Genomic DNA, 72,089 nt, shown 5'->3' with positions numbered 1-72,089 from the left:
ACGGGGGAAAATTGCCCCCCCTGAAAAAAAATTCAGGAGCCGCCACTGACTACATCTAGTACTTTGTATGGCCTCCATGATTTTTAATGGCAGCACCAAGTCTTCTAGGCATGGAATGAACAAGTTGGCGACATTTTGCAACATCAATTTTTTTCCATTCTTCAACAATGACCTCTTTTAGTGACGGGGTGCTGGATGGAGAGTGATGCTCAACTTGTCTCTTCAGAATTCCCCAAAGAAAATCATTTCTTTACACCACAAAGGTGAAGGCTACAAGAAGATCAGCAAAGCTTTACTTATCAGTCAGAATACTGTAGCAAAAGTGGTACAAAATTTTAAGAAAGATGGAACTGCAACCATCTCACAGAGATGTCCAGGTCGTCCACAGAAGTTAACACCTCGACAGGAGTGTCTTCTAATGAGAAGGGTTGAAGAAAATCGGCATGCAAGTTCACTGCAGTTATCTAAAGAATTAGAAAGCCAAACTGGGATGCCTATTTCCTGTGGCACAATACAGCGTACACTGCAGAGGAATGGCATGCATGGATGCCGTCCACGAAAGAAGCCTCTCCTAAAGCCCAGGCACAAAAAAGCCCGCCTAGAGTTTGCCAGGGCCCACGCTGACAAAGATGAAGACTACTGGGACACTATACTCTGGAGTGATGAGACCAAGATAAATGTTTTTGGAACTGATGGCTTCAAAACTGTATGGCGTCGCAAAGGTGAGGAATACAAAGAAAAATGCATGGTGCCTACAGTGAAACATGGTGGTGGCAGTCCTTATGTGGGGCTGCATGAGTGCTGCTGGTGTCGGGGAGCTGCATTTCATTGATGGCATCATGAATTCATAGATGTATTGCTCTATACTGAAAGAGAAGATGCTACCATCACTCTGTGCCCTTGGTCGTCGTGCACTTTTCCAACATGACAATGATCCTAAACACACATCTAAGGCCACTGTTGGATTTCTGAAGAAGAACAGGGTGAAAGTGATTCAGTGGCCAAGTATGTCTCCTGATCTGAACCCAATCAAACACCTATGGGGAATTCTGAAGAGACAAGTTGAGCATCACTCTCCATCCAGCATCCAGTCACTAAAAGAGGTCATTGTTGAAGAATGGAAAAAGATTGATGTTGCAAAATGTCGCCAACTTGTTCATTCCATGCCTAGAAGACTTGGTGCTGTCATTAAAAATCATGGAGGCCATACAAAGTACTAGATGTAGTAGTTTTTGTTGTGGGGTGTACTCATTTTTGCACCACCCTAATTTGAGTAAAACTGAAAAATGTGTAATCTAAAAGTTTTTATATTATTAACCTTACTTTCACGTTATAAATTAAACAGATGTTATATTAAACTTTGTCTTGTCAACATTTTGGAAATTGTGTTCATTGAGATATTGTTTAAAATGTTCCTTTTCAAAGGTGGTGTACTCAGATGATGAAAGAAGAGGTAAACGTCAGTGAACTTGCATTCTTGCTTGTGTAATTATTTCAGTGGTTCAAATAAAATAATATGACACTCACAGTAAGATGATGCTCTCTTTGAAGTAAAGTTTTATTCCTGCACATGTAGTGTAAGTGTACACATAAAGCCCAGACAAACACAAACCACATACAGACTTTTAGTTTTCAAAAAGAAAAAAAAAACATGAAGGGTTCAAAATGGTTTATAACACAAGCGTCGTTTTATTTTAGTTTTATATCACAAATTTATCCAGAACAATTGTTGTGGAGTCTAACATTCACTGTGATAAACCAAAAAAAAGTGTCCACATGTGCTGCAGCTGGGATGAAACTGCTGGTAGAAAACTGCAGCTCTCCAAACAGATGTTATTGCACCTGATGCACTTGACAGCTGTGTTGTAGGACTTGAGTAGACCGGTCTCAAGACCACTTTTTGAAGGTCTTGGTCTCATCTCGGAATCGAATGCATTTTTACTTGGTCTTTTCTCAGTCTCAGACATGGAGGACTCAGGATTTTATTTCAAGACCGGTCAAGACCACAACTGTGAGGATTTCACTAAATTGCCTGTACATTGTCTGATTCATTTGTTAACGTCATTACTGTGATTGAATGTAAAACTTCCTGCTTCAAATGCTAAATAACGTGATTCATTGCAACGGCCATCACCCCTCCCCATCCCCCTTCACACCCACTGGTCTGGTCCTGGTCTTAATTAGGTCTCACCCTGCTATGGTCTTGGTCTTGACTTGGTCTCAACCCCTCAAAGTTATGATGATATGGAAATCATTCTCGATCTCGATACACTTTGGTCTTGGTTGAGCTGGTCTTGACTCCAATACTACCTGACAGTCCCTATACCGTAGGTTCTAGTACATGCTTGGAAAGAGAGGAGTATTCGTTTGGGTGCAATCTGCATCCTGACTATTAGATGCCACTAAACCCTACATCTTATGGCAGTCTGTCGTGTCCGATGACGACTAGGAGGTGTTTAGCATTTGTTTGCTCGCTTAGCATTTGTTTGCTCACTTTGTTTGCTCCTAATAAAACTACGGCCACATCTTTCACATATAATGTTCGACACCAACTGTCCATGACGTGACTTGTGTTGTTATTATGATAACAACATACTGATATTCCTCCTCCCTTTTCTCCTCAACCGTTTCAACCGATTGTTTCACAATCTTTCTCCACTTGTATCTGTCTCTGGCTTTTTCTTCCCAGTTGTTCTTCCCAGTCTATTCTTTTAAGATGAAGCCAGTTAGAGAAGCAGCTTTCGGACAAAAGGTCATTGGTTCGATTCGGGAACTGGGAAATGTGAACTGGGAAGTGGGAAATGGGAACAGGGTGGCTGTAAATGGGAAATTGGAGGATGGATTAGAAGAATGGAAGGAAATAGAAAATTGGGTGATGGATAAAAATGGGAAATTGGGAATGGGGTGGATTGAATTGGGAAATGGGGGTCAATGGATTTGAAAAATTGGGGGATGGATTGGCAATTGGATGCAAATGAGAAATTGGGGATGGGAACTGGGAACTGAGAAGCCGGAACTCGGAAGTGGGAGGTCGGAAGTGGGAAGTCAGAAGTGGGAAGTGGGAACTCAGAACTGGGAACTGGGAACTCAGAACTGGGAAGTCAGAAGTGGGAAGTCAGATCTGGGAACTCGGAAGTGGGAACTCAGAAGTGGGAACTCGGAAGTCGGAACTCGGAAGTGGGAACTCGGAAGTGGGAAGTCGGAACTGGGAACTCAGAAGTGGGAAGTCGGAAATGGGAACTCGGAAGTGGGAACTCGGAAGTGGGAACTCGGAAGTGGGAAGTCGGAACTGGGAACTCGGAAGTGGGAACTCGGAACTGGGAACTTGGAAATGGGAAGTCGGAACTGGGAAGTCGGAAGTCAGAAGTGGGAACTCAGAACTGGGAAATCAGAGTACCTACTCATCTTAAAATTCCTACAGGAGTCCTCGACATCCTACACTACGAACAAGGTCCAAAAGCAGCAAGGGTTTTGGTGTTTCTTTCTGATAATTTACAGTCCACTAAACATTAAACTTCCTACAGGCTATATTTGTTGTAGGGCCTAAACCATCATCCTATTGGATGGATGGTAAGTAAGTTCCTGCAGGATATATAGACTGCATTTAATTGTCATGGACCAAACATACTGTGAGACTTTTATTTTGTAATTTAAAAAAACCCACCCCTGCACGCACCTTTATTCATGCATATGCTTAATTTCAAGGTCATTAAAAAGAAATACAATGCATGCTCAGTTTCAAATCCAAACACTTCATGACCTGATACTACCATTTTACCAGATACCCAGATTATGTCACATAACTGTTTATTAGTCTTCAGTATAGCCAATTCCTGATGACATTTGATAGATATTCTGCCTTATCAAACTAATAATTTTAGCTGAGTAATTATATAGGTTGCTCATAAAGTAATAGTTGTACAAGGCAAAACAACAAAATAACCACAATATTGGAAATAACTACCTTTTAAAAGGGGAAGATTACCTCCATACACAAAAGTAAATTAAAATAGTTGTTGAACTCCCCACTTTCTCATATCTAGTGGTCATTTTTCACAAAGCCTGATACAAAATGATATAATTAAATAATATTGGCTGGCTTTTTTTGTGGCCTATCAGATATATTCCATTCAGCTAGCATGATATCGAACAAGGGCGGCACGGTGGTGTAGTGGTTAGCGCTGTCGCCTCACAGCAAGAAGGTCCGGGTTCGAGCCCCGTGGCCAGTGAGGGCCTTTCTGTGCGGAGTTTGCATGTTCTCCCCATGTCCACGTGGGTTTCCTCCGGGTGCTCCGGTTTCCCCCACAGTCCAAAGACATGCAGGTTAGGTTAACTGGTGACTTTAAATTGACCGTAGGTGTGAATGGCTGTCTGTGTCTATGTGTCAGTCCTGTGATGACCTGGCGACTTGTCCAGGGTGTACCCCGTAGTCAGCTGGGATAGGCTCCAGCTTGCCTGCGACCCTGTAGAACGGCGGCGAGAGATAATGGGATGAGATGAGATGTTGAAGATGAGTTCAGTACCATGCTAGCTGAATGGAATATATCTGATAGACCATGAAAAAATCCATTATTATTATTATACATACACACTCTCTTCATATCAGTATTCTCGAAGGCCAATGCTAGCTTACCCCTGACATGGTGCTGTTAGCATGGCAGTTCAGTTACCTTCCAGCTGCTGTAGCGTTAGCAAAGGCCAACGTTAGTTTACCCACGCCTTGGTGCTGTTAGCGTGGCAGTCCAGTTACTTTCCAGCTGGTGTAGTGTTCGCGAAGGCCAGCGCTAGCAGAGTCAAGCTGAATATTATTATTATTATTATTATTATTATTATTATCTTCCCTGTGTAATTTACTTAATTACTTTTAAAATCAACATTGACAACTACACACAACAGAGTGACCTGGCAGCCAAAATTCTCTCAAAATCTTCTGTTTTTAACGAAGCAAACCTGGCAGCCATGTTTGTTTAGAAAATGTCACAGGCGCTCACTAACATGGAAGTTTTATGTAGCCGATGTATGATGTGTTTTCTTGACAACGTGCAATATTGTAACAATATTGCATGCTCATTCTCTGTTGGGTACAGTCGCATGAAGCAAACAGCCACTTGTTATGTACAGCTGTTTCTTATTGAGAGTTATGGATTTTATTTTATTTTCCTCACAGAGATGGCGAACTGCTGGATCGTTGTACTTGTGGTGTTTGTGTCGATAAACCTCTCTCTCTTTGTTCGAGGTATGATTTCACTGATGCTGTTTTATTGTATGTTCTGATCATAATGATAAGATCAAAACCAGTAGAAACAGTTTTGAGCCACACAGATTTACAGATTTGGACATGTATACGCGTTTTAGGTTTGTTTGTTTTTTTTAACCACATTATAATTTAGCATTTTTTTTCTTTCAGTGATCTCATTTTTGAAATGAAAAAATCCAACCAAGAAATATATTTGTGACATGATGTTTTTTACATTTAAAGCAAAAAGAGAAATTGCAGAATAGCTCTTCAATTGAATACAGACTGTACACTGTACAAATACCCATAAAGCTCATCCAAGGGTGAAAGGAGGATTAGATAGATAGATAGATAGATAGATAGATAGATAGATAGATAGATAGATAGATAGATAGATAGATAGATAGATAGATAGATAGATGAGTTAATGAGGGGTGGCATGGTGGTGTAGTGGTTAGCACTGTCGCCTCACAGCAAGAAGGTCCTGGGTTCAAGCCCAGCGGCCGGCGAGGGCCTTTCTGTGTGGAGTTTGCATGTTCTCCCTGTGTCTGTGTGGGTTTCCTCCGGGTGCTCCGGTTTCCCCCACAGTCCAAAGGCATGCAGGTTAGGTTAACTGGTGACTCTAAATTGACCATAGGTGTGAGCGTGAATGGTTGTCTGTGTCTATGTGTTAGCCCTGTGATAACCTGGTGACTTGTCCAGGGTGTACCCCGCCTCTCATCCATAGTCAGCTGGGATAGGCTCCAGCTTGCCTGCGACCCTGTAGGACAGGATAAGCGGCTACAGGTAATGGATGGATGTACGGATGAATTAATTAATTCATAAAACCCAAACACACAAGTATAGGGAGTAGAAAAATGTAATTAAATTAAACTGAGTGAAGCTAAATAATATAAGCCTGCCAAAGCCAAAAATTAAAAGAATATTTTTGGTTAAATTTTATGTAATTGTCAATTATCTTCGAAGAAAATTAAGCCAGACCTGAGTGAGTACCAAATTCTCTCTAAAGTTTCTAGCCAGTAACGGTGAGATGGAGGAGTATCTTCACCTGTCCTACAGAATGCTGTGACCCTGCAGTGTGAGTGTGGAATGAAACATCCCTAAAATGTAAACTAACCGAGTCAGTAAAGGGCAGAGCTGAAGGGTTTTGTTAAAAATGGTGGATAAACACCAAAACACTGGTATTATTAAAAGTTTAGTGATGTACAAAAGCCCCAAATCTTTATTGCTTTAATTGCACACTCTATACACACCATGTATTAATGATTTACAGCACTGTCAGGTTTCAAAACGTGACACTCAAAATGCACAGAGTGAGCTGTCGATCATTTCCCCATACATTCAGCTCCTTATTTACTTCCATTTGGGATCATTATGTTGTTTAAACTGTAATAAAAGATAAGAAACCACTGGGCTGTAAAAACAGATGTTCTGTGTTGTAGTAGGTACCGTATGTGTCCCAATTAATTCAGAGTTCAATTCATGTAAAATAAAACACAATGGCGTAAACCCACATTTATTTCTGCAGAAATGGAATATTCCACTCCCCAAAGCTGCAAAGAGCTCAAGGAAAGATTTAAAGTCAGTAAAGGTATGTGCTAAACCAGCTAACATTTCATGAAAAGAAAATTACGAACAGTTTCAGAGCCTCACTCTGCACTACCGTGTGGAATATTGTGTAATTTTTTGATCCATGTGACTGTAGATGGTCTTTATTACCTGACCACGCCTAACGGTGTCATGTATCAGACGTACTGTGACGTGATGACTGCAGGAGGAGGATGGACTCTGGTGGCCAGTGTTCATGAGAACATCATGTATGGGAAATGCACCACCGGTCAGTGCTGTAGCTTTATGTCATAATTTTTTAATAAAATTCATGTAATATTCATCTAACCTTCATCTAACACCCCTCTAGCATTTATCTAACCTTCATCTAATACTCCTCTAACATTTATCTAACCTTCATCTAATACTCCTCTAACATTTATCTAACGTTCATCTAACACTCCTCTAACATTGATCTAACCTTCATCTAACGCTTCTCTAACATTTATCTAACCTCCATCTAATGCTGCTTTAATGTTTATCTAACCTTCATCTAAAGCTCCTCTAATATTTATCTAACCTTCATCTAACGCTCCTCTAATGTTTATCTAACCTTCATCTAACGCTCCTCTAACATTGATCTAACCTTCATCTAACGCTCCTCTAACATTTATCTAACCTTCATCTCATGCTCCTCTAACATTGATCTAACCTCCATCTAATGCTGCTCTAATGTTTATCTAACCTTCATCTAACGCTCCTCTAACATTTATCTAATGTTCATCTAACTTTGATCAAATGTTCCTGTAATGTTTGATCAAAGTTAGATGACATGTTATTGCTTGGGCAGCGACCTCCCCGCGGTTGTTGCTAAAACCGGTGACGTTCTGTCCCAGGTTTTAGTAATTGCCTGAGCCGAGCAGTAATAGCGGAGTAATCAGTATGGAGAAAATGGAGAATAAGTGGACCGGCCATCAGATTTCTCTGCTGGATATGCTTGCCTCAGCAGCAATATCTCACCCTGACATGGAAGAAGCGAATGAACGGAGAACTGAACTAACAACTGAAAGTCAGATTGTTTCAAAACAATCAACCACAAGGTCGGCCTTCAAGAAGCGAGAACACAGATGGGTAAGCTGCGACTCTCATTTGGATACAAAACAGCAAAATCAATACATTGTTTACCTGCATTTAGATTAATACATGTATTGTGTGTTTAAGTTACCGGTATAAGATTATTTAATTTTCTTCAGAATGTGTGTGGCAGCTGGGGTGTGGTCAAGCAGCAGTCTGTGAAGGGAGGTCGGAGTTAGGGAAGATAAGTGGCAGAATCACTACACCTGATGGGAATTAACCTGTGTTTGTGTGTCTTCCCCAGTGACTGTGCCTTATAAAGGAGAGGGAGAGCAGAGGAAGGGAGCTCTCCCCCAACCTGGACGCTTGTGTGCGAGCGTGTGTGAGAGTGAATATAAAAGCTGAAAAGCTAAATAAACGAGTTTTTGAGAACTCAGTTCTGGCCTGCCATGCTTCTGTGTTCCACCCACCTAGAACTCGTGCTACAGTGGTGCTGAAACCCGGGACTCGGAGTACGGAAGAGAACAGCACCATGGAGTCCTCCCCCTTCAAGGACCTGGTCCATGCCCTCGCCATGGCCCAACAGAGCCAGCACCAGGCGCTGGTCGCCCTCTGGAAGGAGCAAGAACAACAGTTCGAAGCCCTGGTGCTGGCGCAGCAGGAAGATCGCCAGGCATTCCGGCACCTGCTCGCGTCGGCAGGGTCCGCCATCACCACCGGCGTGGACCCTCCCCACCTCACCCTAACGAAGATGGGTCCGCAGGATGAAAAACATGTTTTGTTGAAAAACAAAAGAGCTTACCATTGATTTTAGACGTAAGAAAACTGAGGTTAGTCCAATTTTAATTAAAGACCAGCCTGTCGAGATAGTTTCTTCTTATAGGTATTTGGGTGTACATGTGGACAGCAAACTGGACTGGAAGGTACACTGTAAAATATAATAAGTTGACTTTACTTAAAAAAAATATGCAAAGTCGTTGCCTCAAAAAAAGTCATTTATGTTGATTTAGATAAATTAGATTGGGTTAACTTATTTTTTGTGAGTTTGCAGTACTCAAATTAACTTAGATTAGTTTGATTACATTAACTTATTTATTTTGAGTTTGCAGTACTCACATAAACTTATATTAATTTGATTACATTAACTTATTTATTGTGAGTTTGCAGTACTCATCTTATATAATTTTGATTACATTAACTTGTACTGTAAACTTAAAATAAATAAGTTAATGTAATCAAAATTATATAAGATGAGTACTGCAAACTCACAATAAATAAGTTAATGTAATCAAATTAATATAAGTTTATGTGAGTACTGCAAACTCAAAATAAATAAGTTAATGTAATCAAACTAATCTAAGTTAATTTGAGTACTGCAAACTCACAAAAAATAAGTTAACCCAATCTAATTTATCTAAATCAACATAACTTTTTTTGAGGCAACGACTTTGCATATTTTTTTTAAGTAAAGTCAACTTATTATATTTTACAGTGTACACAGTAGCAACACGTTCAAAAAATCTCAGTCTAGAATGTTCTTCCTAAGGAAACTTAGGTCTTTTAGTATTAGTAGGCCCATCTTAAACACTTTTTATAATGGGATTCTGGGCAGTGTCCTCTTTTATGCGGTGGTGTGCTGGGGTAGCTGTTTGTCAGGGGACGACAGGAACAGGCTTAATAAGCTGATCAGAAAAGCAGGCTCAATTATTGGTCACAGCCCCAGTTCTCTAGAAGAAGTAATTGAACAGAGAACCATGAGAAAAATGAAAAGGATTGTGGCAGAAGAGGACCATCCTCTTCATAGTTTCTTTGTAAGAAGTGGTAGGAGTCAGCGACTCCTCTTCCCCAGCTGCTCAACTGAGAGATTCAGGAGATCTTTTGTACCTTCTGCAGTTAGGTTTTTTAATAAGCACCTTTGATATAGTGTTGTTTTTATTGACTCACTATTATTTATTTATTTATTTATTTACTTAGGTATATGTGTGTATGTGCATGTATGTGTATGCATGGTTCTTTTTATACTGTTCTGTGTTGCACATGTTGGTGGTCCATTGCCATTAACTGTTGATGCTTGTTTTCTTCCTTGCTTATACTTTTGTATGTTGCACATGTTGGTGGTCCATTGCCATGGTCTGCTTCTCTATGTTGCTCTTTGCTATATTTTTTGTCCGGTACCTGTTTTAATGTCTTGCTTATGTTGTGTTGTGTCTTGTATGTTGATGGTGGCACTGAGTTTCCCCTTTGGGGAGTATTAAAGTTAATCCAATCCAATCCAATCCAATCCAATCCAATCCAATCCAATCCAATTCCTCGCTCTTTTTGAGCAGGCAGCAGAGAGTTTGTTTAAATTACAAAAATGAGTACACCCAATGACTGTTAACATGAAGTTCATTCTGTGCAAACAGTTTGAGTAAATATCACTTTTAAAGATTTGTTTTATTGCATTACTTAAACAGTATGAGTATATGAAGAGTATATGAGACAGTCATTGGGTGTACTCATTTTTGTAATTTAAACAAGCTTAAACTATCCTGTTTTACCTCAGGCCACAGTGCTGCCCTGTTGTGATTGGCTCAAAACAAGTTGCGCCATTTTCTAATTTACACAGAGCAATTTAAGGTCTTTGCACTTTTGACAGCAAGCTAATTAGCATTTGTTACCGGCTACAGTCGGTACTCGGCACGTTAAAAGTAGGTCAACGTTGTAACGACATAACGTTACTGTACAAGCAATGCTTATTTAACTGTAACAAATTTAAGCCCTATATGTTGAAATTCCTCTCTTATTCATTTGTTAATTTATCACACAGTCTTACCTCAGTCAACTTCTTCCCTCCTTCTGTGAAAATTCAACGTCTCAGACGCGGACACAAGTGGGCGGGGGATGCATTTGATTAAGTCTCCTGATTGGCTGGTGATAGATTGGTGGGCGGGGGATGCGTTTGATTAAGTCTCCTGATTGGCTGGTGATAGATTGATGTCATTATAGTATGTTGGAGTGGTTCATGCCAGGCTCGAGTCCGATCCACCACTGATGAGTTGCCCAATAAGAATCCAGAATGTCATCAGAAGACGTATTTTTTTCTCAATAGACGCAGCTGATGTTAAAGCCTACTGGCAGTCACGAGGCAGACTACAAAACCGCAGGGCATCAAGGCCATTGTGGCCTTACGGCAGATATATTTTTTTCCAAGGGCACAAGGCCAAATTGAGAGGGCGGCCATGGCCCTCGCGAAATTCTTGCCTTCTTCAGATGTAATTCAAATTGTAATTCTGAATATTTTCGTAAGTAACTGTAATTGAATTACACATTTTTCTCCTGCAGACCACACCCACTCTGGGACTGCCTGACCCCAATAAACCATTTGTTCAAACTGTAGATGAAAAGAAGGGTTTTATGACCTCTGTTCTTTTGCAGAAACACGGGGATAGATTGAGACCTGTAGCTTACTTCTCCAGCAGGCTGGATCCAGTAGCGGCTGGACTTCCTGTTTGCTTGCGTGTAGTTGCTGCAGCTGAAAAAGCGGTAACTGCCTCCAGAAATATTGTGGGGTATTCTAACCTCACCCTTTTGGTCCCACATGCTGTCTCCCTGCTTCTGTTGGAGAAAAAGACGTCACATTTGTCAGCACAGAGATGGTTGAAGTATAACACTGTCATACTTGATATGCCTAACATCATTGTGAAACGTTGTACTGTTCTGAATCCTGCCTCTCTTCTCCCTACAGAGGACGATGGAGAGCCACATGACTGTGTTGCTCTCACTAACGATTTTTGTTCCCCCAGGGCAGACTTAGAGTGAGCCTTTGGAAAATCCAGACATGGTCCTCTATGTGGATGGTTCAGCCTCCAGAGACGGGAAAGAACAAAGTAGGTTTTGCCGTAGTCTCAGATCACGAGGTCCTCAAAGCATCGTGTCTGCCCTCAAACCTGTCAGCTCAGGCCGCAGAGCTCTGTGCCCTCATTGAGGCATGCAAATTGGCAGCAGGGCAATCTGTCAATGTTTTTACGGACAGTAGGTATGGATTTGGCGTTGTGCACGATTTTGGCATCATTTGGAAACACAGAAATTTTCTCACTAGCACAGGGTCTCCCATTGCACATCATAAACTGGTCTCTGAGTTGTTGGATGCTATTCTACTCCCTAGAGCCATTGCTGTGTGTAAGTGTGCTGCCCATACTAACAATACTGATCTTGTGTCTCAAGGGAATGCCAGGGCGGACGTGGCAGCTAAGTGTGCAGCCTCAGCTTCCAGTTCACCCTCTAACCTTGCTTTTCCTCAGGTTTCTACCCCCTGTTTACAGCTAGCAGACCTTCAGAGCACTGCCACCCAGGACGAGAGACGAGTCTGGAAACAGGCAGGCTGTATCTTTGCAAACTTGGTCTGGGTTTGTCCCTCGGGCCGTCCCTGTCTACCAAAATACATGTTCCCTTTCTATGCAAAATTGGCACATGGGCTCACCCATGTGTCAAAAGGGGGGGGATGGGAGCAGAAGTAACAGATGGTTCACAAAGAGGTTTTCAAATTATGCTGCGAAATTTTGCAAGCAATGCTTGATATGTGCACAACATAATGCAGGTCAAGGTATCAGACTAACTCAAGCAACACACCCAATACCAGACAAACCATTTGATCACCTCCAAATGGACTTTATTGAACTGACACCTAGTGAAGGGAAAAGGTATTGCCTGGTAATAGTTGACATGTTTTCAAAATGGGTTGAAGTATTCCCCACAGCTAAACAAGACTCAGAGGTGGTAGTCAAAGCACTCCTGAAAGATATAATTCCTAGGTGGGGTATACCTAGCAAAATCTCAAGTGAAAATGGAACACCCTTTGTTAATGCAGCCCTAAAGAAAATAGGAGCATTCCTAGGGATAGACCTGAAACAACATTGTGCCTACCATCCTGCCAGTGTGGGAGCAGTAGAGAGGGAAAATGGGTCACTTAAAAATAAACTAAGCAAAGCTTGTGCAGAAACAGGGCTAGGATGGACAAAGGTCTTCCCTGTAGTACTCACACAAATGAGGATGCAAACTAGGCCTAAACATGGGTTAAGCCCATTCGAAATTCCGTTTGGACAAGTACCCAACACGGGGATAGGGCCAGTTCAAGGAACACTGCCGGACACCACACTGTGTGATGATGCAATGTTGAATTACTGTGCAACGTTGTCCTCTGCTTTGAAATCTATCCACAAACAGGTAAAAGAAGCACTTCCCAAACCCGCTGAGGGACCTCTGCACGATCTACAACCAGGGGATTGGATTGTGGTGAAGGACTTCCGACGACCCAAGTGGAACAAGCCACGGTGGAATGGCCCATTCCAGGTCCTGCTCACGACCCCAATGGCAGTGAAGGTCACAGGCAGAGTGACGTGTATCCACGCTAGCCACTGCAGGAGGGTTCCTGAACTGGCTGAGCAGGAGGGAAAAGAAGGCCTAAGTGACCCAGATGCTGACTAAAACTCGAGGAGAAAGAAGTGTTAATTGAGTACATCTTAGAACAGAACCCCAACCATAAGGTGAGACAAGTGGTAACCCGAGACTCGGGAGGAGAGGTAAGTGATTATCAGTTAGAAGGTGCCCCACATGACCGCTTTCCCACCTTGATCCAAACCACGTGGCAAGCAAGTTCCACGGAACTGAGCGTGGCAGCACAGTTACGCTGTTGCACCCTCAATAGAGAAGAGTATTTTAGTCAGTAAAACTGGTTTCAGAAGTCCCGAGTTTCTCTAAGCTCCGGTGAGGTGGGACGAGGGCTGATAGGGCATGCCCGGCCTCTGAGCACCAATACATGTCAAGAAGGGCAAGGGTTAACTCGGAGACCTAGTTAACATAAAATGAAGGAGGTAAGTCATTATAAACTAGGTCCAGTCATGGGCCTGAGCATCTTGATCCTGCTGGGGCTCACGGGAGGATTCGTGTGGTGGTCGATACAGGGAACCCAGACTGACACAGAATTGAGACGAGGGAGACATCCAACTCATAATTTGTATTGGCAGTATGCTAATTTTACAGCTAAACAAGCTAACAAGTTAAATTGTCTAGTTTGCTCCACCCTGCCACACACCATTACACAACCATTTGTGTTCGAGATCGCCAACACAACGGATGAAGATACTGCGCAAGCATGGCGAGCCATGATGGAAGCTGTCTGTAATGATGTAGAAAAAGGCTGTAATGTCACGTATCAAGGTGGGGGAGACGACCCGAGGGTAGAAATTAGTGTAAATGAACCAGGAAAGGGGATAAATCATACCTTATGTGCAGGGCGAAAGGGTGATCCAAACTCTAACCTCGTAGGGAAGGTCAAGGAAACTAGGTGTTCAACCGTTTGCACAGTGCAGGGTTCAGTTCCAAATCCAAATGTGACCTGCACGGGACAAAGTGGCACTCTGTACAAGCAAGGCAGAAAAGTGACAATAGGAGGTGACTTAGGACCAGTAGGGAATCTAACTCAGTTAGCGGGTCCAACCTTCTATTACCCAGGCTGGCAGTGGAAGTGTGGTCACCATGTGTATAAATTTCTTCCGGTAGATTGGAAAGGCACGTGTGCCCTGATCCAATTAGTTGCCCACCTAATAATAGCAACCCCTGAGACAAGTGGCAGACGGCGCAGAAGTGTCGACAATGATTTTCCTCCTCCAGAACATCAGCTGCAACCCAAGGTGAAGAAATTCTTCCAGGCACTGTTTCCACAGTACGGGACAACACAACTCTGGAATGAACTTGAGGTGGTGCATTATAGACTGGCACACTTCGTGAATTCAACCATAGAGGCCATGGAGGGCATGAGAACTGAATTGACCGCACTCAGATTAATGACGACATAGAATCGCATGGCCCTCGACATCCTTTTGGCAAAGGAAGGTGGAGTGTGTGTCATGATAGGAGAACACTGGTGCAAGTATATTCCTGAAAACGACAGGAATCATGGTAACATCACTGAGGCACTAAACAAGATGCGCAAGGTTGCTGAACAATTACGAGCAGACGAACATGGAGGAGACAAAGACAGCTGGTGGTGTTGGTTTAGTGGATTGAAGACTCTAATTCTATCCACCATACTGGTCCTGGGCTTAGTGATTGTGATGCTATGTTTGCTCCCTGTTTTCTGTCAGTGTTGTATGTCTGTGTTCCAGAGGCAGATGACAAATATCGGTTACCAGATGGTGAAAATAGACTCAGACGACTTGCCTGACTGGCCTCCAAACCCACATGAAGACTATAACCCACCGTTCGATGACATCAGCACAGTTGACATGAAACTAGTCCTGACTTAAAACACTTTCATTATGATTGTTTCCTGTTCTATTATTCCTGATCTATGTATATGGCTTGCTAGCATTTACTTAGAGACGTCTATGTCTTATAAAAACAGCCTTAGCATTATCCTTGTACACTCAATGATGTGTTAAGTCGAATCTCTCTGGGAACTCTTACCACTGAAATTGTGTGCATTTCTTTCTTTTAGCAATTATTATCCTGTAGGATAAAAAGGGGGGAAATATGAAGGAAATTTAGTGGATGAACATTCCTATTCTCTGTGTTTCTGTGTGTTGAGCTTAAGTGGCCTAGTGTACTGAGAAAGATATTTTTCCAATGTTGTAATCGCCTTTCTGTGACCTTGGTGGTAATGAGCAGGGTGCTTGAGTTCGTCCTAACTACGCATCTCCTCATGATGTAACCACCTCTCCTGACCTCGGTGTTGATAAGCAGGGAGCTTGAGTTCTCCCTGCTTGCATCTGCCTGCACGTACCAAAGCATGCCAGGTGCACTCATTAGCAAAGCTTCATAGAAAATCTTGAGCCAATCACGTGAAGACACAAGCAGTGAGCGAATGCCTTTAGAGTATATAGATAACAGCCACTAAAACACAACTCAGAGCACGCGCGTACTCTCACATCACTAGAGGTGATGTTCTGCTTTAATTTTCTTTCTTTCCTATCTTATATTTCTTTTATATGATTTACCATAATAAATAACTGAAAAGACAACTGCTAAGCATTCTGAAGTGTTTATTAGAAATTTCTATTACACCCACAGAATGCATCCTTGTTCCACAGACAGTCCATTCCTTTGGGTGAAGTATGGTTTCAGTGTGTCCTCCTTGATATAACTCGGCCATCCAGAACGAGTCAGCTCCAGTACCTTGCATAGGACTGGGTCCTTTAGAGTGCTCTGTGCAATCTCTGTAGCCTGCACGGGAAGCTCATCTTCTAATGAGAAATAAAAGATACTGTTCTCCTCCACTGTATTATCCTTTCCCTCCCCCGGCAGTCTAGATAATGCATCTGCGTTTGCATTTTCCACTGACGTTCTGTACTCTATAGCCATAAGCCATCAGTCTCAGCGCCCATCGCTGCATACGCAAAGCGGCCAGTGTGGGGATTTCAGACTTTGGTCCTAAGATGGCAAGGAGAGGTTTGTGGTCAGTTATTAAACTGAACTTGCAGCCATACAGGTATTTATGAAATTTGGTCACGCCAAATATTATGGCCAAAGCCTCCTTCTCTATCTGACTATATTTACTTTCCGCCTTTGTCAGTGTGCGCGACGCAAAAGCGACTGGCTTCTCGTCCTCATTTTCCATTACGTGTGACATGACCGCACCTATCCCATAAGGGGATGCGTCACAAGCTAATCTCAGGGGTTTCTTGGTGTCATAGTGAACTACTACTGAGTTCTTCACTAGCTGTTCTTTTGCATTTTTGAATGCTGCTGCGCACTCTGGTGTCCATTTCCAGTCGACTTCTTTCTTTAGAAGATGGTGCAGCGGCTGCAGTATGGTCGACAGGTCTTTCATGAACCGGCCATAATAGTTTAACAGTCCTAAAAATTACCGTAGCTCTGTGACGTTTGTGGGCTGGGGTGCATTTCCTATGGCAGCAACCTTTGTCTCAGTGGGGTGAAATCCCTCTCTATTTATCAGATGCCCCAGGTAGTCTACTTTCTCCTGCATGAAAGTACATTTTGCCCTTTTTATTCTCACCCTGTAACTCTCCAGCCAGCTCAGTACCTCCTCTAGGTTCCTCAGGTGCTCCTTTCTTGTTCTGCCTGTGACCAGTATGTCATCTAGGAAGCAGGTCACATGCTCTAAACCTTGTAGGATCTGATCCATCACATTCTGGAACATTGAAGGCGCACTGGACACCCCATATGAAAGTTTATGATAGATATACAGTCCTTTATGCGTACTTATTGTCAAATACTTCTCTGAGTCCTTCTCTAACTCAAGCTGTTGGTAGGCATGTGACAAGTCTAATTTGCTAAAGAGAGTGCCCCCGGCCAGTGTGGCAAAGAGATCTTCGGTGTTCAATAGTGGATAGTTCTCCTCCTCCACACTCTGATTTACCATGACTTTGTAGTCTCCACAGATACGAATTGACTTGTCTGATTTGGGTACAACTACTATTGGGGCAGCCCACTGACTATGTTCTATCTTTGAGATAATACCCGCTTTTTCTAACCTGTCTAACTCTTTCTCAACTGCATCTTTTAGTGCATATGGCACTGGCCTTGCCTTCCTGAAGACTGGTTTGGTTTCTGGTTTTACTGTGATGCTGGCCTTAAACTCACGAATAGTGCCAGTCTCCTCAGAAAACGCTGCTTTGTGTCTCTGCAACACTGCCTCCACATCTGCGTTATTACTGCCCCCTGCTGGTATAACTGAGAATATGCTTGCCCAGCCAAGTTTGAAGTTTGTGAGCCAGTTACAGCCAAGTAGGGCTGGTCTGTCACCTTCCACTATGACAAGGGGTAAATCACCACTCTGGTTTCCATATTTCGCATTGACAGTTACTTGTCCCATCAAGGGAATGTTCTCACTGGAAAAGGTTGACAGCCACACTTAACTTTCCTTCAGAGGCAGATGAGAGAGATGTTTCTTATACACTATCTCAGAAACAAGTGCTACGGCAGCTCCTGTGTCAAGCTGCATAGCTACTGGGGTTCCTTCTAACTTGACATTTACTCTAATGTCCTTTTTCCCATTACCAACTCGGGTCGTATTCCATGAATACTGTACTCATGGAATACGACCCGAACAGTTCATCATCATTTCCATTTCCTGCTGTGTCATTTGGACTGCTGTTTTCAGCAACATACTGTGTGTGTCCATGACTATTTTTAGTTTTACACATCCTTTCTATGTGTCCTACCTTTTGAACACTTGTGGCATGTCTCTGTTCTATACCTGCATACTTGCGCTGCATGATTGCTACCGCCCCAACGGTAACAGGGCTGGTGCGTTTTTGTTCTCTGTGGTCTGGAACTGTCACTTGTGGCCTTACCTTTCCACTCTCTGGTGTCTGGTTTGTTTCTCCACGCACCCTTGCTTGCTCTCTCCTTGTCTATCTTATTCACCGTGACAGGTCCTTTCATTTTGCTGGTGAACTCCATCGTATTCTTCGATGCCATTTCCATCGATAAAGACAGTTTTTGCTTTTGCAAACATCAAATTTTGTTCCATAAGCAACTTTCTCTGAATAGCCTTCACCCTCAAACCACTAACAAATTTGTCCCTCAGTGTTTCGTCCAAATGCGGACCAAATTCACAATGTGTGGCCAGGTGCTTTAATGCCACCACATAATCCGACACGGACTCATTTTCTTGCTGGTTCCTTTTTTGAAATTTAAACCTTTCAGCGATAACTAGTGGCTTGGGCTTATAATGAGATGTTAGTTTCCTGCTCAGCACTTCATATGAGAGGCTACTTGGTTTATCTGGTATGCAGAGATTTTTTAACAGTCCATAGGCTTCTGCGCCTATTACAGACAGGAAAACATTGGCCTGTTTACCTTCCTCCACTTCACTGATGATCATCCATTGCTCAAACCTCTCAAGGTATGACTCGAAGTCTTCTTGACCTTCCTTGTACTCGCCAATGTTTCCGATGAAAAATGCCATGCTGCACCATGCTCCACAGTCCACGTTAGCTTGGCTCGTCTTGCTAGCCGCTAGCTATCTTGTAGCGTCCCGTTACTTCATGTTAGAACTTTAATATACTGTACTAGCTCAGCAACTGGAATTCCCTTCCACTTAAAAGGGATCCCACCCTCGTCGCCACTGTAATATATTTGGACTAATCTTACACTGTTAATATATCCATAACAGCTAAAGATGACTGAGGCCAACTTCCACACTTCTGCACCTCTTTAACTCTCAGACTGACACACACAGGCAACATCCAGGCATTACTGCATAACTAAATCACCACTAGATGGCTCTGTTTAACTACCAATAAAACAGAAGGGTCTAACTAAGCAGTTATAATATCAATATTACAGCCACCTTTCTCAATGTCATTTTGTGAAATCCTGTGTTCGTTCAACCTTTTTTTCTTAGTTCACGGGGAATCCTGAAGAAACTTTTACCAGTTTCACAGTTTGATCAATTCAAACAATCTAAAACAATGCAAGCATAAGGCATTTTTCATGCCAGCAATGCACCTCCTCCGTACAAACACTTTGTCAACTGAGCTTTGGTAGACCACCAGGTAAAGTTTTGAATAACTACTGAGGCAGATGCGACCTCACGTGAAACCCAGCAACTGCTAGCTCGCTAATGGGCCTTTTCCACTACCCTTTTTCAGCTCACTTCAGCTCACTTCAGCCCAACACGGCTCGCGTTTCGACGACCTCAGAGCAGCACGACTGAGCTCACTTCAGCCTTACTCAGCACCCAAAACTTGCACGGTTTTGGAGTGAGGCTGAAGTGAGCCCAACCGAGCCCACTGGGGCTAGGGGCGTGAGGAGACAATCCCCTGTGCACTGATTGGTGAGAAGGAGTGTCCTCACATGCCCACACACACCCCGCGAGCACGCTGGGATCTTTAAATAACCACCATCTGTAAACACCGTAAACCAGGAAGAAGTTCCCTCTCTTTCTGAAGCCTTATGCGCCTCGCCTCATCTATACATTCTTGCAAGTATCTGTTGGCGTTGTCAGTGACAACAAGCCACAGCACCAAGACCAGCAACACTAACGACTCCATGTCCTCCATGTTTATTGTTAACTATCCGGGTCGTGAGACTACTCCTTAAAAGGTCACTGATGTCACTGTTTGCGCCGCCTAACGACATCATGTGACGTCCACCCACTTTCGCTAACTCCACCCAATGTGTCCACCCACTTCCAGCCAGCATGGTTCAGCGCGGTTGTAGTCGAAATGCAACGCCAACAGCCCCACTCAGCTCAACTCAGCCCAACTCAGCATGGCACGGCTCAGCCCAACTCAGCCACGTTGGTAGTGGAAAAGCCCCATAAAGTTACCACAGAAGGCTATTGCTAGCTCACTAAAATTACCACCGAAGGCTATTGCTAGCTTGCTAAAGGAATCACACAGGGTTCGACATATACAGAAACTTTTATTTGTACAGTTATAATTCCTGCATAAAAGCATGAAAAAATGTCTTCAACACAAAGAAAAAAAATATATTTATTTTTCTCATGCTAGCTTGCTAAAATGAATACAGGAGTGTTATGATAGTTACCTCCAGAAATTTATTTGTAGAATGCTTTATCTTGCATGCACAAAAATAACTGTTTTGAGCTCAAAGAACAAAATGGACAGAAATCTCTCACTGGACAAAGTGGGCGAGTTTGGAGCTGGAAAGCACAGAGTAGCCTTAACAGTTTTCCAGTTTTTGTGGGATACAGTAACACCATGAAGAAAACTGTGACTCCATCTTTCAGACAAAAATGAGTTAAAGATTTGACTGCATTACTTGAACCAAAATGGCTTGTGTTTGTTGCATCATTCTGTTCATTCTTTATATAAATGATATGTGCAATGTATCTAAGATATTTAAGATGGTATTATTTGCAGATGACACGAATATGTTTTGTTTTGGAACAAGTTTACGTGAGTTAGAAAACATAATCTCTTTAGAACTGTGCAGGGTAAAAAGTTGGTTTGATCGAAATAAATTATTAAATCTGTCTAAAACAAAAATCATGCTATTTAATAATTATAAAATAAATAAGGTAATAAATGTACAGGTAGGTGGTGTTGACATCGAAATAGTTTCTAATAATAAATTTCTTGGGGTAATAATAGATGATAGAATTACTTGGAAATCACATATAAAATGCATACTAATTAAACTATCAAGAAGCATATCTATTTTGAGTAAAGCTAAGCACGTCCTGGACTATAATTCGCTCCGCATTCTTTACTGTTACCTGGTTTTACCGTACTTAAATTACTGCTCAGTGGTGTGGGGAAATACATATAAATGTTCACTTCATGCAATAACTATACTTCAAAAAAGAGTTATAAGAATAATTCATAGTGCTGGTTACGGAGATCATACTAATTCACTATTCTTAAATTCAAAATGTTTAAAATTCAGGGATATTATAGAATATAAAACTGCCTTAATACTGTATAAAGTAAGGAATTATAAAGTACCAAGGAATATCCAAATAATGTTCTTGGATAGAGAGGGGGGCTATAATTTTAGGGGGAAATTGAAATTTAAAACTTGCAGTGCTAGGACAATGTTAAAAATATTCAGTATCTCTATTTGTAGAGTAAAGCCATGGAACAGTTTGAATGTGGAGCTCATGAAATGTTCAACTATAAACCAGTTAAAAAAAAAAAGGTATAAGGAACAGATCTTTTTAAAGGTATAGGGAGGAGGAATTACAATAGCATTCTATTGATAATATAAGTGTATATACAGTATATGTATAACATAATAAATATCTGTATATATGATTGATTTGGTCTATATTATACCATGTTGGTATGTCTTGGTATGCTGGTATGTTTTCTTTTTTGTTTGTTGCTTTTGTTTTCTTTTATATATATTTTTATTATGGCAGAAAATGACATTTGATTAGCAGTGGTATAGAGGGTTAGGATTTGATAAATTATTTACTTCTTCCTAATCCTTTCTGAACATTATGTTACTGCCTTGTGGCTACGCTATCCCGTTTGTTCATGATGATGTTTTGATTATTGCATTTTTTTTACTGTTCGGAATAAAGCAGTCAATCAATCCTGTGAGTGTTTTGATTGATCTCGATATCCAGAAACCTTTGTCATTTGAGAATACATAACATACTAACACACAAAAACTGAAAACAAACAAACATTCCCAAAAAACATACCTGAAACATAAACTAGAAACAGGCATGTTAATAGTTCAAAGTTCAAAGACGTGTTTAGGTTAACATGGGGTAGCCATGGCCTGGAGGTTGGGCTGAAGTGCCCTTGAGCAAGGCACCGAACTCCCAACTGCTCCCTGGGCGCTGTAGCATAGCTGCCCACTGCTCTGGGTATGTGTGTGTATGTGTGTGTGTGTGTGTGTGTGTGTGTGGTCATTGCTCACTTGTGTGTGCATGTGTGTGTTCACTGGGTTAAATGCAGAGGAGGAATTTCACTGTGTGCTTAAAGCAGATACGCAGAACTTTCGTGGCCTCACTTTCGTTTATAAATACCTTGAGACCTCAAGAATGGCACAGGAATAGTTTTAAACATTAACAATAAATCTAAGATAGTATTTTTTACGATTAAAGTGATTCATATAGGTAGTGGTCTGAGTGAATGACCTTAACATTTGTAACATCACAGCAAGAAGTCTATCGGTCTCATTGCCATTTCCGCTATACTAACATGCATTCATGGCCCAAGAATGTTCAAACTTCAAAGATTTGGACGCGTTTTGCGAGAAGTTCACGGGCACATTGGGTGCCGATGAAGTGGTCTCTCCTCTGCTCTGCACATTTTACTGAGGACTCGTACGAGACCTCTGATCTGTTGAGGAGCATTGGCTATAAGCCTGTATTAAAAGAGGGTGCAGTACCAACAATTAAATAAAACTACAAGAAAAGGAAAGTATTTTATTTATTTATTTTTTTTAAAAAAAGGAAGGCAAGTTCAGTTGCGCCAGTTCTCCCAGAGTGTGAGCCGAGGGTTGTTGGTAAAACCTGGGATGGAACGGGATGTGACATATCGCTTGGGCAGTGACCTCCCCGCGGTTGTTGGTAAAACCGGTGACGTCCTGTCCTGGGTTTTAGTAATTGCCTGAGCCAAGCAGTAATGGCGGAGTACTCAGTATGGAGAAAATGGAGAATGAGTGGAGCAGCCGTCTGATTTCTCTGCTGGAAATTGCTGCCATCTCGCCCTTACGTAGAAGAAGCGAATGAATGGAGAACTGAATGAACAACTAAAAGTCAGATTGTTTCAAAACAATCAGCCACAAGATCAGCCTTCAAGAAGCGAGAACACAGATGGGTAAGCTCCGACTCTCATTTGGATATGAAACAACAAAATCAACATGTTGTTTACCTGCATTTAGATTAATACATGTAACTTATATTGTGTGTTTAAGTTACCGGTATAAGATTATTTAATTTGCTTCAGAATGTGATTGTCTCAGTTCATCTGATGATTTAATTAGCCTTTTACATTTTATCAGTGAAAATGAATGTACATGTATGTTGCATAAGTTATAACACCTATCCTGTTTTAATGAGAGTCAACCCACAATCAATGAAGTCAAATCAGTCTTAGTTGAGCAAGTTGGTAACGGTATTTCTTACTTTCACCATAAATTTTTATTTATATGACTTTGGTCGATAGCTGTCAAAGGTCTCGGCCTTAAAACCGATTACCGCTTTCTGTGTTTTCTCTGATGTTTCTATGTCTCCTCACATTCAGAACAGCTCAATGACTATGGGTAGGAGAGTCATAAACGACAACACATGTTCTCTTTGAGCAAGCTCTCTCACAGATCTCAGCTAAAATGTCAGACTCTGTAGACGACTTACTGGAAATTTTTAATTCAAATATGACCCAAATTATGGATGATATTGCTCCATTCAAAATCAAAAGAGTCAATGACAAGCAGAAAGCACCATGGAAGCAATACCCAGCTGTTAAACTGCTAAAGAGAGAATGTAGGAAGACTGAAAGAAAATGGCGCAAATCTAAACTTCACATCCATTATCAAATCCATAAAGAGATGCTTTGTAAATATAATTATGAAATTGGTAAAGCAAGACAGTCTTTCTTCTCCAACATCATCAACAGGAATATGAACAATGCCCGTGTGCTATTTTCAACAGTAGAGAAGCTAACTAATCCCCCACCACAATTAGCACCTGAACTTCTCTCAGTTAATAAATGCAATGAGTTTGCATCCTTCTTCAAAGGTAAAATTTATAAAATACGGCAGAATATTGCTCATAATATATCTCAGTTGCAAATAACTGAAAAGCTGCAATCACCAGTGACACAGACAGACAATTTCAACACAGTGTCAGAATTTTGTTTGATTGATGACAAGACTCTTGAAAAAACTGTACAAAATCTCAGTTCCTCAACATCTGAATTGGACATTCTGCCCACCAACTTTTTAAGTCTGTTCTTCACCTCATAATTACAGATGTGCTTCAGATCATAAATACATCCCTAGAGACTAGCATTTTTCCTGTGTCCCTGAAAAAAGCCGTTGTAAAGCCCCTACTTAAAAAGAATAATCTGGATGCTTCAGTATTGAACAACTACAGGCCAATATCAAATCTACCATTCATCGGGAAAATCCTTGAAAAAATTGTCTTCAATCAATTAACTGCCTTATTGATATCAAACAGCTGCTTTGATAACTTTCAATCAGGATTTCATGCCAATCACAGCACTGAAACAGCGCTGATTAAAGTTATAAATGACATACGTCTTAATACTGATGCAGGCAAAACATCGGTCCTGGTGTTACTGGACCTCAGTGCAGCTTTTGATACTGTTGATCACAACATACTACTATATCGACTTGAACACTGGGTTGGGTTGACTGGTAAAGTTATCAATTGGTTAAAATCATCCTTAAAAGATAGAAGCTTCTTTGTTACCATGGGAAATTGTACCTCAACATCAATGTCCTTGACCTGTGGTGTCCCCCAGGGGTCGATCCTTGGACCATTACTATTCAACCTTTATATGCTCCCACTTGGACAAATTATTAAGAACAACTCAATTTTGTATCACTGCTATGCAGATGACACCCAAATTTACTTTGCTCTATCACCTAATGATTATGCCCCCCTTGAATGTCTCTACCAGTGTATCAACCAAATCAACAACTGGATGTCACAAAATTTTCTTTAGCTGAACACAGATAAAACAGAAGTAATTCTATTTGGGAAAAAAGATGAAAGACTCAGGATTACCACTATTCTTGACACAAAGGGGATTAAAACAAAATATATGGTTAAAAATCTTGGTGTTTTCATTGACAGCTAGCTAAACTTTGACAGTCATATGAAAGCAATCACTAAATCGGCATTTTATCACCTAAAAAACATTTCCAAACTAAGAGGACTTGTGTCAAAAAATGATCTGGAAAAACTTATACATGCCTTCATCTCTAGTAGGGTTGACTACTGCAACGGCATTTTCACAGGCCTGCCAAAAAAGACCATCAAACAACTTCAGCTGGTTCAAAATGCAGCGGCTAGGGTTCTCACATGAACAAAAAGAACAGAGCACATTACTCCAATTCTAAGGTCCCTTCACTGGCTTCCAGTAAGCTACAGAATTGACTTTAAAGCATTGTTGCTGGTGTGCAAATCTCTAAATGGTACAGGGCCCAATTACCTCTCTGATATGTTGCAGCGGCCTAACCCAATCAGATCTACCAGATCGCAGCAGCAAAATTTACTGGTAAAACGTGTTGTTAAAACAAAGTGTGGTGAAGCAGCTTTTAGCTACTATGCAGTACAGCTATGGAACCAACTCCCAGAGGACATCAAAAATGCTCCTGCTGTTGGCAGCTTCAAATCTAGATTAAAGACCAAGCTGTTCTCAGATGCTTTCTGCTAACTGATAAATATCATCTTTACATGTTTTAAACTTTACTTAACTTTTATTCCATTTTATTCTGCTGTTTTTTACTGAACTTTTACTTCATTTTATTACTTTATTTCTACTATTGCTTAATTCTCATATTATTTTTATTTTTCTCTCTTCTTCCCCCTTTATTTTATGTAATTTTATTTTTTATTGTTTACTATTTTGCCTTTACCTCTGTAAAGCACATTGAACTGCCACTGTGTATGAAATGCGCTAACTTGCCTTGCCTTACCACTGTGACGTCACACACTCAGGGCTGGCTGGCTCAGTAGGGCAGCTCGAATGCCAAATTTGCAGTCAATTTTAACTCTCAAAAATATGTATAGTTTTTATTCCCATTTATGCAGCATACAAGGATGGAGATATTATCCACTTGGAAATTTATTTAAAAATAAAGGTTCTGCATATCTGCTTTAAGTCTGTGCTTGAGTATACAGTGGGGCAAAAAAGTATTTAGTCAGCCACCAATTGTGCAAGTTCTCCCACTTAAAAAGATGAGAGAGGCCTGTAATTTTCATCATAGGTACACTTCAACTATGAGAGACAGAATGGGGGGAAAGAATCCAGGAAATCACATTGTAGGATTTTTAATGAATTAATTGGTAAATTCCTCGGTAAAATAAGTATTTGGTCACCTACAAACAAGCAAGATTTCTGGCTCTCACAGACCTGTAACTTCTTCTTTAAGAGGCTCCTCTGTCCTTCACTCGTTACCTGTATTAATGGCACCTGTTTGAACTCGTTATCAGTATAAAAGATACCTGTCCACAACCTCAAACAGTCACACTCCAAACTCCACTATGGCCAAGACCAAAGAGCTGTCAAAGGACACCAGAAACAAAATTGTAGACCTGCACCAGGCTGGGAAGACTGAACCTGCAATAGGTAAGCAGCTTGGTGTGAAGAAATCAACTGTGGGAGCAATTATTAGAAAATGGAAGACATACAAGACCACTGATAATCTCCCTCGATCTGGGGCTCCACGCAAGATCTCACCCCGTGGGGTCAAAATGATCACAAGAACGGTGAGCAAAAATCCCAGAACCACACGAGGGGACCTAGTGAATGACCTGCAGAGAGCTGGGACCAAAGTAACAAAGGCTACCATCAGTAACACACTACGCCGCCAGGGACTCAAATCCTGCAGTGCCAGACGCGTCCCCCTGCTTAAGCCAGTACATGTCCAGGCCTGTCTGAAGTTTGCTAGAGAGCATTTGGATGATCCAGAAGAGGATTGGGAGAATGTCATATGGTCAGATGAAACCAAAATAGAACTTTTTGGTTAAAAACTCAACTTGTCGTGTTTGGAGGAGAAAGAATGCTGAGTTGCATCCAAAGAACACCATACCTACTGTGAAGCATGGGGGTGGAAACATCATGCTTTGGGGATGTTTTTCTGCAAAGGGACCAGGACGACTGATCCGTGTAAAGGAAAGAATGAATGGGGCCATGTATCATGAGATTTTGAGTGAAAACCTCCTTCCATCAGCAAGGGCATTGAAGATGAAATGTGGCTGGGTCTTTCAGCATGACAATGATCCCAAACACACCGCCCGGGCAACGTAGGAGTGGCTTCGTAAGAAGCATTTCAAGGTCCTGGAGTGGCCTAGCCAGTCTCCAGATCTCAACCCCATAGAAAATCTTTGAAGGGAGTTGAAAGTCAGTGTTGCCCAGTGACAGCCCCAAAACATCACTGCTCTAGAGGAGATCTGCATGGAGGAATGGGCCAAAATACCAGCAACAGTGTGTGAAAACCTTGTGAAGACTTACAGAAAACGTTTGACCTCTGTCATTGCCAACAAAGGGTATATAACAAAGTATTGAGATTAACTTTTGTTATTGACCAAATACTTATTTTCCACCATAATTTGCAAATAAATTCTTTAAAAATCAGACAATGTGATTTTCTGGATTTTTTCTCATTTTGTCTCTCATAGATGAAAGTTACAGGCCTCTCTCATCTTTTTAAGTGGGAGAACTTGCACAATTGGTGACTGACTAAATACTTTTTTGCCCCACTGTACATGTGACAAATAAAGGCTTCTTGTCTTGACTTGTCTTAATAACTCAAATGTCTCATGCTATATGAACGTAATATTTTGATGGCAGAGCTTGTAAATTTGTTTAATTCTTTTGGCAGAATAATATTTTTGCTTTAAAAAAAGAGCTAAAATATCTGCAAGATTTTATGCACACCCGCGTTGTTTTTTATGCTGTATGTGAGACGGCCCAGGCGAAGGCAAATTCACCCTCTTTGTCATTTTTTTGCTTGTGTTTCTTCCTCATCAGGATGAGTTGAGGATTCCTCAGTAGGGTGTAGACAAGAAGCCAGCGAGTGCGAACTCGGTCCTTCGCTAGAGGCTCTGGAGAACAGAACAGAAATAAAGATGTGTGTATCGCTTTGTAAGGAGACATTTGTCCAGCTAAACATTAATCTTGCTTGGTACCTTGGTTTAAGTGTGAGTACTCGCCATCTTGGAATCTCTCTAAATTGTATTTGAGCAGCAGGTGGCAGAAACACACCAGTACTGGATTAGTATGATGATGGTCTGCCATGATCATTCCCAACCACATACAGTAACCTGACAACAAATAACAGAATGGATAGAAGAATGAACAAATGGTTTGGTAATCTTCTCAATTTTCTCAATCATTGCTTGTATGCACTTTTGGTGTTAAACCCTGGTGCTTTATGGGTAATACACTTCGCAGTCTGGTTGCTATCCCTGTTGTCACAGGAAACCCTATCAGGACCCCTGATTAAAAGGTGAATATTCATCACTTCAGTCCCAGAAGGAATTTCCAAGTGGATCCAGGGTCCCTGAAAACAAGGAGCACTAACACCAACACCCCTCCACATGTTTTCCCCTTCTCCTTCACTTTGCCCTACCTCCCCACTGCCTCACATGTCTTTATGCACAGTGGTGAGGTTTTGGTGGATTCTAGTTCCTCAAAGCATCTAAATTTTGAGTAAATCACGACCACATGCACAATGTATTGTTGTGAAGTCTTGCTAACCTTGGTGTCAGAGCCTTGTATCCTGCCACTGATATTCCTCTTTGTTCTGACCTTTGCATCGACTCTTGACAAGTCTTTGGATTTTGCCCTTTTGTTTTGGATATTTTTTGCCTTCTGCATTTGATCTTTGCCCATTTGATGATTTTGAAACGTGGTTGAGTTTTGGATTTCACAATGCATCTCCTGCACATGAATCCAGAACTTTCTGCTACAGTAGTACATTTCTGGAAATGGCATTAGTAATAAAAGACCTGCAACTATAAATTAATTCATTTGTTTATACTGATTAAAAATGTCCAATAAGTTGATTTCCATTCCACCGGCTGAATGGAACACATACTGCTAAAAAGGGTTAATACTAAGAAAGTATTGGATCCCAACTCGGCTGGGCATCTAGGGCAGGAATTAGGGATTAGGAAGTAATTTACTTAGTATTAACCCTTTTTAGCAGTATGCTGGTGTTCCATTCAGCCGGTGGAATGGAAATCAACTTATTGGATATTTTTAATCAGTATAAACAAATGAATTAATTTTTAGTCACAGGTCTGTTATTACTAACCCCATTTCCAGAAAAGTTGGGATATTTTCCAAAATGCAATAAAATCAAAAATCTGTGATTTGTTAATTTACATGAGCCTTTAATTAACTGACAAATGTACAAGGAAAAGATTTTCAATAGTTTTACTGACCAACTGAATTGTATTTTATAAATATAAACAAAGATAGTATTTGATGCCTGCAACACACTCAAAAAAAGTTAGGACAGAGGCAAAATACGACTGAAATATTTATAGGATATTCAAGTAACACCATTTTGGAAGATTCCACAATAAGCAGGTTAATTGGTAACGTAATTGAGTATAAAAGGAGTATGCACCAAAGGCTCAGTCTTTATAAGCAAGGATGGATCGTGGCTCACTCTTTTGTGCCAAAATTCATGAGAGAATTGTGAGTCAATTTAAAAGAACATTTCTCAGTGGAAGATTTTACATCTTTCAAAATCTACAGTCCATAATATTGTGAAAAGATTCAGGGAATTCTGAGACATCTCAGTGTGTAAAGGGCAAGGTTGGAAGCCACTGTTGAATGTGCATGACCTTTGAGCTCTCAGGCAGCACTGCCTGAGAAACCGTTTTGCTAATGTTACAAATATAGCCACATGGGCTCGGGAGTACTTCGGAAACCATCGTCACCGAACACAGTCCACTGCTGCATCGAGAAATGGAGCTGGATTAATAATAATAACTGTATTACACAAGGAGGAAGCCATTCATCAATTCTATACAGAAATGCCACTGATTTCTCTAGGCCCAACCTCATCTCAGATGGACCAAAGGACAGTGGAAACGTGTGCTGTGGTCAGACGAGTCTACATTTCAGCTTGTTTTCGGGAAAACTGGATGTCGAGTTCTAGAGTTAGCAGACTGTGGACTGTAACATCACAAATAAATTCAACACAGAGCGAGGACACCTCCCAAAACAGATGGAAATTCCATTTCTTTGGCCTCTGGTTAAAAAAAAAGTCACCAAACTTGCCAATATGATTTAGCTCTGGTTATGTTATGTTATAGAAAGCATTCTTTATAATGTTAGCTCAATGATTGTAATGATGCACATTAATTAGCTTGGATCAAGCTGGATTTCAGCAGGTTTTGTTTCACTGAAGAAAAGCACTTCATTGCATCAGGATAACTTGTTGTCAATGACCAACAGTGGCTGTTCATCAAGAACAAAACAGTGGATAAGAGCTATTATTTTCACTCACTGTTAGTTGGTGCTGTGCTCAACAGGTGAGAAGCTGGACTGATGAGGCTTATGAGGCTTTGAAGGACTGCTTTGGCACTACAGACTGGGATGTTCTTCGTGAGCCCCATGAGGACGTAGACAGCCTCACAAGCTGCATCACGGACTACATAAACATCTGTGTGGAGACCACTGTGCCCACTAAAACATTATGGTGCTTCTCAAACAACAAACCCTGGGTCACTCCTGAGCTGAAGGCTCTCTTGAATGAGAAGAAGAGAGTATTCAGATCAGGAAACAGAGAGGAATTGAGGATGGTACAGAAGGAACTAAGAATAAAGATCAGGGAAGGTAAAGACCACAGAAACCCCTCTGAACGTATACTGTGTGCACTGATTATCAGCATCAGTACTTTACAGCGAAGTGCTAGCTACACATAGTTAAAATGGCTCTTATGCAATATACCTACTTACTTGTGCAATACTACCTGTGCAATACTTACACATGCAATTCCACCTTTGTAATACACTTATATTAACTGTATATCTGCAAACCTGTCAATTTATGCAAATTTGTTAATTTTTTATCTCTAAATTTTGTAGTTTATTTCTTTTATATCTATCCTTTTTTTATACTTAGTACTTTTGCACTACTCATTCACTGCCTTATCTTTTTCTCTTTATTTTGCTGCTGTAACAATGTAAATTTCCCCTTGTGGGATAATAAAAGGTTCTTATCTTACAGTGGTGCTTGAAAGTTTGTGAGCCCTGTAGAATTTTCTATATTTCTGCATAAATATGACATAAAACATCATCAGATTTTCACACAAGTCTTAAAAGTAGATTAAGAGAACCCAGTTAAACAAATGAGACAAAAATATTATACTTAGTCATTTATTTCTTGAGGAAAATGATCCAATATTACATATCTGTGAGTGGCAAAAGTATGTGAACCTTTGCTTTCAGTATCTGGTGTGACCCCCTTCCTTGTGCAGCAATAACTGCAACTAAACATTTCCAGTAACTGCTGTTAGTCCTGCACACCGGCTTGGAGGAATTTTAGCCCATTCCTCCATACAGAACAGTTTCAGCTCTGGGATGTTGGTGGGTTTCCTCACATGAACTGCTTGCTTCAGGTCCTTCCACAACATTTCGATTGGATTAAGGTCAGGACTTTGACTTGGCCATTCCAAAACATTAACTTTATTCTTCTTTAACCATTCTTTGGTAGAACAACTTGTGTGCTTAGGGTTGTTGTCTTGCTGCATAACCCACTTTCTCTTGAGATTCAGTTCATGGACAGATGTCCTGACGGTTTCCTTTAGAATTCACTGGTATAATTCAGAATTCATTGTTCCATCAATGATGGCAAGCCATCCTGGCCCAGATGCAGCAAAACAGGTCCAAACCATGATACTGCCACCACCATGTTTCACAGATGGGATAAGGTTCTTATGCTGAAATGCAGTGTTTTCCTTTCTCCAAACATAATGCTTCTCATTTAAACCAAAAAGTTCTATTTTGGTCTCATCCATCCACAAAACATTTTTCCAATAGCCTTCTGGCTTGTCCACGTGATCTTTAGCAAAATGCAGATGAGCAGCAATGTTCTTTTTGGAGAGCAGTGGCTTTCTCCTTGCAACCCTGCCATGCACACCATTGTTGTTCGGTGATCTCCTGATGGTGGACTCATGAACATTAACATTAGCCAATGTGAGGGAGGCCTTCAGTTGCTTAGAAGTTACCCTGGGGTCCTTTGTGACCTCGCCGACTATTACACGCCTTGCTCCTGGAGTGATCTTTGTTGGTCGACCACTCCTGGGGAGGGTAACAATGGTCTTGAATTTTCTACATTTGTACATAATCTATCTGACTGTGGATTGGTGGAGTCCAAACTCTTTAGAGATGGTTTTGTAACCTTTTCCAGCCTGATGAGTATCAACAACGCTTTTTCTGAAGTCCTCAGAAATCTCCTTTGTTCGTGCCATGATACACTTCTACAAACATGTGTTGTGAAGATCAGACTTTGATAGATCCCTGTTCTTCAAATAAAACAGGGTGCCCACTCACACCTGATTGTCATCACACTGATTGAAAACACCTGACTCTAATTTCACCTTCAAATTAACTACTAATCCTAGAGGTTCACATAGTTTTGCCACTCACAGATATGTAATATTGGATCATTTTCCTCAATAAATAAATTACCAAGTATAATATTTTTCTCTCATTTGTTTAACTGGGTTCTCTTTATCTACTTTTAGGACTTGTGTGAAAATCTGATGATGTTTTAGGTCATATTTATGCAGAAATATAGAAAATTCTAAAGGGTTCACAAACTTTCAAGCACCACTGTATCTTATCTTATCTTATCTTATCTTATCTTATCTTATCTTATCTTATCTTATCTTATCTTATTAAACCCTTGAACTCAAAAAGGCAACAGTGAACACAACCGGAAATGAGATAAACACGAGTTTAAAAGGAAAAACTACAGTCTTACTGTTGTCCAGATTCTCAAAGCCTTCTGGCATTATGGTCCGCTCGATGCGTGACAGCAACATCAGACCCACGGCGGCACTTTTTATTAACCGCAACAAGCAGTTCATCAAGCCCAAGATCACGTTACAGAAGAAAAAGAAGTAGTTAAAGTTATGGAAGGCCTTCCTGCGGAGGTTAGAGAGATAGGAATTAAGTGAAGAGGGTGAAAAACACACATCTGTAAACTTGTGAAAGAGTGTTTCTGAATGCTGGAAGTCAAAAATGAACCACCACAGATTTTAGCAGTTCTATTTCACGTCTCGGAACAAGAAGAAGATTCACCTAGACACCTTTTTGTCTAAATGAGCATTCATGCCAATAAAGTATCCCTAGTTTTCTTGATTAAAATTTGAACTTAACAGGATTTTACCTGCTCGGCTCAGTTTCTCTAATGAACATAAAATAGGACTTACTGTAATTTACTGTTGCTATTCTGGACTTGTTTATTATAATTAACTTTCGTGTTACCTGTTGTTGAGTGCTAATGGCTTGTCTTCATCTGTCGGTGAGATTTTGTCTTGCAGGAAAAATATACGGCTCAGCACGCGCTGCAACACCATCACAATGATCAAGATGAAGAAATTGGCCCTGAAATTATAAAACACAGAACTGGGATCAGACTGCAGCTTCTAAACCTCGACCATGAAGCTGTGATTGTAAATACATTTTTGTCTCATCTCTGTTAACATTTCTCCTTAAGATAAGTTTTATATTTCAACTTTTAGTACTGGACTAAATATTTAAGCAAATGAGCTAAAATGGTAGAGGCCTCCAAGCTCCCCATCCCTGGAGAAGAAACGGATGAATCAGGACTTACAGACTCAGGGACACCCACTTCAACCAGGCGAGAAATCCGTCTTCCTGGATCGGTAATATAACCAGGTATACAAACACCATGCCAATCATGAACATCACAATGTGCACGATGAAATAACCTGCAAATGTTCTGTTTATTTACTAAGCAGATAATCTACTCCAAATGGTAGCATAATTGTTCTTGTTGTTGATAGAAAACATACAAATATTAGAAGAAATGCATTTAAACATAACGTAACACACTCACCCCACACAGAGAAGGCGATCTGATAGCCAGAATACTTCAAAAGCCCCATCTGGAGGAGGGATTATGATTATAATATTAGCAATTACAATTACCACATAAAAAACTAGAAGGTGATTTAGGTGTTTTTTAAACACCTATGTTCATTTCAGATGAAAGTGCTATCTACCTTCTTCTGCATACATGCAAACTCTGTGGATTGGCTCTGAATAAAAGGGTGGAGAGAGTATGCCCCTCCCACAGAGACGTTTACTCCCTTGACCTCCCTTAACCTGACTGGATCAACTTGTTAAGTTACTTTCTGTGATGCGAGGAAGGTGAACATCTGACTGATTATATAAAACCATAACCAAACGTGATTAGGAGCTCCCGTCCCCAAAAGATCCCAGAATCGGTTCTGGATGTGGGCTCAGTTAATCAGGCCGAGTTGTGCGTAAGTGCTTACTCTACAACATACGTATTCAGAATAGAGCAGAGTAAGAGGTAAAGGTTTGACACTGAGCTGTGTGTGTCTCTGTGGGCGGCACGGTGGTGTAGTGGTTAGCACGGTCGCCTCACAGCAAGAAGGTTCTGGGTTTGAACCCAGTGGCTGGTGAGGGCCTTTCTGTGTGGAGTTTGCATGTTCTCCCCGTGTCTGTGTGGGTTCCCTCCGGGTGCTCCAGTTTCCCCCACAGTTCAAAGACATACAGTTAGGTTAAAATGGGACAGACTTGGGCTGGTGTGCCCTTGAGCGAGGCACCTAACTCCCAATTGCTCCCTGGGTGCCGTTAGCATGGCTGCCCACTGCCCTGGGTATGTGTGTGTGCTCATTGCTCACGTGTGTGTTCACTGCTTCAGATAGGTCAAATGCAGAGAGGAAATTTCACAAGTGTGTGAAGAATAATAAAATGAAAATTCCTTGATTTTAAATATTTTGAAAACCAAAGAAATGGTTATCAATTTTAGGAAAAGGCCCCCTCTTAAACCAGTTTCTGTACATGGGAGTGATATTGACAAAGTGGAAGAGTATAAGTACTTAGGCACTATTATAGACAATAAGCTCACATGGAGGGCAAATACTCTTGCAAGATATACAAAGGCACAACAAAGACTTTATTTTTTAAGGAAACTGCGTAGCTTTAAGGCTGATACAGTGATTTTGAGATTGTTTTATTTAACTTTTATACAGAGTGTTGTGACCTTTGTAATTCAGTGTTGGGGGGCGGGGGGTGGTTTATCTGTTCAAAACAGGAATATGCTGGATAAGATTACAAAACTTGGTAGGAAAATAACTGGATCAGAAATTAAAAGTATCATGCAGATTTCTGATGAATACACCATTAATTTGGCCTTGAAGATACTGGATGATCCATCCCACCCCCTCTTCCCTGAGTACTCCCCTCTCCCCTCAGGACTCCATTATACAGTAGAATGCCACATGTAAAAACAAACAGAGCTATAACATCTTTTGTGCCAAGGAGCATTCAGCTGCTAAACAGGCTGAATTCAGACAGGTTGACACCATTCTAAAGTATGTACCTTTTATTTATGTATTCTCATCTCATCTCATTATCTCTAGCCACTTTATCCTGTTCTACAGGGTCGCAGGCAAGCTGGAGCCTATCCCAGCTGACTACGGGCGAAAGGCGGGGTACACCCTGGACAAGTCGCCAGGTCATCACAGGGCTGACACATAGACACAGACAACCATTCACACCTACGGTCAATTTAGAGTCACCAGTTAACCTAACCTGCATGTCTTTGGACTGTGGGGGAAACCGGAGCACCCGGAGGAAACCCACGCGGACACGGGGAGAACATGCAAACTCTGCACAGAAGGGCCCTCGCCGGCCACGGGGCTCGAACCCGGACCTTCTTGCTGTGAGGCGACAGCGCTAACCACTACACCACCGTGCTGCCCCTATTTATATATTGTTTTTTTTATTTTATTTTTTAGATTTGTTTGTTATTCTATGTATTATTGTATAAGTCTGCATGTTTAAGTGTTGTTTTGTTTTATGTAATTTATGGCTCCTAAGTGCAAGACAAATTCCCCTTGGGGCAATAAAGGTTTCATTCATTCATTCATTCATTCAACAAAGTTGTGCTTTCTTTCTTTTCTCTGGTGGTGTTGGCTCTTCTCCGTTTGTTTTTTATTTTTTATTCCAGCTTAGGCCTGAGAATGAATAAGTCATTTCCTGAAATGTGCATTTCTTAACATTTTTATTAGTGCTCCACCCTGAGCATTGTTACTCATTTCCTCACATAACACATGAGAGAAGAAACACGCACTCACCACACCATCAACAGCATCCGGTCTGTATGTCTTCGGCAAGTATTTTTTTTCCCCAGCTCGCAGTGATTTTATGTGCTTCCTGTCAATGGAGTGAATTCATAAAAGAAGGAATGAAGGAAGAATTTGGTGCTTTATGATTTATAATAAAACAGTATTGACCATTATTTTCTTGTCAAAATGAATGTAATGTCATGCTCAGGCGTACCTGTAATACACCAACACCTGGCTGATGTGAACGGCAGACGACAACGTGGCACAAGCTGCTGAGATATACCAGGCGTCTAAAAGCACATCATTAATGAGTTCATCAATAAACACCTGACTGTTTTTGGAATCAAATAATGGGTCTGTAATGATGCTGACTGTTCTCCTTTTTAAAAATATGAAATATCAAACAAATATCATGATGCACTAAAAACTAAAAAGGTGTCATATCATTATAATCCAATATTAACTAATTAAATCAACCAATCCCCAATCAACCAATTAAAGCCAGAGAGAGTGAGCTTACATTTGAAGTAGTTCAGGTGTTTTAAAAAGAATGCTTGCAAAAAGCCAAAATTCGAACATCTTTCCAAATCTGAGATAAAGAACCAAGAAGAGACCTGCTCTGTTGCTATGACCTATAATGGAAACAGAAACACACAGTCACACACATCTCCTGCAGGAAAGTACAAGCAAAAATATCATCATTGTCCTGTTGCTAGTGGTTGCGAACCTCAGGCAATAAACACTTTTTTTTTCATTTATAGTGGATGAAAAAACAAACCAAACAGCAAACAAACAAATAATTATTTGTTCAACAAAGAGATTCTGCCCATTTCTTTTCCATATTCTTCCAATAAATAGTACGAGACAGGCATCTCGACTGCTGCCTTTCAATCCAAAAAACTCAGGGAGAGAAAATGCAGACTAAAGAAAGAAGAAACAAGTACAGTAAGTGCCCCCCATTTGCAGTCAGTGTAATATAATGTAAACACAAAGGGCAATTTAAAAATGAAAAATAAAAGCCACAGTCTTGTACAATAATGTGTGAATAGAGGAAATTTGAATTAATTAATCTTCCACAATCATTATTTAGCAGCTTATAAAACATTACTTGATCCAGCATATCTTATGAAATCATGATAAAATCAAAACATGTGCACAGGATGGAGATGATTTTATCACACTTTTAATTCACTATTTTGAGTTGTTGGGGCGGCACGGTGGTGTAGTGGTTAGCGCTGTCGCCTCACAGCAAGAAGGTCCGGGTTCGAGCCCCGTGGCCGGCGAGGGCCTTTCTGTGCGAAGTTTGCATGTTCTCCCCGTGTCCGCGTGGGTTTCCTCCGGGTGCTCCGGTTTCCCCCACAGTCCAAAGACATGCAGGTTAGGTTAACTGGTGACTCTAAATTGACCGTAGGTGTGAATATGAGTGTGAATGGTTGTCTGTGTCTATGTGTCAGCCCTGTGATGACCTGGCGACTTGTCCAGGATGTACCCCGCCTTTCGCCCGTAGTCAGCTGGGATAGGCTCCAGCTTGCCTGCGACCCTGTAGAACAGGATAAAGCGGCTAGAGATAATGAGATGAATGAGATGAGTTGTTGGAATGAGCTCAGCCCATGCTCTTATTTTGACGTGTCTGTTTTCACTTCCTGGTCCCATTTCCACACTTCTGCATCATTAGTGTAACTTGAATTACAGTAGCTCGGAATTATTTTGCCTGTTCATACCCTGGTGTTTCTTTGTAAAAATCTGCTCATCCTTTACGTGTTTTTTAATTTCCATGTTTTCCTGTTTTTCTTGGTTCAGATCCTCACGTTTGTGTTCATTTGACGCATGCTCCAACAGTTTGAAGGATAAGCTGACCCAGTGCTCATTTCACATCAAAACACTGGTGACTGTCAACAAGATGACAACAACAAACATCCAGTTTCTCCATCTTATAGTAACACATCATACACACTAAAGATACACACGTACCACATACACTCCATAGAAGGAGAGCACGATGGTGGCGATGATCCTGTTTGGGAATTTAAAATACGGATCCCACTCGTACACTTTCCTCTGGATCCAGCTCTTCTGTACAGATCTGCAGTGTAAAAAAGTGTGTATTACAAAGTGTGTGTGTGTGTGTGTGTGTGTGTGTGTGTGTGTGTGTGTGTGTGTGTATACACGTACGCTTCAGCAGACCGTCTCAGTAAATGTTGTACATATTTGTATTCATGCTTCTTCACTTCCTCCTGCAGAATCACACACACACACACACACACACACACACACACACACACACACACACACACACACACACACACACACACAGATATTTCTGTATGTTTATCAGCCTTCAGCACTGCTCATCTTTCTTTAAAGGTCATAGGCAGTGGTCGGAGGTGAAACATAGAATATCAACTTTATTGTCTAGAAGAACGACCCAAAAAGCGAAATCAATCTTCCTAGTGTCTAATTTGCACCCTAAAATTGAATAAAACAGTTAAAATATACTGTTTTGCCCAATTTCAGAACGTTTGTTTACATCTCACTTATGTGCACTTTCACCGCCAGGGGACCGTCGTCGTGACGTCATTCAAGCCAAACAGACTGGGAGTAGTTCTGTGTTTCCTTGTGAACCGAGCACACGTGTACGGACTTTGGTCGTGAGAGGTTGTGTAAAATGTCTGAAAGCGATAGCGATTTTGAAGTAGGAACTTTCCAAATTGAATATCGAGAGGTGAAGCCATATATGTATGAACCTATGGCCGTTGCGAAGCAATCGGTGAATGTGGCTCACTGGTTTGACCGTGCAGCCTCGGAATCGGACAGCGACTCGGCCGACTCTGATCGCGGTGACCCCGGACCTCAACAAGACTCGCGCCCAAATGATTGATCCTGGTAGTTATGATAAATTCCTACTTTCATTGTAATACTAAATAAGACCCCTTTTGAAGAATAATTAAACCGCCCTCCCTAGTGAATATAGGGAACGATTACTCGACAGTGCGCCGGTAGTCCAGATTAGCCTGCCATCCACGGCATTATACTATTTATAGCTGACTCTAAGCGAGGAAATATCCCTTTGTCTCATTTCCACAATGATTGTACAGGATCCCTCAGGATTCTTGACTTGTCAATTGCAAGCAAAAGTAAAAATGTTTACCTCCAATCTTCTCCTTTTTGCTTGAGCATTGCTGCTCCGTTTCTTCTTTGACTGCTTGATTTTGTTTCACGTGCACAATCCACTCTCTCTGTCTCTTCTCCTCTTCCAGAAAAAAACAACCCTCTGGCTTCACACACACAATCCACTCTCTCCACCTCTTCTCCTCTTCCGGAAAAAAACAATCCTCTGGCTTCACGTGCATAATCCTCTCGCTCCGCCTCTTCTCCTCTTCTGGAAAAAGCCAACCCACTCGCTCCATCCTCTTCTCCTTTTTTGGAAAAAGCCAACCCACTCGCTCTGCCTCTTCTCCTCTCTTGGAAAAAGGTAAAAACTTCTTCCTGAGCCGGTCCCATTGTTACAGTTCACTGCCCAACAATAAGGCATAGGGTTTTTCTTTGGAAATTCCCGAACGCACGTCTGCACTCAAGCCGAACGGCAATGTAAGTAAACGGAAGTAGACTCAACTCAAGCAATTTGTTTGGCTTGAATGACGTCACGCGCCGAGTGGTCACGAAAATCGTCGAACAGAAATTCGCCGCGATCCGCTCTAACTTATTTTAATTATTACTTATTAACAATACTTCTTGGGACCAGAAGAAAATTACAGAGGGTTTTTTAACATATAAAGTTTCAAATGTGCATACATTGAAAACCGTTGCCTATGATCTTTAAGCTCTGTGAGTATCTTCTGATAGAGAGAAGCTGAGGTGTGTTTAAAAGACCAGTTCACACAGAGTTCTATTTAACAATTATTTGCTGAAGGTGCAGTAAATATTGGTGAATAATAATCGAGATGAAGCTGAGGTTATTATTCACCAATATTCACTGAGCCTGAGGCAGATAATTGTTTTAGTATAAATACACAGGAGATTATTTCAAAAATAAAAACAAAAATTGTGTCACTTATCTTCGCCGAATCACATAAAATACTTTGTTTTGAAATTGATAAAATAAATCACAATTCCACCTTACCTTTGAATAGTTTTAGACTAAACTTCACAGCATCTTTAGTGCTGGAGACACCAGATTATTAAACCCTGGAATAATCCCACTGAAAGGCTGAAACTGTGAATCTTCTCAATGGAAGATAACAAGAAAAAAAGCTTGGCATCAGATCCCTCACTCGCTAATCTATTTTCAGGTTCGGAATCTGGTGGCATTCTCTTCTCAACACTGACCTAGTTTGGGTTTTTTTGGACATTTGTGTGTGTGTGTGTGTGTGTGTGTGTGTGTGAGAGAGAGAGAGAGAGAGAGAGAGAGAGAGAGAGAGAGACCTGCTGGCTGTAATTCCTCAGGTGCTTCTTCACACCCTTGACAATGATGAAACCAAAGCGGCACACCAGGAACGCCAAGCACAGTAACTGTGGCGTGTAAAGGAACTGCACACAAGAACACATTTGAAAATCATGTGAATAGTTTGTGGTTAGTTTGTGGTTAGTATCCGAGATGTATGACAACATTATCGGTAAAAAATTATCCTGTGGACAGCGGTTTACTCACCCACCCTAACAACCTGTAGACAGCGAAAATTTTACTTCCTCTCAGTAGTAATGATCTGCACAAGATTAAATACCACAGCTGTCTGATGAACCTGGCATCACACACACACACACACACACACACACACACACACACACACACACACACACACACACACATGCACCTAAAGGTTAAAACAAGGCTGAATCCATAACACATCATCATCAGTGAGTGAGATGGCTCCATGTGACACTGTGAAGGTGAAGCAGGTGGATTACACTCTAAAAAATAAAGGTGCTTCAGTGGTTCTTCAAATCTCTGGATGGTTCCATGGAGAGTCAAAACTCTGTGATGAACTATTACATTATGCGAAAGGTTCTTCACATTGGAAATGGTTCTTCAGAGCCTGGCATTCTCTTACCATTTGCTGGTCAATGCACATCGGCTATGTTTACACAAATCTGTCTTCACTGCTCAAACAAATGGCTTAAATGGTTCTTTAAAGAACTGTTGCATGAACGGTTCTTTGAAGCCCTGAAAAAGGTTCTTCTATGGCATCGCCCTGAAGAACCGGTACTGGCCCCATTATTTTTCAGAGTGTATTTCACTTTTTTCTCTCAGACCCTGCTTTCACCTGCAACATGGACCTACACACACACACACACACACACACACACACACACACACACAATCAGAGCCAGAATATAAACATAATCATCTTCGACTTTCAGTGCAAAATTACCAGAAGAGTGAATACAGCAGCCCCAGGACTCCTCCGAGTAGTCGGTGTGGTGTTGAGAGACAGGCAAATAACGGCATGCAGGCAATGCTTACCATCAACGCAGTTAACAGAACCTCCAAAACTGAAAACACACACACACACACACACACACACACATGGATTGTCTTAATTATTAAAGTAATTAGACCATTCAAAGTGTGTTATACTGTGGATTACCAGAGTGTACCTTTTAATTCAGGGAGCACATAATTATATTTGGTGCTCTTGAATATCAGCTCGAGCACCATGGGGGTCACGGCACCAAAGGCAAAAGCGTAAGACCATCGGTTCTGCATCTTCCCTGTGAAATCCAGAGGTCTAACAGTATACAAGGAAATCCATCCATTAAAAAAATCTTCCTCAACAACCAGCTCAGATTTGCTTCATGATTTAAAATCACTTTTCCCAATAGCTACTGTGTGAAATTTTAGTGTAACGTGAAAGAAATGAAACTTTCTGATTTAGGAGGTGTCGAAAATGAAAAAACAAATGATTTAGTGACCGTATTTCAAATTCATGTTTCCCATGTATGACAAGGCCAACCTATAAATTAGCTAACGCACAAAACATGGAACCAGATTAGCCTGTACTTGTTAAGTTCAAACCAAATACGGCATGTTCTACATCCTGTTTAAGTACATTACTAAATCAGAAAGTTTGATTTAGCTACAAAAATATAACGGTAAATTCTGAACTGACAACACGAAGCCAAATCGGCCTCTCAGACACAGGGCGCTCCTCTCACAGTCATAAATCTTCCTTCTTCGCTCGACAAATGACAGCAGGAGTATAATAAACACCTGCAACACACACAATTTAATGAATAAGACTCATTTCCTATTTACTTATTTATCTATCTATTTATTTATTAATTCAATATGTAACAACACATGAACAAACTTATTTCATTATAATTAGCTCTCTAATGTGGCAACTACGACACATGGTAATTTTTGTTTACAGTTATATTTAATGTTCATGAAACAACTTACTTCCTGTCATCACTTATCTTATAGCGGCTATAAACAATCATTCCCTCATCAGTCTCTCTTGATAGCTGCAACTGTTACGCTGTTACACTCATACAAAGCACTGACGCTGGAGACTCCTTCCAGAAATGTTACACAAACACATTTCACTATATCAATGATTTTTACCTCGCCCGGGACGGAGTCCACCAGGGGGTGAGGTATTGTTTTCGGTTGGGTTTGTTTGTTTTTGTAAACGATGCTACGGGAAAACGGCTGGATCAATCTTCATGAAACTTTCAGGAAAGATGGGCATTGGTCTCAAATAGAACCGCCAACATTTTTGGGGTCATCTGGTCAAGATCAAGGATTATGTGGCTACTGCTTCATATAAAGGCGGTAGCCACTATGTCATCATGCTGTAAGAATGTGAAAGTGTAACAATTGTGCAGTACGGTGTGTTCTGATTGGCTGAGAACAGCAAAGAATCAGAACCATGTTTATCGGCAAAGTACGTTCACACACAAGGTCAAAATCAACGTCAAAGTCACCAAAAAGGTTAGCCTGGCAAGCCAGACTAAATGTGAATATTTAGTCTGGTCTTGATCGTAGACATTTCCGAAGGGTGTGGGTAGGGACAACCCGTTGTCTTTCAAACTGTCTCTGTGCGTATAGGCCAACGCTCTGACCAATCAGCGCAACAGTGACTGTGACGTAGTCAGAGCGACAGAAAGCAGTGGGGGAGGCCTTGAAATAAATAAGTTTTCAAAATGCGTATTAATTAATAAACAGGTTCTAGATATTAAGAAGTTTGGAGATAAATGACCACAAGTTTGGAGTCTGTACCACATACTTAACTCTTTTTTTTTTCAAGTGTTTTTCAAGGGTTTGCTTAAACTGTTTTTGAGTTTTTATTTTTATTTAGTAGTGTTTGGTGAAATAATTTCCCTTAAATTTAAAATAACGGGAAAATAAGAAACAATCAAAAAGTAATGTTTCAAAGCTGTTTATTAATTCTTCGTACTGCACAAACTAGCCCCATCCTTTTGGCTACCAGCGGAGCAGCTGGTAGATCAGACTTTTGCCATAGCCGGTCGGCAAAACAGTGAAAACATCCTTCTTGAAAAGGAATGAGCGGAGAGCCTCTTCCTGCTCATGTTTCAACGAAAACTCCAAGTCTAATTCTTCTAAAACTGATTCCAAAGCGGAGTCAAACGCACGCTGTTCACTAGCCGTAGCCATCTTTCCTGTTGTGCTTTCTCCAGCGTCGCGCAGCTTTGTCGTCACTCCTGCAAAAGCCCGCCCAAAGAATCCAAACAAAAACCTTGTGTTGTGATTGGCGGGCACGATTTGATGCCCGGGGTGTTTTGTTGATATGGTGCGAGGCTAGACCCACTCGTAGGCAAAAATATTTTTGGCCGCTAGGCGGGTGGGTCTAGTTTACTAGGCTACAAAAAGGTCAAAATCTTTTTTAAACGATATCTTCCTTCATATTCATCATAAGTGCTACCAGACGAGGTTTGTGGCAACACTTGATTGTTTTGTTTTAATGAGCTGTTACTACAGCAACAATAATGTGTTAGAACAGGTGCATTAATCCTAAATAAAGCTGCGCTACTGTCACGGTTGCTGTTTTAGAAAATTAATCAACACCTTCCCTTCTGTCCAATCAGAAATCCAGAATATCGTACACCTTGACAGCAGGTTAGATAGTTCTCATGACGTGACATGAAGAGTTCGAGTAAAACACAAAATCACATTTAATAAAATAAATAAATAAATAAAAACACATGAAGGAGTCACTCACAGAAGGCAGCAGACTTAGTGGAACAAAGAGCTGTTCATTCGTGACACACTGTGTAAAATCCATTTCATTGCTTCAATTAAAAAAAAAGAAAGAAAGAAAAGTTGTAATTTAGACAGACCCAAAGAACAGTGACAGATTTTAAAGAATGTGATTGAAGATAAAGAACTTGTACATGAGTGATTCAGTTTATCTAATTCTTCTTGAACGTTTTTCGCTGAATGTTGTTGGTCGTGATGTTTCTAAACCGTGATGCACTTTAAAACTATAGATGTCAACTCACAATTAAATAATTCAATTCGATGTGTGAGTTTGTCTTTGAGAGTAAAATCAGTAAAAAAGAAAAAAAACATATATGGTAAGCCATCTTTAAATGCTGTGTTGAAACTGCACAAAGTTTTCTCTCCTGAAACAGTTTGATTCAGAAGAAAGAATCATCTCAAAAAGGTGATTTGTTTATGAGTCAGACATCACTACAGTCTTGTTTAGGAAAAAAAACATGATACAGTGGAGTTTAGACACTATACAGTGGTATGCAAAAGTTTGGGCACCCCTGGTCAAAATTGCTGTTACTGTGAACAGTTGAGCAAGTTGAAGATGAAATGATCTCCAAAAGGCATAAAGACGACTCATTCCCTTTATATTTTAAGCAAAAACATTTTTTATTTTCAACTTTTACATTTTCAAAATTACAAAAAAGGAAAAGGGCCCAAAGCAAAAGTTTGGGCACCCTGCATGGTTAATACCTAGTAACACTCCTTTTGGCAAGTATCACAGCTTGTAAACACTTTTTGTAGCCAGCTAATAATCTTTCGGTTCTTACCTGGGGGATTTTCACACATTCATCCTTGCAAAAGGCTTCCAGTTCCAAAAGTTTCTTGGGCTGTCTTGCATGCACTGCTCTTTTGCGATCTATCCACAGATTTTCAATGATGTTTAGGTCAGGGGACTGTGAGGGCCCGGGCAAAAACCTTCAGCTTGTGCCTCTTGAGGTATTCCATTGTAGATTTTGAGGTGTGTTTTGGATCGTCGTCTTATTGTAGGACCCATCCTCTTTTTCACTTCAACTTTTTTACAGATGGTGTGATGTTTGCTTCCAGAATTTGCTGGTATTTGTTCGAATCCATGCTTCCCTCGACCAATGAAATGTGCCCTGTGCCACTGGCTGCAACACAACCCCAAAGCATGATCGATCCACACCCATGCTTCAGAGTTGGAGAGGTGTTCTTTTCCTGGAATTTGGCACCCTTTTTTCTCCAAACATACCTTTGCACATTGTGGCCAAAAAGTTCTATTTTGATTTCATCAGTCCACAGGACTTGTTTCCAGAATGCATCAGGCTTATTTAGATGTTCATTTGCGAACTTCAGATGCTGAATTTTGTGGCTAGGATGCAGGAAAGGTTTTCTTCTGATGACTCTCCCACGAAGGCCATATTTGTTCAGGTGTCGCTGCATAGTAGAACAGTGCACCACCACTCCAGGCTCTGCTAAATCTTTCTGAAGGTCTTTTGCAGTCAAACAGGGTTTTTTATTTGTCTTTCTAGCAATCCAACAAGCAGTTCTTTCAGAAAGTTTTCTTCATCTTCCAGACTTCACCTTGATCTCCACTGTTTCTGTTAACTGCCATTTCTTAATAACATTACGATCTGAGGAAACAGCTACCTGAAATCACTTTGCTACATTCTTGTAGCCTTCTCCTGTTTTGTGAGGATCAATTATTTTATTATTCAGAATGCGAGGGAGTTGCTTAGAGGAGCCCATGGCTGTTGATTTTAGGGACAAGTTTGATGAGTCAGAGAATTTATACAGCTTTGAAATCTACATCATCTGACCTTTCCTAACGAAGAATTTGAACAAGCCACAGCTCAATAAGCTAATTAAGGTCTGGAACCTTGGTAAAAGTTACCTGAGAACTCAAATGTATTGGGGTGCCCAAACTTTCTCATGGTGTTCCTTTTCTTTTTTCACTCTCCAGTTGTACAAAACAAAAATAATACACAAATCTTGCAGAAAACGCTGAAAAGAAATGTATTGTCTTTATCTTTATGCCTTTTGGTGATCAGTTCATCTTCTGCTCACTTAACTACAACCCCGATTCCAAAAAAGTTGGGACAAAGTACAAATTGTAAATAAAAACGGAATGCAGAAATTTACAAATCTCAAAAACTGATATTGTATTCACAATAGAACATAGACAACATATCAAATGTTGAAAGTGAGTCATTTTGAAATTTCATGCCAAATATTGGCTCATTTGAAATTTCATAACAGCAACACATCTCAAAAAAGTTGGGACAGGGGCAATAAGAGGCTGGAAAAGTTAAAGGTACAAAAAAGGAACAGCTGGAGGACCAAATTGCAACTCATTAGGTCAAATGGCAATAGGTCATTAACATGACTGGGTATAAAAAGAGCATCTTGGAGTGGCAGCGGCTCTCAGAAGTAAAGATGGGAAGAGGATCACCAATCCCCCTAATTCTGCACCGACAAATAGTGGAGCAATATCAGAAAGGAGTTCGACAGTGTAAAATTGCAAAGAGTTTGAACATATCATCATCTACAGTGCATAATATCATCAAAAGATTCAGAGAATCTGGAAGAATCTCTGTGCGTAAGGGTCAAGGCCGGAAAACCATACTGGGTGCCCGTGATCTTCGGGCCCTTAGACGGCACTGCATCACATACAGGCATGCTTCTGTATTGGAAATCACAAAATGGGCTCAGGAATATTTCCAGAGAACATTATCTGTGAACACAATTCACCGTGCCATCCGCTGTTTCCAGCTAAAACTCTATAGTTCAAAGAAGAAGCCGTATCTAAACATGATCCAGAAGTGCAGACGTCTTCTCTGGGCCAAGGCTCATTTAAAATGGACTGTGACAAAGTGGAAAACTGTTCTGTGGTCAGATGAATCAAAATTTGAAGTTCTTTATGGAAATCAGGGACGCTGTGTCATTCGGACTAAAGAGGAGAAGGACGACCCAAGTTGTTATCAGCGCTCAGTTCAGAAGCCTGCATCTCTGATGGTATGGGGTTGCATTAGTGCATGTGGCATGGGCAGCTTACACATCTGGAAAGACACCATCAATGCTGAAAGGTATATCCAGGTTCTAGAGCAACATATGCTCCCATCCAGATGACATCTCTTTCAGGGAAGACCTTGCATTTTCCAACATGACAATGCCAAACCACATACTGCATCAATTACAGCATCATGGCTGTGTAGAAGAAGGGTCCGGGTACTGAACTGGCCAGCCTGCAGTCCAGATCTTTCACCCATAGAAAACATTTGGCGCATCATAAAATGGAAGATACGACAAAAAAGACCTAAGACAGTTGAGCAACTAGAATCCTACATTAGACAAGAATGGGTTAACATTCCTATCCCTAAACTTGAGCAACTTGTCTCCTCAGTCCCCAGACGTTTACAGACTGTTGTAAAGAGAAAAGGGGATGTCTCACAGTGGTAAACATGGCCTTGTCCCAACTTTTTTGAGATGTGTTGTTCTCATGAAATTTAAAATCACCTAATTTTTCTCTTTAAATGATACATTTTCTCAGTTTAAACATTTGATATGTCATCTATGTTCTATTCTGAATAAAATATGGAATTTTGAAACTTCCACATCATTGCATTCCGTTTTTATTTACAATTTGTACTTTGTCCCAACTTTTTTGGAATCGGGGTTGTATTCACAGTAACAGACATTTTCAGTAAGGGTGCCCAAACTTTTGCATGCCACTGTATATACACTATGTACACACTATATATACACATATATGTATGTTGAAGTGGATACTCACACAATGTCTGATGAAACATTTTCACTTAGCTGCAAGAAGAGTGTTGGAGAGAAGGTGAGTGATCTCATACTCAGGAGTGTAAAACTAATACAATTATAAAACAAAATCTCTCAGACTCACTAACACCACATACTCAAAATGTTCCTTCAGTGTTTGTTCTTTTAGTCCAACATGTGAAACCTGGACTGGAGATCACTGAGATCACTGGAATCTCATCCTCTCTAGCCGCTTTATCCTGTTCTACAGGGTCGCAGGCAAGCTGGAGCCTATCCCAGCTGACTACGGGCGAAAGGCGGGGTACACCCTGGACAAGTCACCAGGTCATCACAGGGCTGACACATAGACACAGACAACCATTCACACTTAAATTCACACCTACGGTCAATTTAGAGTCACCAGTTAACCTAACCTGCATGTCTTTGGACTGTGGGGGAAACCGGAGCACCTGGAGGAAACCCACGCGGACACGGGGAGAACATGCAAACTCCGCACAGAAAGGCCCTCGTCGGCCACGGGGCTCGAACCCAGAACCTTCTTGCTGTGAGGCAGCAGTGCTAACCACTACACCACCGTGCCGCCCCGGGACTGGAATCGAACTGAGTGAAACAAACCTTTTTATTTATGAAACCAAAATTCAGATTTCGCCGAAAGCTCGGTTCCGGATACATATTAAATTCTGTCATCATCAGTCTTTTGTCTTTTTTCCTCACCTCAATACATACAGCTATAAAATGTTTTTGAGAATTTTTTCTAATTATAAACTACTGCCACATTTTCTCACATTGCTTTATTTAGTAACAGAAAAATCCAGTGTTACAGAATTTAACACAAAAACCTGGAACGTTTGTAGATGAAAAGAGGATGAGAGGCAGAAACAGAAGTGAAACTTTACAACCAGCTCCGTCCTACACCAGGATTCAGCTCAGAAAGTTCAACACATGAATTTAAACTCTTGTGTTTAATCCCATGATGAAGGAGTGACATGATGGTGAGACAGGATTTAACAAAACCTCGGACTTTAATGTTTCATTCTGAGCTGAGAAACGTGGTGATTTACATTTTCAGCATCATTACTTCTTTTTGGCGGCACGGTGGTGTAGTGGTTAGCACTGTCGCCTCACAGCAAGAAGGTCCGGGTTCGAGCCCCGTGGCCGGCGAGGGCCTTTCTATGCAGAGTTTGCATGTTCTCCCCGTGTCCGCGTGGGTTTCCTCCGGGTGCTCCGGTTTCCCCCACAGTCCAAAGACATGCAGGTTAGGTTAACTGGTGGCTCTAAATTGACCGTAGGTGTGAATGGTTGTCTGTGTCTATGTGTCAGCCCTGTGATGACCTGGCGACTTGTCCAGGGTGTACCCCGCCTTTTGCCCGTAGTCAGCTGGGATAGGCTCCAGCTTGCCTGCGACCCTGTAGAACAGGATAAAGCGGCTAGAAATACTGTAATGAGATGAGATTACTTCTTTTTGAAACCGATCCTCTTAAAATAAACAAAAAATATACCAATGATTTTATGTTTATGAACCGAAATAAAAAGCAGAGATAAAAAAGGCATGAAATAAATGTATCTATGATAAATATATTTAATTTACTGATATAACTGATAGAAGTATTTAATAAAGTACTTGCTGTACAATAGATATTATGGGAATTCCGTCCCAAGAATACCTGGTGTAATATGGAAATGAGATGAGATGAGATGAGACGAGACAGTGGCCTAGCATGCACTCATGCCATTTTCTGGCATGTTTCTGGGAGCTTGGCGGAAACCGGAGAACCAAGAGGAAACATGTGGAGAGCATGTGAACCTCCAGACAGACAGGAATGCAAGCCCGAGATCAAACCCTGGAGCTGTGAGACTGCAGCATGACTCACTGCTCCACTGTGACATTGATCATGAGAGCTGAAATGTCTCTCAGAGATTCTGATGCTGTTTCATGGAGCTCCTCATAATCAGTTTACCTGCGATGCAATTACACATTTCTACCACTAGGGATTTCTGCAAGTGTATGCATGTTTAAGCATGGCACAAAGCTGTGAGGACATCATAAAGGACACACCCTTTCCGGGAACAGCTGGAATGAAACCCCTGGTTTAGTTTAATGTCATAGTTCAAACTTTTTTTTAAGTTTCTATAGAAAAAGATTTAGATTTCTGGATCGGAGTATTCCCAAAACTTTTCCCGACACTAGAAACTGAAACCTCTGTCTGGAACAGGAACCTGGAGCTCTGCCTCCATGATGAAGAAGACTCTGAAAGTTCATGTGCCCAAATCAAACCAGAGTTCGTGTGTGAAGTTTAAACTTTTACTATCCCAGGGTGTGAAATGTAAATGCATCACATCACCACTCCACCACATCCAGCACACACACACACACCAACTGCATTTACAGTAAAAACACACCCCTTTAGCTCTCTGGGTTCCTGCGCATTCTGTGGATCTGATCTGCTCTCTAGAGAGCACCAAACACCAAACAGTCAGAGCTCCACATCTCCAGAACTCAGACTCACCCAATCGCAGTGCTCGGTGCTGTCGTTCACAAAAACGTGCATCTTCAGTCCGTCTTTTTTCCCCCTGAATGGCCAATAAACTTCTCTCTCTCCGTCTTTCTCTCTCCCTCCCTCTCTCTCTCTCTCTCCCCCTCCCTCCCTCTCTCTCTCTCTCTCCCCCTCCCTCCCTCTCTCTCTCTCCCCCTCCCTCTCTCTCTCTCTCTCTCCCTCCCTCCCTCTCTCTCTCTCTCCCTCCCTCTCTCTCTCTCTCTCTCCCTCCCTCCCTCTCTCTCTCTCTCTCCCTCCCTCTCTCTCTCTCTCTCCTCCTCCTCCTCCCTCCCTCCTTCTCTCTCTCTCTCTCTCTCCATCTCTCCGAGATGGTTCACACACAGACCCTGAACTCCACCTCTAGAAACGGGAACAGGAATACTTCTTTCTCTCTTTTTCTATGTTAGACTGGGCGTGGCCAAGCGTCACCAAACACCAAACAGTCAGAGCTCCACATCTCCAGAACTCAGACTCACCCAATCGCAGTGCTCGGTGCTGTTGTTCACAAAAACGTGCATCTTTAGTCCGTCTTTTTCCCCCCCGAATGGCCAATAAACTTCTCTCTCTCTCTCCGAGATGATTCACACACAGACCCTGAACTCCATCTCTAGAAACAGGAACACTTCTTTCTCTCTTTTTATATGTTAGACTGGGCGTGGCCAAGCATCGGTCTGTGAATGGAGGGCAGAGTCAGGGAAGGTAAGTGGTGGAGTCATTGCACCTGATGGGAATTAACCTGTGTTTGTGTGTCTTCCCCAGTGACCGCGCCCTTTAAAAGGAGAGAGAGAGCAGAGAAAGGGAGCTCTCTCCCCAACCAGAAGACTTGTGTGTGTGCATGTGTGGCTGGGAGATTGGGAAAAGTTGAAAAGCTTAGAATAAAAAGAGTTTTGAGAACTCAGTTCTGGCCTGCCGTGCTTCTGTGCTCCACCCACCTGGTCAGATACTGTAGTGGTGCCGAAACCCGGGACGGAGTGCAGAAGGGAACGGCCACATGGATTCCTCCCCCTTCAAGGACCTGGTCCATGCCCTCGCCACGGCCCAACAGAGCCAGCACCAGGCGGTGATCGCCCTCCGGAAGGAGCAGGAACAACGGTTCGAAGCCCTGGTGCTGGCGCAACAGGAAGATCGCCAGGCGTTCCGGCACCTGCTCGTGTCGGCAGGGGCCCCAATCAGCACTGCTGCGGACCCTCCCCACCTCACCCTAATGAAGATGGGTCCGCATGATGACCCCGAAGCCTTCCACTCTCTTTTTGAGCAGGCAGCAGAGGCGTGGGGTTGGCTGGTGGAACAGCACACAGCTCGCCTCCTCCCCCTGCTAACAGGCGAGGCACAGCTGGCCGCGCTACAGGTCCCCGCCGACAGCCAGCTGGTCTATGCGGACCTCCGCAGGGCCGTCCTCCAATGTGTTGGTCGCACCCTGGAACAGCAACGGCAGCGCTTCCACGCGCTACACCTGGAGGAGGTCGGCCGGCTGTTCGCGTTTGACCAGCAACTCCGGGACGCCTGCCGGCGGTGGCTGAGGGCCGACAACCGCGACGTCGAGGGAATCATTGATCTGGTGGTGCTGGAACAATTCATCGCCCGACTTCCGGAAGGAACAGCAGAGAGGGTCCAGTGCCATCATCCGGCGTCGCTGGATCAGGCCATCGAGCTGGCGGAGGACCATATGGCAGCCGTTCCGACAGCAGGACAGCGTGTCTCCCCTTCTCCCGTCTCTTCTCTTTCTCCCTCTGCTCCTTGCCCTCTCCCCATTCCCCCACCGCAGAGGCAGGGGCCGGCTCCACCCCAGCCGGCCCACCACACCCGCGGTGTCCTACCATTTCCTACTTCCTTGTCTGTGTCTTCCCCCCCTCAGGTGAGTGATCTCTGGAACACCGGTGCAGGGAAAGAGCCTGGGCCAGTATGCTGGCACTGCGGGGAACCAGGGCACCTCCAGCCATACCTGTCAACCCTCCCGTTTTTCCCGGGAAATCCCTTATTTTGACTTATTTCCCGCTGTCTTCCCGTTTTTTTTTTTCCCGAAAATATCCCGGTATTTTCACAATATAAAAAAGTCGGTAGGTCCAGAATTCATGACGCGCCTCTGACAGGAGTTTACAGCAGGAAGTCGGGCCATGAATTCACGTCCCCGCCCTCTCCAGTACAGCAGGTGGCAGTCTAGTAATTACACATTGATTTTAATTGCATGTCTGTGAAGAAGACTGTCAGAACCATAGCGCTAGTCTGACCAAGGTCACTGCTCGGAACTTCTCACAAAACTAAAAGATGGTCGTAATTCTTTCCTCAGGCAGGGCTTGAAGTGGGCCGGAACGCACCGGAACTGCGTTCCTGCACTTCTTTATTTTCACCGGAGTGGCAGCGCAGTTTTGTGCGAAGTTTCCCCATTTGTTTGTCTGGCACTGCCTCAACCACAGGCTTGAATTAGCAGTTGGGGATGTTTTAAAGCAGATCAATGGCATGAACAACTTTAAGATCTTCGACAAGCTGTACAGCCTTTATCACGCTTCACCAAAAAATCAGCGCGAGCTGTGCGCAGCGCGTTGAGCAGCGCCTTCTTGTTATTGGCTGCGTCCTTTCCGTGCGCTGGGTCGCATCCAGTGAGCGCACCGTGAGAGCGGTTTGGTGATTAGTGAACTTAGTTAAACTTAAAGGTGTTTATGTATGTGATTAGTAAACTTAAAGGTGTTAAACCTTCTTTTGCTTTTCTTTTAGTGTAATACGTGCACTAATTACTCATTTTTTTATTTTTGAAACTTAAATTAATGTTGTGATGACTTGTTTTTATTAGTTTAAACTTAAAATGATGCAATGTTTTTCTGTTGTTCTTAAGGTTATCAACCTAATCAAGCCCTAATCAACCCCTTCATCACCTTTGAACTTCAATTAAAAAAAAAAAAAGGGGGAAAACTGAGTGTTCCTTGTGTGACCAAAGCTCTTTTGAAGTTGGGGCACAAAACTGGGGAAAATCATCCACAACTTGACAATATGGTTGTGGTTCTTAGTTCTGATTTGTTTTTACTCCAGCTGTCTACAAACTAAGACACTTCGTTCAAAAATAATATTTCAGAGTCATTGTGAAAACATCTGTTCAAACAACAAATACTGTAGCACAACAACAGATGAAAAGAGTAGCGCATTGTCCTTATGAGCCAAGTTTTGCAAAATGTGTGAAGGCAATACAAAAACTGTGAAGTTTTCAATTAAAAAATTTGAACTTCATTTGAACTTATTTGAATGACCGGGATGGCATTGTCAGAAAATCAGGGTTCCTGCACTTCTTTTTTTCCACTTCAAGCACTGTCCTCAGGGAGTGAGTTTCAGTAGACGGCGAGACTAGAGACATGAATAAAGAAAGGAGCGAGGCAAAACCAAAAAAGGTGTATTGCCGCTACTTGCCCAAATGGCAGGACGAATTTAATTTTGTGAAGAAAAGTCAGTTCGATTACTGACTTTCCGAAATTTTCGGAAAGTTCGACTTTCCGAAATTTTCCCTTATTTTGAGTTAAAAATCTGGGAAATATCCCTTTTTTTCAAACCTCAAAGTTAACAGGTATGCCTCCAGCATCAGTGCTTGGCGATGGAGGTGGGCGCGGTGGTCTGGATCCCCAATGCGCCAGGGACTGCCCTCAATCGGGCTGGAGCGTATCGCATACCGGTGAGTATCCAAGGGGATACGTATCAGGCTTTGGTGGACTCCGGCTGTAATCAGACCTCAATCCACCAAAGCCTGGTGCAAGACGAGGCATTGGGAAGAGCACAGTTGGTGAAGGTGTTGTGTGTGCACGGGGATGTTCACCTTTAGTGTCAGTCCACATTCTATTTCGAGGGGAAAAATTTAGAGTAAAGGCGGCGATTAATCCTTGCCTTACCCACTCGATAATTTTGGGGACTGATTGGCCAGGATTTCGGGAATTAATGACGCATTTAGTGAAGAGTGGGGTCTGCCATAGTTCAGCGGGGGGAGGTCCTGGAGTGGCATTGGTGGGAGCAGCTGTCACAGAGCCGTCTATGTCATCACCGCGTCAGAGTGAGGAGCAGCAGGCTCCTCCTCCCTCTCTCGGGGATTCCCTCACGGATTTCCCGTTAGAGCAGTCGCGAGATGAGACTCTGCGGCATGCTTTTGACCAAGTGAGAGTAATCGATGGTCAAACTCTCCAGCCAAACGCCACCCTCTCCTTCCCCTATTTTTCCATTATTAAAGATAGATTATACCAAGTGACGCAGGACACTCAGACTAAGGAACAAATAACACAGCTTTTAATCCCAAACAGCCGCTGGGAATTTATATTCCAGGTGGGTCACTTTAATCCCATGGCTGGACACTTGGGGCAGGATAAGACACTAGCCCGAATAATGGCCTGGTTCTCTTGCCCAGGGATTCACGGCGATGCCCATAGGTGGTGTACGGCGTGCCGCAAATGCCAGTTAGTCAATTCCAAAAAGCGCCTTTGCACCCTCTGCCATTAATTGAGACCCCGTTCGAAAGAATTGGGATGGATCTCGTCGGGCCATTAGGTCGGTCAACATGAGGATATTGCTTTATTTTAGTTCTGGTGGACTATGCAACGCGATATCCAGAAGCAGTGCCGCTTCGCAATATCTCAGCACGTAGTATTGCAGAAGCACTCTTCTACATCATCTCTCGGGTTGGAATCCCCAAGGAGATTCTGACTGATCAAGGCACTATGTTTATGTCACACACACTGCACAAACTGTATGGGTTACTGGGAATTCAGCCTATCCGCACCAGTGTTTATCACCCACAAATGGATGGCTTAGTCAAACGGTTCAATCGCACCCTCAAAAACATAATTAGAAAATTTGTAAGTGAAGATGCACGCAACTGGGATAAATGGCTTGAGCCCCTGTTATACGCAGTGCGAGAGGTCCCGCAAGCCTCCACGGGGTTCTCCCCGTTCGAATTATTATATGGGCGTAAGCCGCATGGCATTCTGGATGTGCTACGGGAAAATTGGGAGGAGAGACCTTCAACCAGTAAAAACGAAATTCAATACTTTATTGACCTGCGCTCCAAACTCCACACCCTCATGCACCTAACCCTGGAAAATTTGCGGCAGGCCCAAGAATGTCAAGTCCGTCTGTACGACAGGGGCACGCGCCTTAGGGAATTCACACCGGGAGATAAAGTACTTGTGTTGTTGCCCACGTCGAGCTCCAAATTGATCGCCAGGTGGCAAGGACCCTTTGAGGTCACACAACGAGTCAGGGACATCAATTATGAGGTGAGGCGAACGGACAGGGGTGGGGAGTTACAGATTTACCACCTCAATCTCCTAAAACTTTGGAACGAGGAGGTCCCCGTGGCGTTGGTGTCGGTGGTTCCGGAGAAGGCGGAGCTGGCCCTGGAGGTTCAAAAAAGGAAATTGACATCGCCCACCACACCGGTCCCCTGTGGAGACCACCTCTCCCCGAACCAGCTCACAGAGGTCGCCCAGTTGCAAACAGAATTTTCTGACGTCTTCTCGCCACTGCCCGGCCGCACCCACCTCATAGAACACCACATTGAGACACCCCCGGGGATAGTAGTGCACAGCCACCCTTACAGACTGCCCAAACACAAAAAAAAGGTGGTTCAGGAAGAACTCGAGGCCATGCTTGAAATGGGCATCGTCGAGGAGTCCCACAGCGACAGGAGCAGCCCGGTGGTCTTGGCTCCCAAGACCGACGGGTCGGTCCGGTTCTGTGTGGACTATAGAAAAGTCAACGCAGTGTCTAAATTTGACGCGTACCCAATGCCTCGTATTGACGAGTTGCTCGATCAACTAGGCACGGCTTGTTTTTATTCAACACTGGATTTGACAAAGGGATATTGGCAGATCCCCTTGACTCTGCTATCCTGAGAGAAAATGGCCTTTTCCACATCGTTTGGCTTATACCAGTTCATCACACTTCCTTTTGGGCTGTTTGGGGCGCCTGCTATGTTCCAGCGGCTTATGGATAGGGTCCTCTGGCCCCACGCCACCTACACAGCCGCCTACTTGGACGACATTATTATTTACAGTAATGACTGGCTGCGGCACTTGGAACACCTAAGGGCCATCCTTAGGTCGCTGAGGCGAGCGGGTCACACAGCCAACCCAAAGAAGTGTGCAATTGGGCAGGTAGAAGTATGGTATCTGGGTTTCCACTTGGGCAATGGGCAGGTGCATCCCCAAATTAATAAGACAGCAGCGATTCCGGCCTGCCCGAGGCCCAAGACCAAAAAGGGGGTGAGACAGTTCCTGGGGCTGGCTGGCTACTATCATAGGTTTATACCTAATTATTCGGACGTCACCAGCCCGCTGACCGATCTCACTAAAAAGGGAGCACCAGATCCAGTCTAGTGGATGGAGCAATGCCAGCAGGCTTTCTCTGAGGTAAAGGCTGCACTGTGTGGGGGGCCACTGTTACATTCCCCTGACTTTTCTTTCCCCTTTATTTTGCAGACAGATGCATCAGACAGAGGGCTGGGGGCTGTTCTGTCCCAGGAGGTGGAGGGGGAGGACCTTCCAGTGCTGTACATCAGCCAGAAGCTGTCGGTGCATGAGGGCAGGTACAACACAATCGAAAAGGAGTGCCTCGCCATCAAGTAGGCGGTCCTTGCCCTCCGCTACTATCTGCTGGGGTGCCCTTTCACCCTCTGTTTGGACCACACGCCCCTGCAGTGGCTCCACCGCATGAAGGATGCCAACGCGCAGATCACCCGTTGATATTTGGCACTCCAGCCGTTTAAAGCAATAGTTCGGGATTTTTGACATGAATCTGTATGGCATCCCTGTCAACAGTGTCGTGCAAATACACTGACTTAACCCCGACAGCATCCTGTGAGTTCAGTTCTTGTCTAGTTTTGGTCCAGACAAAAGTAGTCCGGCAAGTTTGTTGGGGTCACGAAAGTAAAACGTTTTTCTTCTCAAAACAGTATGTGTTCAAAAGAGTGATATATTTGCATCACAAAACCGTTGCCAAATAAAAAGTCAGACCTCGCAATCGCTTGGCACTATTTTCTCTCCCTTCTTATCACTGCGCGCTGCCGCCAGGTGACAGCCACGGCTGTTTCATTCATTGTTTACTGCTAGCAAAGTTAGCGACAACATGTCTGACTATGACAGCGACGTTGAAAACAATGACTTCATCTCGCAGCCAAAGGGATATCTTTATGAACCCGAATATACAGATGAAGAAATTCGCCAGATGGAGTTAGAACGGGCAGAGAGAGAAAGGGTGGACAGAGAAGTGGAAGAAGGTGAAGCTGACTTTGTTCAAGCATACAGGTAAGTTTGGATAAACTTCTGAGCCGTAGGTTGATCACATTTGTCCCTAAACAAATATGAACACCTCTTAGAGAAGCATGAATAATGCAATGCTTAACCTGTCCTTTGGGAAAACAAAAGCAATTTCGCAAATGTACAAGAAAAACTTTACTTTGCCCAACAAAACATAAAAAAATAGTGATCATAGCAATAGCAATAATTTCAGACTGTTTGCATATGTATAAAGTTGAAAATGTGTAAATACAATCTTCTTTTTTTCTTTTAGGGGACCTTGAAGTGTTCCACAGCTCTATGCTGAAGTACACAGAGAAGAGGCGCCACTTCACATATGTCACAATGCAGGCAAGGCTCCAACTCAGTGTTATTGACCACAACCTCAATGTTGGCCGTCAGCATGACCGTACTCAGTCTGGTAAGTATGAAAGACACACACACAGATATATATATATATATATATATATATATATATATATATATATATATATATATATATATATATATATATATATATATAATGTATACATTACACCTTTTGTCATGCCACTGGATAAATCAGCACTTTTCAAACTAGGAGTTACCAGACAAAAATCATAATATCCCTCTGTCAAACCACTGGACTTTGAAAGGGCTAAAACCAACAGTAAATGTATAGTATAAATATATAATTGTGTAGTATATATATATATATATGGTATATGTAGTATACTATAGTATATGTAGTATAAATATATAATTGTTTTTCCTGAGAATTTTGTCGTATTCAGATTTATGACTTTCATCTTAGTATTTTGCTTTTGTATTTTAGAGTTACTGCTTTATTTATGTAGTCATTCCTCAATTCACAGGCCACACAAACCACAGTGATTCAATTTCATACCAAAGTAATGAACATGAACATGAACCATCATCATCATTCTTGTGTCCCGTCCCTCTCCTCATTCCCAGGAAAAGAAAAGTACAATGTTATTCACTCCAAACAATCTAACCAGTGGATTGTAAGGAAGCTGTACGAGCCAACAACTCAGGATTTCTGCAAAGAATTGGTGGAACAGGTCATTCAGCGGCGACTTGACAAGAATGTCAGACTTGGAGATCCAGCGTTCCACATCCAACCTCCAGTCACAATACCAGCCAACATTGCTCCCACTCCAAAGCCAAACAAGGATAATTTGGTTACAGAACATGTCACGTTTTCCAAAAAAACAATAAAGATGTTGGTGTCTGAGACTGAAAAAGCCCTGTTTGTGGTCGCTTACCTTTACCAAGCATTTTTCAGGCCATGTTGCTTTTTGTATAACTATGTGTAAACGTAATAGTAATAACCATAACATCTGATGTCTTTGTGAACATAGTTTTATTGAACAGGACAGAAATCTGTTTCTATTTTGTATGTTCGATGTTGTTTCAAATAATTTTCCATAGAAAGGGTAAATGTAACAATGTAGAAAATGTACAGTAAAACTTTACAATTTTTAAGATCTAAAACAATTGCAGTGCATCCACTGACTCTTTGAACCCTGCATATTGTCCATTTGGTGATGGATATGTTCTTCTTATTAGCTCCACCACACAGGAAGGAAGAACTCTCCTGTCGCCGGGACCATGCTTCTCTCCTTTCAGGGCCCATTCTAATACAATGCGATAGGCAATCAGCCTGTACTGTCTGAAATAGAAAACAACATAACATAAATAAGCAACTTTTTGCCAGGAATGTATGCATCAACATATCTGGCTATGGCAGAATTTGGTTGCTGGTGGCATTTTATATACATATATATAAGTACACTGCTGGGACATAGGGGCGTAACCTTTGGGCCCACCCTAAAATAATTTGCATTAGGTAATTTGGGACAGAAGGCTATATTGTGCAGACAAAAGAAGGTGCTAAATGCTGGGGGCAGGAGGAGACGGGGAGTCTGATAGCTTGATCCTGTGAGGACAGGAGATCATGCCAATTGCTGGGGGCTGCCATTTAGGCCAAGACATTTATTCCTGAGCACAGTAGGATACAGACATGTTGAGGCTCAGGTCTTATAAAGCTCTGATACAAATATGAAGTTCTAAGAACAAAAATAACTTGGGAATACACAATAAAAACACATGCATCACCATTAAAAATGTTATGTAAAAGATTATCATTATTACTCATATTCCTTCAATGTCTGATGTGTACACCCATTTGTTGTAGTCGTGTATGACCTGGACTATACTAACTAAAGCATACAGTATGCCAGAATAAGTCATTGCTTGATCACGTGTACAGTTTATAAGGTTATAAACATTCAACTAACAAAACACCTGTAGGCTACAACATGTAAAAAAGGAGTCAACACTTACTCTGAAGACAACTGACCATCGGGTCCAGCTGGCCTGGGACGCTTCTTCCAGTTAATTTTAGGAATGTGGAAAAACGTCTGCAAGACACCAACATTCAGGAGTGCAGGGAAGTCAGTGTGGTTTGTGATGCAGACAACAGCTGGCACGCTGGCCTCCTCGTCAACTGAAAGGTCTTGCATCTGTGGCATGATGAGATCCCATTCGTGGCAGCAGTAGCACTCCACCTCTGTCTGCATTACTTCACATTTGGAACAAGTACACCACCATTTGTCGGTCACCCGGTGTCTTGCGGCTCCAGCTGCGGCTCCAGCTTCACCTTCTTCCACTTCTCTGTCCACCCTTTCTCTCTCTGCCCGTTCTAACTCCATCTGGCGAATTTCTTCATCTGTATATTTGGGTTCATAAAGATATCCCTTTGGCTGTGAGATGAAGTCAATGTTTTCAACGTCGCTGTCGTAGTCAGACATGTTGTCGCTAACTTTGCTAGCAGTAAACAATGAATGAAACAGCCGTGGCTGTCACCTGGCGGCAGCACGCAGTGATAAGAAGGGAGAGAAAATAGTGCCAAGCGATTTCGAGGTCTGACTTTTTATTTGGCAACGGTTTTGTGATGCAAATATATCACTCTTTTGAACACATACTGTTTTGAGACGAAAAACGTTTTACTTTCGTGACCCCAACAAACTTGCCGGACTACTTTTGTCTGGACCAAAACTGGACAAGAACTGGACTCACAGGATGCTGTCGGGGGTAAGTCAGTGTGTTTGCACGACACTATTGATGGGGATGCCATACAGATTCATGTCAAAAATCCTGAACTATCCCTTTAAGTTCGAGGTGGTCCACAGGCTGGGGGCACAGATGGTCATGGAGGACTTCCTCTCCCGTCAGATGACTCCCCGGCCTGAGTCGGGCAGTGGGGGTATGTGGTAGCGGGGGCGTGGCCAAGCGTCGGTCTGCGAATGGAGGGCAGAGTCAGGGAAGGTAAGTGGTGGAGTCATTGCACCTGATGGGAATTAACCTGTGTTTGTGTGTCTTCCCCAGTGACTGTGCCTTTTAAAAGGAGAGAGAGAGCAGAGAAAGGGAGCTCTCTCCCTAACCAGAAGACTTGTGTGTGTGCGTGTGTGGCTGGGAGATTGGGAAAAGCTGAAAAGCTTAGAATAAAAAGAGTTTTGAGAACTCAGTTCTGGCCTGCCGTGCTTCTGTGCTCCACCCACCTGGTCAGATACTACATAGACATTTCAGTAATTTCTACAGTACTGCACTATATGTCACACAGTAAAATACTTTATTTAATTTTTTTTCATTGTAAGTTATTGTAGTTACTACTGCATCATGGGAATTTTTGTATTTTTTTTAAATTGCAGTTAGTCACTGGTTTTTATTTTCATATTTTATATTTACAGTGGGCGGTACGGTGGTGTAGTGGTTAGCGCTGTCGCCTCACAGCAAGAAGGTCCGGGTTCGAGCCCCGTGGCCGGCGAGGGCCTTTCTGTGCAGAGTTTGCATGTTCTCCCTGTGTCCGCATGGGTTTCCTCCGGGTGCTCCGGTTTCCCCCACAGTCCAAAGACATGCAGGTTAGGTTAACTGGTGACTCTAAAATGACTGTAGATGTGAATATGAATGGTTGTCTGTGTCTATGTGTCAGCCCTGTGATGATCTGGTGACTTGTCCAGGGTGTACCCCACCTTTCGCCCGTAGCCAGCTGGAATAGGCTCCAGCTTGCCTGCGACCCTGTAGAACAGGATAAAGCGGCTAGAGATGATGAGATGAGAAGAAAGAAGAGCTGAAATGTGAAATGAAACCTCATCAATATCAAAATGAGGGTTAAGTTAATGTTAGCCTGAACAGTTGGATAAGTCTAATATAAAATAAGGTCCTACTTAATAACAGAGCTTCCATTCAAATGAAAACAAACATGCAACAGATGATGTACTTTGATGTGTTTCAATTTTATCATGAGAAGATAAATTTCTCCAAACTCACATGTATATTATTCTTTTTATTACTATAACCTACAGTGTGCTTTAGGGATTTATAGCAAAATGTTTTGAAAACAAAAGATACATGATTCATGAAAACACTGGATTCAAGTCAACTTGTCAGATCCCGAAGGATTTCGCAGTGATTTCAAAATCCATCCATTATCTGTAGCCGCTTATCCTGTCCTACAGGGTTGCAGGCAAGCTGGAGCCTATCCCCACTGACCATGGGCGAGAGGTGGGGTACACCCTGGACAAGTCACCAGGTCATCGCAGGGCTGACACAGAGACACAGATAACCATTCACACTCACACCTACGGTCAATTTAGAGCCACCAATTAGCCTAACCTGCATGCCTTTGGACTGTGGGGGAAACCGGCGTACCCGGACGAAACCCACGCAGACACAGGGAGAACATGCAAACTCCACACAGAAGGGCCCTCGTCGGCTGCTGGGCTTGAACCCAGGACCTTCTTGCTGTGAGGCGACCGTGCTAACCACGACACCACCGTGCCGCCCGATTTCAAAATCAACATCACTATTTAGAATTAATAGAAATCACTATCATCATTTCTATTAATTCATTTTTTAGCAGAGCTCCATACTTAAGAAAATATGGTCACCCATATTTCGCTTTTCTTGTGAAAGATTTCTTCGCCTTTCTCTTGCTCTTTCACGGCTTCTTTCCTTTTCTTCTTCTGTCAAAATTCTCTTTCTGTTCCCGGTTTTGACTTCATCTTTCTCTCCTTGGTTAATTTGTTCTGATATCTTTTTAAAGTTTGTATTAAAGTTTGTAAAAGTGATTATTATTTTGTTGCACTGTTTGAGTTGTTCTCGGTGGAAAAACCCGATAAATATGAAATTATCTGAAGACAAAATCAAGTTATGTAGGCGCACTCACACTTCTAGTTCCCACCAAAATCAAACAGCCAATCAGAATCGCGAGGGGCACGGACGGACGGACATACATGGCTGGGATCCCTGAGTGTCCATGAAAAATCATCTCGATGGGTTACCATATTTTCTTAAGTATGGAACTATGCTCCGCTATTAACACGAGGTATTGATAATGTTAACATGGTAACCTTACGTAGCCTAATGTGTCTAATACGTATTAAAGTGGTATGAATGGGAAAAGGAGGGGTTCTCGTCTCGTCTCGTCTTCTTCCGCTTTATCCGGGACCAGGTCGCGGAGGCAGCAGTCTAAGCATTGAAGCCCAAACTTCCCTTTCCCCAGACACCTCGGCCAGCTCCTCAGGAAGAACACCGAGGCATTCCCAGGCCAGCCGAGAGACATAGTCCCTCCAGCGTGTCCTGGGTCTTCCCCGGGGCCTCCTCCTGGGGGGACATGCCTGGAACACCTCCCCAGGGAGGCGTCCAGGAGGCATCCGAAAAAGATGCCCGAGCCACCTCAACTGATTCCTCTCGATGTGGAGGAGCAGCGGCTCTACTCTGAGCTCCTCCCGAGTGACTGTGCTTCTCACCCTATCTCTAAGGGAGCGCCCAGCCACCCTGCGAAGGAAACTCATTTCGGCCGCTTGTATCCTCGATCTTGTTCTTTCGGTCATTACCCAAAGCTCATGACCATAGGTGAGAGTCGGAACGTAGATCGACCGGTAAATTGAGAGCTTCGCCTTTTGGCTCAGCTCCTTCTTCACCACGATGGACCGGTAAAGTGACCGCATCACTGCGGAGGCTGCACCGATCCGCCTGTCGATCTCACGCTCCATCCTTCCCTCACTCGTGAACAAGATCCCGAGATACTTAAACTCCTCCACTTGAGGCAGGACTTCTCCACCAACCTGGAGAGGGCAAGCCACCCTTTTCCAGTCGAGAACCATGGCCTCAGACTTGGAGGTGCTGATTCTCATCCTAGCCGCTTCACACTCGACTGCAAACCGCCCCAGTGCATGCTGAAGGTCCTGGTTTGAAGAAGCCAACAGGACAACATCATCCGCAAAAAGCAGAGATGAAATCCTGTGGTTCCCAAACAGGATTCCTTCCGGCCCCTGGCTGCGCCTAGAAATTCTGTCCATAAAAATTATGAACAGAACCGGTGACAAAGGGCAGCCCTAGCGGAGTCCAACATGCACTGGGAACAGGTCTGACTTACTGCCAGCAATGCAAACCAGACTCCTGCTCCGTTCGTACAGGGACCGGACAGCCCTTAGCAAAGAGCCCCGAACCCCATACTCCCGAAGCACCCCCCACAGAATACCACAGGGGACATGGTCGAATGCCTTCTCCAGATCCACAAAGCACATGTGGACTGGTTGGGCAAACTCCCATGAACCCTCAAGCACCCTATGAAGGGTATAGAGCTGGTCCAGTGTTCCGCGACCAGGATGAAAACCGCATTGTTCCTCCTGGATCCGAGGTTCGACTATTGGTCGAATTCTCCTCTCCAGTACCCTGGAGTAAACCTTCCCTGGGAGGCTGAGAAGTGTGATTCCCCTATAATTGGAGCACACTCTCCGGTCCCCGTTCTTAAAAAGAGGGACCACCACCCCAGTCTGCCACTCCAGAGGCACTGTCCCTGACCGCCACGCGATGTTGCAGAGGCATGTCAACCAAGACAGCCCCACAACATCCAGAGACTTGAGATACTCAGGGCGGATCTCATCCACCCCCGGTGCCTTGCCACCAAGGAGCTTGCAAACCACCTCAGTGACTTCGGCTTGGGTAATGGACGAGTCCACCTCTGAGTCATCAGCCTTAGTCTCCTCAGTGGAAGACATGACAGTGGGATTGAGGAGATCCTCAAAGTATTCCTTCCACCGCCCGACAATGTCCCCAGTCGAGGTCAACAGCTCCCCACCCGCACTGTAAACAGTGTTGGCAGAGTACTGCTTCCCCCTCCTGAGGTGCCGGACAGTTTGCCAGAATTTCTTCGAGGCCGACCGATAGTCCTTCTCCATGGCCTCCCCGAACTCCTCCCAGTTCTGAGTTTTTGCCTCCGCAACTGCCCGAGCTGCAGCACGCCTGGCCTGCCGATACCCATCAGCTGCCTCAGGAGTCCTGGAGGTCAACATGGCCTGATAGGACTCCTTCTTCAGCTTGACGGCATCCCTTACTTCCGGTGTCCACCACCGGGTTCGGGGATTGCTGCCATGACAAGCACCGGAGACCTTGCGGCCACAGCTCCAAACAGCTGCGTCCACAATGGAGGTAGAGAACATGGTCCACTCAGACTCAATGTCCCCCACCTCCCTCAGAAGCTGGGAAAAGCTCTCCCGGAGGTGGGAGTTAAAGACCTCCCCAACAGAGTGCTCGGCCAGACGTTCCCAGCAGACCCTCACCATACATTTGGGCCTGCCAGAAAAGGAGCCTGAGCTTGTGTGGGAGGTTGAGAGGTACCGGCTAGAGATAGTCGGGCTCACCTCCACGCACAGCTTGGGCTCTGGAACTCAGCTCCTCAATAGGGGCTGGACTCTCCACTTCTCTGGAGTCGCCCATGGTGAGTGGCGGCAGGCTGGTGTGGGCTTGCTTATAGCTCCCCAGCTCAGCCGCCATGTGTGGTGCTCAGACTGGGGACTCCATTGTGCTACTGGGGGACTTCAATGCTCACGTGGGTGATGACAGTGACACCTGGAGGGGCGTGGTTGGGAGGAACGGCCTCCCTGATCTGAACCTGAGTGGTGTTTTGTTATTGGACTTCTGTGCTAGTCACAGTTTGTCCATAACGAACACCATGTTCGAGCATAGGTGTGTCCATAAGTGCACGTGGCACCAGGACACCTTAGGTCGGAGGTCGATGATAGACTTTGTAGTCGTTTCATCTGATCTCCGGCCCTATGTCTTGGACACTCTGGTGAAGAGAGGGGCTGAGCTGTCAACTGATCACCACCTGGTAGTGAGTTGGATCCGCTGGCGGAGGAGGAATAGGAGGGGTTTTTTTTGATAATTTACCTTTGTTAACATTACGATTATGGGTAGGATGAGCGTAATGTGTGAGGCTAAGTTACTGTTATTATAGCTTTCATAGTGGGTTCGATATTTGTAATGTTAGCCTATAGTAAATTTTTGCTTGGGTCTCCATCTGATCAGGATCTGTCGGGGTCCCCAGAGTATATTGAGACCTTCAGGAGGTCTTCAGTGAAAGAAAGGCCCAGGTCCTACCTCTCATTGGGCATATGATAGCTCCATCAACCTCCTCCCAGGAACCACACCCCCCAGGGAAGGTGCCTGGGAAGGCAGGGAAACCACATTCAAAGTGCTTTAGCCACGGGTTTCATCCACACATCCACTCCACTGTGTGTTCTCTCGTCGGCTTCCAGCAATTGATAATGAGGTCCTGAGGGAGGCCCTGGACCACTGTGCCTGTGTGTACCTAGATGACATTTTGATTTATAGTCGATCCAGGGAAGAACATGTAGGCCACATCAGATGAATTCTCCAACTTTTGTTGGGGAATCACTTGTACAGCAAACTAGTTCCATGTCTCCACTGTGTCCTTCTTGGCATTTATCATCATCCCCAGACAGATGATGAGCATGGACCCAGCTAAGATCAGAGCAATTCAGTACTGGCCCCATCCCACCTCCCTGGATTGGTCCTGCACTTCCTGGAATTTGCCAATTACTTCTGGGAGTTTGTCCAAAATGTCAACGTGGTTGTGGCTCCTCTAACTGTGCAGACTCAGAAGAATCCAGGTCATGTTCAATGGACCCCTGAAGCTCAGGAGGAATTTGAGGAGCTCAAGAGGAGGCTAACAAGCTCCCTGGTCCTCCAATTGCCCAGTCGAGGCTGATGACATAGATGTAGGTTTGGGACCGGTTCTTTCACAAAAACCAAGCCCTTCTCACAAGCTCCACCCCTGTGCATTGTATTCACACAGCCTTTCCATGGCAGAGATATTAATGCAGCATGAAATCCACATGCACAAGATGCCTAGCGATCTGGTGTCTCACCAAGGACCCCAGGAAGTGAAAGAGGATGTCACTTAAGGCAGCAGACCAGAGTGCAGAAAATACGCATCATAAATCTCACAGTGCTGCATCATATCTGTTCTGTTCCTCAAATAAAGGAAATAACATGTAGATAATGCAAAATAAAGAGGGGAGAAGAGAGTGAAAGAGTGAGAGGAGTGAGAGAGAGAAGGGGGAGATCACTGTATATATTTTTTTCCAAACTTTATGTGAAATTTGAAAGCATGAATAAAAATCTTGAATTAAATATCCAAGATTTGAAAAAAATTGAGAAAAATAGACCTAAACAAAAATCACTTAAAAGTAGATGGCCTTTCGATTTCATAAAATTGGTGAAATTTAGTTCCCTCTGAAATTTGGTCATTGTGATATACCGTATGTTTATTTCTGTAATATCTCACAAAATGTCAGGCTATTCTGTGGCTGGGAAGTTATTTAATTCGAGGGGATTCCCGAGCAAATAATGTACATGAAATCGCTCGCGTCGTGCAGTCAAGCAGACAGAGGAAGTCCGGAGGACTTCCGGGATGGCGGAGTGAGTGGCAGACTTTTTGCAGGCTCTCTGGGAAAAAGTTTTTTTTAGTCCTTGAAATGTGAAATTGTCATGCTGTAACTCCTTAATACAAAGACTGAAGTAGAAACGGAACTTTAAAGCTGATTGGCGATAAGTTCCAAGCCTTGAATTATACTTTGAAACGCTATTTTACATTGACGGTGAGATCTTGCTAAGATTACTGCTAGCATGAGTGATCATAGCTATGATTTGGCAGTGCTACATGAGGCGTGTGAGAACGGCGATATCGAAGAAATAGTGGTGGATCAATCTCTGAAAGAACAGAAAGTCAATCTGGATCACACACCAATTAAAAACCCACATCCCAAAAAAATGAGGCAAAATGACTTAGAAGAAAGCACCGGAGCAGCGATTCTCCATGCTGTGCAAGCCTTGACTAAAAAGATGGAAGAACAAACTGAACTTTTAAAACATTTTGAAAAACGCATTGAAGATAACACAGCTGCAACTAAAGAAAACAAAGAGGAAATCATCAAGGCGCAAAATGAAATCCATGCGCTGAAGAAACAAAACTTATCTCCAAAGCGTGCATTTGAGGAGCAAGCCCGATACAAGAGAAGATGGAACCTGAGGTTGACCGGTCTTCCAGAGAAAGACGGAGAAGACGTAAGAGATACGGTCATTGGCATACTCACGAGAGTGGTGCCTATTTCTGTCAAGCGATTGCGGGATACGGTGGATACAGTTCATCGCTTGGGTAAAAAGGGGAATGCTGCTATTTCTAACAACATGGCGAGATCAGTCATCATCCAGTTTGCTATGAGAACCGTGCGAGACGACGTATGGAGGAGATCGAAGGATGCCAAAGTGTGCAAGGAAATTCACATACAGTTTAAAGAAGATTTTTCAAAAGATGATTGTGAGGCTCGCAGCAAGCTGTGGCTGCTGGTGGACGAAGCAAGAAGAAAGGGGAAACATGCTTTCTTGAAGGAAGGGTATGCGATGATTGACAACCAAAGAATAGACTCAAATTAGGCAAAGTAACGGCATTAAGGCCTAATGTGAGGTTGACTGTTAAAATATTTACTGCTTTAAAGTTCTGAGGGTTACATGAGGAATGTTTTATAAGGACCAACTAAGTTACTCATTCCTGCACATCAGCTTAAACCTTGTGCTTTCGTTCAAAATTAATCGTTCAATGCTATCATTTATTTCTTTAAACACTAGGGGGCTAAGAGACAATGTAAAGCGAAAAGCTATTTTTCTTTTTTGTAAGGAGCAAAAGGTTAATTGTGTTTTTCTTCAAGAGACTCATTCAGTTAAAGATGACTCAATTTTCTGGAAAAGCCAATGGGGGGACACTTTTTTTTAGTCATGGTACATCACATTCAGCAGGTGTGATGATTTTGTTGAACAGGTTTCCTGGTAATGTAATTGACCACAAATGTGATGATAAGGACCACTGGGTAATAGTGGTTGTAGAAATTAATGGAGTATACTATATCTTATTGTGTGTTTATGGGTTTAACAGAAAAGTACAGAACAAGTCTTTTTATTCATCGCTGAGTAATAGGGTGGAAGGATGGAAGACACATTATACAACTGATAAAATTATTTTTGGAGGGGATTTTAATATGGTCCCTGATCTCTGGTTAGATCATATGCCTCCTAAAGGAAACTGTCACAATTATGATGTAACTTTTCTTGAGCTAGTCACAAATTTAGGGTTGATAGATTTTTGGAGAATGCATAATCCCAGTACACAGCAGTACACTTGGTTTAATGCAGCAAAAAAAAATGGTCAATGCTCTAGGTTAGATTATTGGTTAATTTCAGACAATTTAATTAACTATGTGTCTAAATGTGAAATCTCTGCTTCTCCATTAATGGATCACTGTGTTGTAGCATTATCCCTGTGCTGGTATAGATATGAGGCTGTGCCAAACCAGGTTTGGAAATTTAACAATATGTTACTACAAAATGTTCCTTTCTGTTTAAAAGTTAGACAATTACTTGGAGAAATTGCTGGCATGGAAATGTCAATGCTAAGCAAATGGGAATGGTTTAAATTTCAGGTAAAGCAGATGGCAATAAATACCAGTAAACAGATATGTAAGCTTAAAAAATTAAAACAACAAGATATCATAAAGAACATTAATCAGTTGTGCAGTAAATCTGATTTAGCTGAAGATGAAAAAACTAAATTGAACAATCTTCAGACTGAACTCGATACCCTTTACCTGGAAAAAGCCAAGGATGCTTTTGTACGGGCAAAAGCTCGTTGGATTGAAGAAGGAGAAAAGAACTTATCCTACTTTTTTAGTCTTGAAAAACAAAGACAAGCCAAAAAAAAATTCATAAATTGAATATAAATGGTAAAGTGAGTGATAATCAAATGGTTATTGATGAGGAAATAATTAAGTTCTATAGCAACTTATATAACTCTCAGTTCTCAGAGACAGGTTGCTCTTTATTCTTTGAGAAAATTGGTAAATTTAAAAAACAGATGGATGATGACTTTAAAAGCAATATAGAAAATGATCTTAAAATCGAAGAATTGGATAGGGCAATAACTAGCATGACAAAAGGAAAGTCACCAGGAGTTGATGGGCTAACTACTGAGTTTTATTTGTTCTTTTGGAGCGAAATCAGAATATTACTATACAAAGCCTTTAAAGAATGTATATCAAATAAAAACTTGTCTGCTACTATGAAACATGGTCTCATAACACTAATTCCAAAACCTAATAAAGACTCACTCCTTTTAGACAATTGGCGACCAATAACACTCCTATGTAATGATTACAAGCTGTTGGCACATGTTTATGCAAATCGACTAAATGAGGGCTTAATGACTATAATTGATGAATCCCAATCAGCCTTTATAAAAGGTAGGAATATTCATAATCACACGAGACTAATACTAGATATGCTGGACTACAGAGACTTTATCTTCACTGATGGACTTATACTATTCCTTGACTTTTACAAGGCTTTTGATACAGTTGAACATTCCTTCCTCTTGAAAGCACTACATTTTCTAGGTTTTGGAGAAAGCTTCTGCAATATAGTGCAGATGTTCTATACTGATATATATAGTTCTGTTGCCCTGAATCCAGGAATGACCCCTAGTTTTAAGGTGTTGCAGGGCATTCGACAAGGGTGCTCTATCTCTCCTAAGTTGTTTATTTTGACCACTCAACTATTAGCACTGCTTATTAATAATAGTCAGGATTTACTTGGTATTACGATTTTTGAAAAAGAATTCAAAATTAGTCAATTCGCTGATGATACATCCATCTTCCTCAAAGACAAATGTATGGTAGAAAAAGCTTTAAATATAATTAATATTTTTTCTAATGCATCAGGTTTAATCCTTAATACTGAAAAGTGCGAATTGCTTCCTATACATACTTGCACAGAATCATCTATTGCTTCAATTAGAGTTGAATCTGAAGTTAAATACCCTGGAGTAACAATGTCCAAAAACATACTCAGAAGAGAGGACACCAATATCTCTATCCAGATATCAGATATGGAAAAAAAACTTAGCCGTTGGTTATCCAGAGACCTAACCATTTTTGGCAGAGTGCTTCTTTCTAAAGCAGATGGCATATCGAATTTAATCTACCCTTGTCATTCACTTTACATTTCTACTAACAATATCAAAAAAGCCAACTCTATTATTTTTCAGTTTCTGTGGAAGAATAAAACACACTACATTAAAAGATCACAGCTGGTTAAAGAGTATAAAGAAGGTGGTATCAGAGCTCCAGATTTTGAAACAATGGTTGGGACTCTTCTTCTTCTTCTTCTTCGGAGTTTAATATGGCAGATTAGACACCAACTGGTGTATTACCGCCACCTACAGGATAATCAAGTCCACTACCATGTCAGACTCTTAGATTCTGGAATAAAGCCCAGAGGCTTTTAAAAACCCAATCAGGATGGAGGTAACTTTATAATCCTTCAACTGAAGCAAAACAGGGAGAGAGACAGTGGTAACACCAAGGCTGGAGAGGATGTTAAAAAACGTACGTCTATGCACACTGTATTGCACACATTCTAACAAAACATGAGAAATTGTCTCAGGAACTCTGCATTTGTCGCACAATCCATCTCTGTGTTTATTAATCAGATATAGATTGGAGTTTAGGGCACAATGCCCTAATCTAAGACGTGTGAGCACT

At 42.4% G+C, this 72,089-nt stretch overlaps 1 protein-coding gene across 9 annotated transcripts; it reads right to left on the bottom strand.

Annotated features, from left to right (window-relative positions):
• Nucleotides 1-22,707: 22,707 nt before the first annotated feature.
• LOC132883321 (stimulated by retinoic acid gene 6 protein-like) lies at nt 22,708-50,965 on the bottom strand. 9 transcript variants are annotated; one of them, XR_009654305.1, is made up of 21 exons: nt 50,840-50,965; nt 48,337-48,365; nt 44,533-44,602; nt 42,457-42,557; nt 41,945-42,075; nt 41,719-41,839; nt 40,998-41,088; nt 40,772-40,876; nt 38,522-38,583; nt 38,321-38,432; nt 36,870-36,981; nt 36,564-36,639; nt 36,359-36,437; nt 34,087-34,135; nt 33,841-33,958; nt 33,492-33,611; nt 32,986-33,149; nt 28,170-28,304; nt 27,919-28,085; nt 25,230-25,275; nt 22,708-22,996 (listed from the first exon to the last, which is right to left on the bottom strand). XR_009654305.1 is itself a non-coding variant. In XM_060916778.1 (20 exons), exons 1-19 carry the CDS (start codon nt 50,879-50,881, stop codon nt 27,931-27,933), a joined length of 1,872 nt encoding a protein of 623 aa, XP_060772761.1. In that variant the 5' UTR covers nt 50,882-50,965; the 3' UTR covers nt 22,708-25,275; nt 27,919-27,930. The 9 variants fall into 9 exon arrangements, 7 of the variants coding, with proteins under 7 accessions (XP_060772761.1, XP_060772762.1, XP_060772763.1 ...); XM_060916778.1 differs by having other exon boundaries at nt 22,708-25,275; XM_060916779.1 differs by lacking the exon at nt 25,230-25,275.
• Between the last annotated feature and the right edge of the window lie 21,124 nt (nt 50,966-72,089).

This window comes from Neoarius graeffei, chromosome 3 (assembly GCF_027579695.1).
Source record: "Neoarius graeffei isolate fNeoGra1 chromosome 3, fNeoGra1.pri, whole genome shotgun sequence".
Classification (NCBI taxonomy): Eukaryota; Metazoa; Chordata; class Actinopteri; order Siluriformes; family Ariidae; genus Neoarius; species Neoarius graeffei.
This window is presented reverse-complemented; position numbering and strand designations above follow the sequence as displayed.

What these genes read in the sequence shown, in the direction of transcription:
- LOC132883321 (XM_060916778.1), bottom strand. Translation starts at nt 50,881, where the DNA reads ATGCACGTTTTTGTGAACGACAGCACCGAGCACTGCGATTGG. An exon ending in GGCCGATTTGGCTTCGTGTT is followed by an intron (nt 42,076 to 42,456) that starts GTCAGTTCAGAA and finishes GTATACTGTTAG; the next exon opens with ACCTCTGGATTTCACAGGGA. An exon ending in CTGAGACGGTCTGCTGAAGC is followed by an intron (nt 38,433 to 38,521) that starts GTACGTGTATAC and finishes TTTACACTGCAG; the next exon opens with ATCTGTACAGAAGAGCTGGA.